This window comes from Nicotiana tabacum, chromosome 14 (assembly GCF_000715075.1).
Source record: "Nicotiana tabacum cultivar K326 chromosome 14, ASM71507v2, whole genome shotgun sequence".
NCBI classification, from domain to species: domain Eukaryota; kingdom Viridiplantae; phylum Streptophyta; class Magnoliopsida; order Solanales; family Solanaceae; genus Nicotiana; species Nicotiana tabacum.
Window position 1 is genome coordinate 100,616,109 of NC_134093.1, and position 72,089 is coordinate 100,688,197.

At 34.2% G+C, this 72,089-nt stretch overlaps 5 protein-coding genes across 9 annotated transcripts; 3 read left to right on the forward strand and 2 right to left on the reverse strand.

Annotated features, from left to right (window-relative positions):
- Nucleotides 1-14,333: 14,333 nt before the first annotated feature.
- LOC107824795 (ubiquitin domain-containing protein DSK2b) lies at nt 14,334-24,531 on the forward strand. 3 transcript variants are annotated; one of them, XM_016651601.2, is made up of 8 exons: nt 14,334-14,770; nt 20,330-21,091; nt 21,927-22,141; nt 22,272-22,385; nt 22,996-23,054; nt 23,276-23,304; nt 23,837-23,920; nt 24,018-24,531. In XM_016651601.2, exons 1-8 carry the CDS (start codon nt 14,536-14,538, stop codon nt 24,164-24,166), a joined length of 1,647 nt encoding a protein of 548 aa, XP_016507087.1. In that variant the 5' UTR covers nt 14,334-14,535; the 3' UTR covers nt 24,167-24,531. The 3 variants fall into 3 exon arrangements, with proteins under 3 accessions (XP_016507087.1, XP_016507086.1, XP_016507088.1); XM_016651600.2 differs by having other exon boundaries at nt 14,335-14,770; nt 20,330-21,094; XM_016651602.2 differs by having other exon boundaries at nt 14,335-14,770; nt 20,330-21,094; nt 23,840-23,920.
- A 6,720-nt stretch (nt 24,532-31,251) lies between these two features.
- LOC107824794 (putative serine/threonine-protein kinase PIX13) lies at nt 31,252-36,148 on the reverse strand. The gene is made up of 6 exons (XM_075229796.1): nt 35,898-36,148; nt 34,616-34,947; nt 33,264-33,399; nt 33,036-33,178; nt 32,796-32,919; nt 31,252-31,948 (listed from the first exon to the last, which is right to left on the reverse strand). Exons 1-6 carry the CDS (start codon nt 35,986-35,988, stop codon nt 31,545-31,547), a joined length of 1,230 nt encoding a protein of 409 aa, XP_075085897.1. The 5' UTR covers nt 35,989-36,148; the 3' UTR covers nt 31,252-31,544.
- An 11,824-nt stretch (nt 36,149-47,972) lies between these two features.
- Nucleotides 47,973-50,645, reverse strand: LOC107781187 (uncharacterized). Of its 3 annotated transcripts, none has more exons than XM_075229797.1 (2): nt 50,465-50,645; nt 47,973-48,996 (listed from the first exon to the last, which is right to left on the reverse strand). In XM_075229797.1, exons 1-2 carry the CDS (start codon nt 50,475-50,477, stop codon nt 48,245-48,247), a joined length of 765 nt encoding a protein of 254 aa, XP_075085898.1. In that variant the 5' UTR covers nt 50,478-50,645; the 3' UTR covers nt 47,973-48,244. The 3 variants fall into 3 exon arrangements, with proteins under 3 accessions (XP_075085898.1, XP_016457339.1, XP_016457341.1); XM_016601853.2 differs by having other exon boundaries at nt 47,973-49,025; XM_016601855.2 differs by having other exon boundaries at nt 47,973-48,936; nt 50,465-50,644.
- A 7,835-nt stretch (nt 50,646-58,480) lies between these two features.
- LOC107781188 (HMG1/2-like protein) lies at nt 58,481-60,645 on the forward strand. Its single transcript, XM_016601856.2, has 8 exons — nt 58,481-58,635; nt 58,734-58,779; nt 59,313-59,414; nt 59,517-59,574; nt 59,670-59,714; nt 60,023-60,103; nt 60,189-60,260; nt 60,345-60,645. Exons 2-8 carry the CDS (start codon nt 58,742-58,744, stop codon nt 60,363-60,365), a joined length of 417 nt encoding a protein of 138 aa, XP_016457342.1. The 5' UTR covers nt 58,481-58,635; nt 58,734-58,741; the 3' UTR covers nt 60,366-60,645.
- Nucleotides 60,646-62,244: 1,599 nt separating this feature from the next.
- On the forward strand, nt 62,245-69,568 carry LOC107781189 (uncharacterized). Its single transcript, XM_016601857.2, has 6 exons — nt 62,245-62,781; nt 62,869-62,956; nt 63,198-63,288; nt 66,901-66,985; nt 67,444-67,600; nt 68,951-69,568. Exons 1-6 carry the CDS (start codon nt 62,740-62,742, stop codon nt 69,064-69,066), a joined length of 579 nt encoding a protein of 192 aa, XP_016457343.1. The 5' UTR covers nt 62,245-62,739; the 3' UTR covers nt 69,067-69,568.
- Nucleotides 69,569-72,089: the final 2,521 nt, after the last annotated feature.

Here is a 72,089-nt window from a genome sequence, read left to right on the forward strand (position 1 = left end):
GATGTATTTTTAGTACTATTTCATTTATTCTTGGTATTTTTTAATCTTCGACAGTAGATTCAATATTCTTTTCAAATGAGCTTTTTTGGGTTGAGGGGATGTGTTTATGCTTTTGGTTGAGGATTTCATATCACTTTGACTGTCCATTGTAAGGGCGTAAATATTATGACGAGGTTACTCATTTATCACACACATAATCTTCCCAAAATTTGACCTCATAAACTGAGTCTTTTTAGGACAATAAATACTAATGTTATATTTATATGTACTTTTTTTCAAATAAAATTGTAAGGTTGGGATCTTATCAAATAGTGATAAAACGAAAAGAGATGCATAACCAGCGACTTTGAGCTTGTGATTTTTGTATATACTGGCTTCTTGATTCTTGATTTTCTGTCGTTTAATAATTTTGTTATTTAATCATGCATAGTTTAGGAGCAGAATTTCCTTTATGGTGCTTGATTTGGACTTTATAATTAAGTAGTTCTACTTCGTTCTTTTTACTTAAGTTATTTGCACGTCTTCCCTATATCAATAAGTATAAACTTTTTAAAAATCACACAAATAAATAAATATTGTTGTATCAAACATGTATGAATTATAAAATAAAATTTTGTAAAAAATTACATTTCTTAAACATAAATTATATATTTTTTGTTTCATAGAACAATGTAAACCACCTCTACGCCAAATCTATGCTCAGTCTGAAAATTATTATTGTTATCTATAAAAACAAGAGACAATAAATATTATAGAGCTATTTGAAATATATTTTAAAAAGATGTTTTGAAAATTTTCGTATGATGGTTGAAGGAAAGAAAGAAAAGTAGAAAATTGTTATTCTTATTGGCGTTTTTTTCTAGAAAAAATAAAAATCGAGTTCAAAAACTTTGATTGCTCACATATAAAATCTTTTCTTCACGAAACTGATCAATATGTTCGAATAATCAAATAAAAGGAATTTTGGCACTTAATCCATCGGAAGACTTATGCGAGACAAAGGTTCTTCATTAATTAGTAAGTGAAAAAGAATATTCATCGCTTTCGACTCACACTTTTTTCCTTTAATTTTCAGTTTACAACTCAAAGATATTATGTGTGATTTTTTAAAATTTTATTTTTTATTGATAAGGTACACTAGTCTATACTATATTAAAAGCACGAAAACCTTTAGCGAAATATCATTCGCCTATTTTATCCTTCGTAAGTGTGTTATATGTTGGATATACTTGTAATTGTAATCAATAATGTTTTTGGCCAAAATCAAAAAATATCGTATGCTTCCTTTTAGGTTTAGAATTCTTTAAAATTTATACTACCTGGGATTCTTACATTACAGTTTTCTTTTCTTTGGTTTTGTTTCCTTTAGGTTTAGGATTCATGGGTTTTCGTTTACTTCTTTGGATTCGTTCTTTTTAATTATGGTATGTCTTTTCTCCATTGTTCCTTTTGTACCGGTTTAAGATGCAATTTTCATTGTCTCTTTTGTGTAAATATAGGATTCATTTTAATGTTAGTTTACGGAACGTAGTTTGCGGTAACGTCGTGTCTTCACTTTATTTATTTTTAGGATTTAATTTAGGTTTCTAGAATTTTAGAACCAAAATTGTTAAAATAAGGAAGAACTAAACACTTCTATAAAAGAAGCCACTATCCTATATTCTTTATTATAAATTGTTTATAGTATCAATGTTAGTATAGGTAAATTAGCTTGTGAATTGAGGTAAATTTTCTATCTTGTTCTATTCTTGAAATTATGTAATAATGATTGTTAATGCATTACTGATGAACAAATGTATATTGAAAGTTTGTCAATTGCGATTATATTTATAATGTTTCATATATATATGATCATTGATTTATGACTCATATACGAATATTGTGTAATGACCCAACCGGTCATTTTAACTTTTAGAACCTCGTTCCCTAAAATAAAATTTTTCGTATGTGCTTTTAATGATTATTGACTAGCGGGGATGGTTGGTTCGGGATTTGGAAGTGTTTGGGTTGAAACCGGAACACTTGATTCCTTAAGTTGGCCTTAAAGTGCTAAATTTGACTTCGGTTAACATTTTAAGAAAACGATCCCGGAATAGAATTTTGACGATTCCAACAGCTCTGTATGATGATTTTGGACTTAGGAGCGTGTTCGGGATTTTATTTGGAAGTCCGTAGTTAAATTAGGCTTGAAATGGCTAAAATAGGAATTTAAGTTTGGAAGTTTGACCGGGAAGTTGACTTTTTGATATCGGAGTCGGAAAATCCAGTTCTGAAAATTTTCATAGCTCCGTTATGTCATTTATGACTTGTGTACAAAATTTGAGGTCAATCGGACTTGATTTGATAGGTTTCGGTATCGAATGAAGAAGTTGGAAATTTTAAGTTTCATTAAACTTGAATTGGAGGATGATTCGTGGTTTTAGCGTTGTTTGATGTTATTTGAGATTTCGACTAAATTCGTATGATGTTTTAGGGCTTGTTGGTATAATTGGTTGAGGTCCCGAGAGGCTCGGGTGAGTTTCGGACGGCTAACAGATCATTTTTGGCTTTTGGAACATTGCTGATAGCTCCTAGGAATTTTCTTCTGATTTCCTTATACGCGATCGCGTGGATTTGGTTGCGATCGCGTAGGCTTAATTTGGCAACTGAGAATTTATTCTATGCGATCGCGTGGGCAAGTCCGCGATCGCGTAGGTTGGATTCAGTTGTGCTATGTAAACACGTGGCTAGTGGCTAAGGCTGCGTTCGTGAAGAGGAAACGAAGCAGAAGCTAACTACGCGCTTAATGCTTCGCGATCGCGTAGGCTTGCGTAGACTGTGCTTCCCGATCGTGTGGGATTTTCCGCGATCGCGTAGGGTTAATGTTTGGGCAGTAAAATTTGTGCTACGCGATCGCGTGAGGAAGTTCGCGATCGCGTAGAAGAAATCACTGGGCAGGGAGTTTAAGTTTTGAAAATGGGACCATTTTTAACGATTTGGAGCTCGGATTTAGGCGATTTTTGGGAGATTTTCAGAGAAAACAACGGGATAAGTATTCTTAACTCAATATTGGTTAAATTACCCGAATCCATCACTATTTTTATCATTTAATTGGTGAATTGAGTTGAAAAAGTTTGAAAACCCTCTTGGATAGATTTGAGGATTTGAGGGCCGAATTGTTATCGGAATTTAGTGATTTTGGTATGGGTAGACTCATGGTTGAGTGGTGTTCATATTTCGTAACTTTCGCCAGATTCCGAGATGTGAATCCCACGAACGAATTTTTAATTAATTTCGGAATTTTTATTGAAAATGTAGTATTTGTTTTATAGAATTGATTCCTATAATTTTTAGTGATTTTATCAAATTATATTTGGCTAGATTCGAGCCAGACAGAGTTGGATAATCGTGGAAAAGTCTTTCTAGTGGATTAAATTGGAGCAAGACGAGGTAAGTCTCTTGTCTAATCTTGTGAGGGAGAAACTACCTCATAGGTGGAAAAAATTAAATAATTATTGCTAATTGTGGGGGCTACGTACGCATGAGGTGACGAGAGTCCGTGCGTAGCTACTATTAATACTAAAGTCCGGGTAGTTTAGGACTTAAAGCATGCATTACTTGTGTAAATTGTATTCTTTGATTAATGTATGAATATATTGTGAATTGTTAGATAAAGATATTAAAGGATGGAAATTTCATATGCTTGCTTTTCTGTTTAAATCAACTAATTGTTAAAAGAAATTGTTCTTCCTCCCAAATTTATCTTATAATAAATATACTCTCCTTCCAGAGGCACATAAGAAAATGTCCACCTTTCTTGTGGAGCGGGCCGAACGCCTCAGCAGGATAGATGCATCTATGGATCGCGTCGCACGTTCCTCGGCAGTGTACACGACACTCTGGATCGGGCCGTACGTCCTCGGCAAAAATCGTGCTTAATAATAATAATAATTATACGATACTTTAATAATTTATTTCAGCTTGCGAAGCTAATTGATAAATTGAAAAATTCTTGGAATTTAATGAATTATTATTCTTGCTTGTTAAAGAATTAATTCTTATTCCTGTAAATATTATTTAATTGATAAATTGAAAATTATTTGAATTGAAGGAATTTAATTAATATATTGAGAATTGTTGCATTTGAAGGAATTTGATTATTTCTGCTGATTAAATAAATTATTTTAAATTCTGTAAATCATGCTGATTTAAATATCCTAGTCATATTTCAATTATTATTATTGACCCATAGTGAGTGTCAAAGTGGGCCATCTCGTCTCTACCACTTCGAGATTAGGTTTGATACTTACTGGGTATACGTTGCTTACGTACTCATACTACACTGGCTGCACTTTTTGTGCAGGAACTGAGGCAAGTACTAGTGGAGGACCTATCGTCTTACACCCACGTTATCCAGAGGCATAGTGGCGACCTGTTTCTCTGATCCGTTCTGCAGCTATTAGTGTCTCTCTTTGTATTTTTTTATTCTGTCTATTTTTATTTCAGACAGTATTTGAGATTTTGTATAATCTACTAGATGCTCATACACTTGTGACACCAGATCTTGGCACACACATTGGTAGAGTTTGGGTTTTATTAATTCTCTTGGTTTTAAATTTTGTCAATGAATGCTTAATTTATTAAGTTGGCTTGCCTAACCATAGTGTTGGGCGCCATCACGACCTATAAATAAAATTGGGTCGTGACATATTGTGTACATGTCCTTTGGGTTGTTGCATTTGCACATAAAATTAGTTAGACATTTTAACTCATATAAATTAAATATTTTATTAATTTAAGATTTTTGATAGTTTTAATTACTAATTGTCATGCCAGCTCAGGTTGCTGATATTTTGTAAGAAAAAATTAAATTTAATTACCTCTTTTAATTGACTGTATTATACATATCACAATATTAAATTATGTTTTTAAAGAATAGCTCTTGGCAATTGGTGTCCTTGCATCTACCCAAAATTTTAACAGTTTTTATTAGTTCAGGTAAATAATTCTCCTTATCGATCTCTTATATAATATTTAATTTTATTAGCAATGTTTTGATGATTAATTTATTACGTTCTAAAAGTTATATGGTTTGTTGCGGTTTAGCTACGATAATTCTCTTACACTTGAGCTTTGAGGTTGAGATATTTCTTAATATCAATTTACTTTAAACTATATGCTAAGTCTACTTTAGCTTTATTTGATATTTATGCTACTATTAAAAGAAAATAATTTTACTGTGCATAAAGTTATGCTTAATTAATGAAGTGTGTTTTTGTATATGTGAACAAAAGCATATTAATCTTCAATTTTACATGATCTTGCTCAATATATGATCTCCAAATAAATTCATAAATAGAAACAATTTATGTTCGTCAATATTAGTGATGATGGATTATAGTTTTCCATAAAAAATTGCGAACTTTAGAGGATCCTAACTAGGTTAGAAGGGGTGACAAGGTAAAAAGCGTTTAAATTAATAGTTTAGTAGTATGCACATTTTGGTTGGATTAACATACCTCAATGCATTAGCAAATAACTTTTAATATGTTAACTCCTTATTAGTGGTTCAAGCATTTCTTTTAAATCTTCTTTTAAATAAAATTTATAAAAATTTGAATATTGGCTATAAGAGATATTAGATAAGATGCAACAATATAGTTGTTATTAACTCATAAAATATATTATTTATAATTACATACATAATCATCTTAACTAATCGAAGTGTTGACCATTGCATGTTCAGAAGATATCCAAATATTTGAATTCGGCTATTACATCAATGTAATTACGCTCATTTTCTTATTTCAATTGCACGTTGAATTTATTTGGACGCTAATTGCTATTATACATAGTTTGTTCTCGTCATATATAATTTTCTTACTAATAAACGCGTCTTACACGTGCAATGTACGTACCTTAAAACTAGTACTATATTAAAAGCACGAAGGCCCTTAGCTAAATGTTGTTCGCCTTTTTTATCCTTTAAACATAGAGTATACATCGGATAAAATAGTCATTTAATAATTTTTTTCTAATATTTAGGAATAGTCATTTAATTTTTTTCTTAATATTTAGAAATAATTATTTAATTATTATTCTAATATTTAGGACTTTAATTTTTAGTTCTAGAATTCATACACTTTCAACTCCATTTAAATTTAGGAATATTAGATAAGCACATTCAATTACAAACTAGTATAGTTTCAACAACTTTCGATTTAAGAGTATTTTTTCTTTCTTTTTCTTCTAACTTTTGTAGACCGCTTGCCTTTTATTTTATTAGAATATTTTTGAGGTTAGTTCACAATCTTTTCAAATATACAATTTTAAGAGTACAAATCATCTCACTAAGTAATATTAAAGCTTTTACCATTCTATACGTGAAAACAAAATAGTAAAAAAAAAATTGAGGTTACAATTCGCCGAAAATCATTTACATTTGTTTATGAAAGTAAAAAATAAATACAACAAAATAAGAAATCATAACAAATTAAAAAATTAAAAAGAAAAAATATTTTTGTAGATTTTATCATAAATTATTTTTAGAAAATATAAGCAATTAAAATATTTTTTTAATCAAATTGGATTTACTTTTAAAAATCTTTATTTAAATGAGAACTGATTATAAGTACACAAAGAAAAACAAAATGTTACATATGTGGGAATTGATGAAAAGAATAAATTCTAATTTTGATCTTAACATAAATTTCATATTCTAAGTCCTTTCACGATAGTATGAACGTAGCCCTTTCATAATCAAACAAATGCAAGTAATACTACTACAATCATATACTCTTGCTTTCTATGGAAAACAACATTCAGATGCATCCAATGAAGAATCTGAGATGTATGATTATGTGTTTCGACAAAGAAAGAATTATAGATTAATCATATTATAGCGGTTGAATTAATCCACTTTTTTCATAATAATTTAATTTTACAATAATATTTTACTCTTTTCAAATATGTTGGAAACAATTCCTATATAGTATTTTTTTTAAACAATCGATCAAGCTGCAGTTTTATCATGAGAAAAAAAAATATCTTTTGAAAGTTAGTCGACCATATTTTTGTCTTTTTAGAATGAATTTTAAAACATGTGATACACGCGCAACACGTGTACTCTAATACTAGTACTATATTAAAAGCACAAAAACCCTTAACGAAATATTGTTCGCCGTTTTTATCCTTTGAAGATAAATTCTATATTGAATAAAATTGTCATTTTACTTATCTTCCTAATATTTAGGACTTTTACATCAACTAAAATTCTATTTATTATAAATTTTCTTATTTAAACTCCAAAAAAACTAAATTAAAAAATCAATGAAAAGTTTATTTTATATAAATGATTCACTTTAATTATGATATAACTATAACTATACTTTCTCTAATATTTAGGGGAAAAGGCAATAAAAGAGGCCGAACATTACGGTAAATTAACGTTTTCGAATTTTCTTTCTACTAGGAGTACTTAATTTTGTTTGGCCAAAATCACTTAGAGCCCGTTTGGATTAGCTGATTTGAAGTAGCTGATAAGCATTAGGTGCTGAAAAACACTTTTAAGTGCTGAAACTGATTTAATAAATAAGCAGTTACGTGTTTGGATACAAGTGCTGAAATTGATAATAAGCTGTTGCAATACTTGATAAAAAAGTGCTGATAAAATCTTTTTCTGTTAAAATGAATTAAATAACCTTAGAAGTGTTTACACTTATAAGGAAGTAATTTCTTCAAAATTTTAGATTCCAAATCGATCCAAATATAAAATATTCTATTTGTCATTTTATTTTAAATACAACTGTACTTAGATAAGATAACTTTTATGATAAATATAATTTATTTTATGATAAGCATATAATCATAAGTTATAATAATTAATAAATTGATAAAAATTTCTCAGTAAAAAATAAACCTAAATATGACAAAATATTTGAAGAGAACCAAACACTGTCTTTATTACCACAACACGTAGAAAGCAACATACCAAAAAATTTGATATGTTCTCATTTATTACATACAGTTCAAAGATTAATACACAATCACATAGATATAAATATGCAAAGGAATAGAGAATTTCCTTATTAAATAGTCAATGAGCATTGCAGACTTGAAGAGGCGAGGGGGGAGGGGGGTTAGGTTGAAATAGTACTTGAGGCAGTGAGTATCGATGCAAAAGTTTTGTTCAAAAAAGAATAAAAGAATAAAATAGTAAAAATTTTGGTCAAACTTAAAGTGCTTATAAGCTAAAAATTTATAAGTTGGGGGTGACCAACTTATGGTTTTTGACTTATTTTTGACTTATAAGCACTTGGCTTATAAGCACTTTTAACTTTACCAAACGCGTAGATAAGCCGAAAAGTGATTATAAGCTAGTTTGACCAGCTTACAAGCTTAGCCAAACACCCTCTTAGCTTGACCTTTCCATGTTTCTATTTTGTTTAAATTTTATTTTGTGAAAAATAAATCATAATAACATTGCATATAATTAGCTACTAAGTTTTTGAGCATCGAAAAGTCATTCTTACCAATTAAAAGTATATGGTCGACTTTTATATTCATTAAATTGGATTACACTAAACAAAATAGTTATTCAATTATTTTCAAACAAATAAGACTTTTTAATCACATAAAATTTTATTTACTAAATTTTTATTTATTAGAATTATGATGTTCTAACATTAAGGACTTTAAAATCAATTAAGAATTTATCTTATTTACTAATAGTAAAAACTAAATACTAAGGGTCCTTAGAATCTTTTTAACATTATTTGTTCATTATCACAAATCTATCTATCTATATCTATTTTTACTATATTAAAAGCACGAAGCCCCTATCGAAATGTCGTTCGCTTTTTTTTACCTTTTAAAAGTTAATCTCACATTAGGCAAAATAGTTATTTAATTATTTTTCTAATATTTAAGACTTCAAAATCGACTAAAATTTTACTTAAGAAGATCCTAATATTTAGGGCCTCAAATTCAATTAAATTTTGCCTTATTAAATTTTTTTCGTATTTGTCCAATTTTTATAAATATCCTATTGGAGTTTAGTACGTGTCCATTAAAGTTTTTTAAATTCTTAGCCTCTAAGGTATATAATAGTATTTTTTTCTCCAAATTACCAATAATTAATTACCTAGAAATATGGAACATCCATCAATAATGATGTTCGCCTTTTTCTGTTAAATTTTTAAGAGTTTTGATTTAATTTTAACTTTAAATTTCTAGAAGTTTAAACTAATATGGTGTTAATTTAGAAATAAATTAAGCTACAGTCTGAGTTTGCAATTACAATTAATTTTTTAAACTTAAGATAAACTAATGTATTTGGAACTCTTGAAATAACTATAAATTTGTCATTTTCCCCTGATAATATTGAAAAATTGACCTCAACATTGTGAACTCTTGAAATTTCAAAATTTTTATTAGCAAAGTGCATTCGGATTGAGTTTAGGATAATATATTAACTTTTATTTAGTATTGGATGAACGTGCAAATAAGGGAATTAAGACTTAAATCAATAAGAATCAAGGCAATTTTTTTACACAAGAAGAGGTTCATTTGACTTGTATATAGTTTTGGTTAACTTTGAATGAAGAACTATTTTTTTTTTTGTATAATGACATTATGAACGTAGAGTTTACAAAGAGATGCTAGATGAGATACAACAACGTAGTATATTTGTATCTTATATAATAAAATATTTATAACTATAAATACTATTGAACTAATACACTAAATTCACTCATAAAATGTTGAATTTAACTATATATTGTATCAATGTACTAATATTTTGTAACGACCCGACTTGTCGTTCTAAGAATTAACGCATCGTTCAATGACTTAAGGTTTTGAGCAGCTTCATATTATGTGTATTGACTTGCGTGCATGGTTGAATTCAGTTACCAGATGATTCAAGGTGATTTGGGACACTCGGTCCCTAAAACGAAAGTTTAAGTTTTAGAATTTTGATCATAGTCGGGAATGTGTGAACACGACTCCGGAATGGAGTTCTGTCAGTTCCGTTAGCTGTGTTGGGTGATTTTGGACTTAGGAGCATGTCCGAAAAATTATTTAGAGGTCTGTAGTGGAATTAAGCTTGAAATGGCGAAAGTCGAATTTTTGAAAAGTTTGACCGGGGGTTGACTTTTTGATATCGGAGTCGGAATCCGATTCTGAAAATTTGAATAGTTTCGTTATGTCAATTATGACTTGTGTGCAAAATTTGAAGTCATTCCGGATTGATTTGATGTGTTTCGGCACAAGAAATAGAATTTGAAAGTTCAAAGTTCATAGATTTTTATTTGAGGTGTGATTCATCATTTTGATGTTGTTCGATGTGATTTGAGGCCTTGAGCAGGTCCGTGTTATGTTATGGGACTGGATAGTGTGATTGGACGGGGTCCCAAGGGGCTCAGGTGGGTTTCGGGATGGTTTCAGATCATTTATAGGCCATTTATAGCTGCTGATTTTTGGCTACAGCAGTGTGCTATGCGATCGCGTGTAATTGGCCGCGATCGCGAAGCACAAAATGGGGGAAAATGGCCAGTGAATCGCTATCGGGGAAGGCCTTTCGCGATCGCGGAAGGCCTTTCGCAATCGCGTAGAGGAAATTTTTTGTTGCACTGATCCGAATTTGGAAGCTTATATCTTACAATCTATAAGGAATTTGGAGATGATCCAAAAACTAAGGTTGTAGCCATTTATGTCTAATTTTCAGAAAGGCAAACCATTTAGTAATTGGAGTTGTTTACAAAAAGTTATGGTAGATATACTACAGGCTGTCCGCGAAGAATTTAAAAATCTCTGTTGCATAGGGCTGACTTTGGAAGCTTATATATAGAAATATATAAGAAATTGGGAGATAAGCGACAAATGAAAGTTATAATTCTTGGAATCTAGTTTTCAGAAAGTTAAACCATTTATCATTTGGAATTTTGTACAAAAAGTTATGACCATTATACTAGAGGCTGTCTCGAAGAGTTTGGGGAGTTTGTTCTTCGCGAACGCGAATGGTTTTCCGCGATCGCGAAGAGCAATTTTGGGGCTGAAAAATTTTGTACTCCGCGATCGTGAAGAGTAAATACCTGTGCAATAGCTATATTTTGAGGTTTCAGCCATTTTTAATATATTTGGAGCTATGGAGCTCGGATTAAAGCGATTGTTGAGGCGATTTTTACCATATGGATTAGGGTAAGTGTTCTATATCCTAAAGTGATTATACTTCATGGTTCTATGATTATATTAATTATTTATTTCGGATTTAAATAGAAGAAATCAAGATTTTTGCAAAATCTTTCAAAAATAAAAATTTAAGATTTGGAGGTCGAGTTGTTATCGAAATTTGATAAAATTGGTATAGTTGAACTCGTATCGGAATGGGTGTTCGGATTTTATGAAAATTATATCGGGTTCCGAGGAGCGAGCCCCGCGTTGACTTTTGTTGACTTTTTGGAATAAATTTTTAAGTCGACATATTATTATATTGTTTCTGATGAATTTTAATGAAGTTATGCAATTAATTTGGATAGATTTGAGTGGTCCGAGGTCAATTCGAGCAAGAAGGCGATTTTGGAATATCGGCCTAACTTCAAAAAGGTAAGTGTCTTGCTTAACCTCGAGTGGGGGAATTACCCCTTAGGCATCGAGTCTTATGTGCCATTTGTAAAATGTGAAAAGCCATGTACGCGAGGTGACGAGTACGTACTCGGGCTAATATGTATAAATTTTGTTGAGTTAAAGTCTTGAGCATATTATGTGGTAAATTGGATAATTGTTGGTATATATTTAATCATCTATTTGTCGTGCCTAAATCCTTGTTGTTGTTGAATCTGTTGTTATATGACAATTTGATGTGATTGTTACTTGATTATTTATGTAATTCCGTGAATTTGTTGGTTTGATAATTATTGGAATTTAATTTCATTATGGATTTTTTCTCTGCAAATAATTAATTAAATGAGCTTAAGAAGAAGTGTTTATATAATTATTGAAAATTTAAATTTAATGAAGACTTTGCTTTATGTTGAGTAATTTCTATCTCTATTGATTATTTTTGGGTGTTGTGCATATTATGGTCGAGCCATGGGCTCCTTATTGTGGAAAATAATGTATTGTTGGTTTCTGTGGCAAGTTGTAATATTTGGGCACTTGATGTGCAATTTATGATATGTTGTAAGATTTGAGCACTTGATGTGCAATTTATGATATGTTGTAAGATTTGAGCACTTGATGTACAATCTGTGATATGTTGTAAGATTTGAGCACTTGATGTGCAATTTGTGAAATGTTGTAATATTTGGGCACTTGAGCTGCAAGTTGTATTATGTTGTGATATTTGGGCACTTGAGGTGCGATTTGTGAAATATTGTGATATTGATACGCATGCGGTGAGATAAGGGTGGCTCGAAACGCGTGGCTAGTGGGGGAACTACTAGAAGTCATGTGGTGATATAAGGTTAGGGTATTGAAACACATGCGGTGAGATAATGATGGCTTGAAACGCGTGACTAGTAGGGGAACTACTAGAAGTCATGCGGTGTGATAAGGATGGCTAAAAACACGAGATGCTATTTCGGAAAAAATGATTTCTTTAAAATTAAATGTGAAGGCTCCCGCGATGATATAAGGAAATGAGATATTGTGAATTTATTTATGATTTGAGACTACGAGGCGGTACCTCGGGAGTGTCCTGTTGATATTTCTTTATTTATGTTCTTGCCTTGGGTGATTTTGTTTCATTTAATATGTAAATTATTGTCTTCTTCCGTGATGTACTAGTTGTTTGTATTATTATGTATTTTGTGCTCCTAGTTGTATTGTATTGGCTTTAGCTTTTTAGCACGAGACTCTAAAGAGGTATATTTCTAGTTTTCTTACTAATTTTCGATGATTGAGTTGATTTAAATAAAAGAAATTATTATTATATTTTAAATTAAATAGTTTTACAACCAACCCAGTAGTTTATCTGATGCTTTAATTTAAGTGCAATATTATTTTATTCACCCAAATGATTTTAAAAAAAAATTAATTCTTTGTTGATTTCTTACTTGAGTTAAAAATTCTAAACTCACTTTAGTGAAAATAAATTGATCATGTAGATCTTATATACATTGAGGATATTGGCATGTGAATTGTCCGTGTAGTTGTGATATGAAATGAGAGCACGAGGTGCCGAAAAAATATGATGATTTAATTATGGGCACGAAGTGCCGTGGAGATATGAAAAATGTATTGAGACCCGTGTTTATGAAAAATATGAAAATGGGATGAGGCCCGTATTTTTATGATTATGAAATGAGGTGTCACATGGTGACTTTTTAATTGAAGAATTATATTCAAAATATTTATTTAGAAGGATTTTTATTTAGAAAGTATTATATGAAAGAATTATATTTGATGAATATTATATTTCAAAGAGAGTTATTGGGTAGAATTATATGTGAATGACACTTATTTGAAGAATTTGATTTAATTGGGTGTACTTATATTTATTATTTATTGAGCGATATTAAATGTTGTTTTGTTATCTTGCTGTGCATATCACTGGTTGTTTTATGATGTCCTTATTGTTATATGTTTTCTACTATCTTGTATATTATATTGCACATGCTATTAGACTAGTGAGTGTCTTGAATGTACCTCGTCTCTACTTCAGTGAGGTTAGTCTTGATACTTACTGGGTACCGACCGTGGTGTACTCATACTACACTTCTGCATATTTTGTGCAGAGCCAGGTATTGAAGATATCAGACTTAAGCAGATTTAAAGCAGGACCGTAAGGATTCAAGTTAGAGCTGCTTGGTTGTCGCAGTCCCTTGGAGTCTTTTCATTTCATTGTACTATTAATTTTTAATCAACAGTATTGTATATTCGGTCCTCATGATCATTCCATGTATTCAGTTAGAGTTCGTGACTCAGTACTACCAGTCTTGGGAGGTTGTATATTCATATTTATTCCGCTATTAGTTTTTATTACTTATTTAAAAAAAAATAGCTTCAAAATATAATAGAAATCGGCTTACCTAGTCTTAGAGACTAGGTGCCATCACACCTGTGGTGGGATTTTGGGTCGTGACATATTTATTTTCATTATTTAAACATATATTGCGTTTAGTTTTGCTTCCGCTTCTATTTTTCAATAATTTATATACGTTTTATATTGATTAACATGCACGTACACTAAAATTAGGGTAATTGCAAATTAGGGACACTCAAAATTCTTTTCTAATAACTAAATATTATTGTCTATAAATAGTGAATATTTATTTTCATCCATAATTCAATTTTCCACAGTTTCTTAAACAAATAGGAAAAACAATTAAGTAGTGAGTACTAACTTTTTTATTTAGATCTTACGTGGTCTTTGAAACATTTCTACTGATAAAAAGATTTAAAAGCTATAGCATCTCTCTTTCTAGTCTCTAATATCTAGCTGTCTGCGAATTGTGAAATTTCCCCATATAGGGCTTCAATTTCTTGCACTCTTTTTTCTGTTCAATCAATTGAAATTACCAAAATACACCTCCCAAATTGCACACGGGGAGGAGTATGAGTATGGTCGGCGGCGATTCAAACAAGGAGAATAGCACCGGCGCCGGCGAAGGCGTTACAATCAACGTCCGATGTTCCAGCGGCTCGAAATTCTCCGTGAAAGTTAACCTCGATTCCACCGTAGGATCCTTCAAGTCTATTCTTGTACAGCACGCAAACATTCCTGCTGAAAATCAGAGATTGATCTATAAAGGCCGCATCTTAAAAGACGAGCAAACTCTCGAAAGTTACGGTACGTTAATTATTCACTTTTTTTTTCTTTGGTTTTCGATAGTAAAGATGATCAACTGCTGGTGCGTAATTAATCAGTTCACTAATTAGATAATTACAGGGAAATCTCTTGATAAATGATAAACATCAGTAATTAATAATCTGGTAAAAATGGTAATTGACCTGCTACCACCTGTTAAAATTGTCTGATAATATATAAAAAACTTAAATCCAATTAATATATTGATTTTAAGTTATATGCACTGATAATTTTTTACACTTCTGTACTTGCCATTTATTTTAGGTTAGTTATTAATGCTATTAAATAGTGTTACCTGCAAATACTTTCTAACTGACCTTATTGTGTAAATAGCTTTTTACACCGTAAGTGCGAAGAACTTTAATTCTTAACATATTTGGAATTTGTATTGAAATATGGTGTAACAAACTTGGTACTACCCATATGCAATTCCACAATAGTAACAATTCAGAATTCAAATGGAGATGACAGAATTAGCACTCAGCGATTTAGTACTCCATGTATACTGATCAGTAAACTGGAATTACAGCTCAAATAGAAAGAAGAATATATAATGAAAGTGCAGAAAATAGAACTAAGAAGCAAACTCAATCTAAGAACATCACTCGAACATCAGCATTAATTCGACCGACGAACTCCACCGTTATGTAGAAGAAGAGAATTAGCTATGACTATCAGCTAGGAGCGATGAAAACTTGAAGAAGATGATGGTGTACACTTGAATAGAGAAGAGGAATTGTAGAGGAAATGCAGACAGAGAAGGAGACGAACAAGAAAATAGAGCGATAGAGAGAGAGAGAGATGTTCCAAATTGCCTCTCACAAAATTTCAATGTTTTTATACGAGGGATGTGGTCTAATCCCGCAATTGCGTTGACAACGTCAAACCGTGTCCTCTAATTAGAACAAAACAATCGTCTCAATATATATTGGATAGTATCCAAGTCGAATCCGCAAGGAGCAATTTTGATTGTAGTTAAGCCTAAGTCTAATTACTATGGCCTTATACGATGCCAATTATCTTTCTTAAGCTGGATTTTGTTAATCTAAATACAATTAAGTTAGCAACTAATGAGCGAATGGAAAGAGTGAGTTACTTCAAGTAAAGGAAGCCTAGGATTGTTCACCACCTCTATGTGCCTAATTAATGGGATTTTTGCCGATTTAGCTTACTTAATTGGGTAGTTATTATGGTCTACTATAATTACCCACTGGTATATCCCGATAATTAATGGGCCTACTCCCAATTGCTATTCCTAGCTGTCAGAAGTGCATTAATAACTGAATATAGTATATAGGGGATGAGGTTAGCAATTCCCCGCAATCTCTATTGATCAAACACTCTAATTCCTTGAGTAATTAGATCAACCCAAGCTTAAATCTACTTTCCTAAGCAAGACCCAGCTAACAGGGAATGATTTAGTGTAGGTATCCACTTAATTTAGCCAAATGAACACATATTCAAGTAGATAATAATAAACCCAATCTAGATAAAGCAAGTAATCAACTACCCATCAGTTAAACAACATAAATTTGGTTGACAACCCTAGAGATTAGTCTAGCTACTCATAATTAAAGCAATGAAACATAAACTAAGATAGGATTCATAATGGGTAACAAGAGGTGGTTAAAATTGGACTTGGGAGACAATCTTGGTGGATTCCTCCAATAGCCCTCATCTCCATGATCTGGAATTTGCATTTACTCTACCGAACACATACCCAACGCTTCCTTTCACCTTCAGCTGAAGGTCCCTTTCCATGGAAGACAAAGAGCCTGAATGGAGAGCACCCTAGGGCGATGTGCGTAATAGAGAATGTGAATTTTGTAACCAACACATAAATTGGCTAGTAACTTCTTATTTAGCAGCTTATCAGAAGAGCTATTCACTTTTCCCACACGTCGTGAAGCAAAGGCATTACAAGTGTAAATGGTTGGGTGTACTTCCCTTTTCAACACCTCTTACGGAATATAAGGAGTCTCCTTAGAATCAGAATTCCTTAACCTTCCCCTATCGTCAGTCCCATCATCCTTACGCTCAATTTTTCCTAACTTCTATTGCAAAGCTCTTGATTTTTCCATTTCTGTTTGCTAAGTAAGATAGCTCCGTGTGGTCTGGAGTTGTTCCAGCATGCTTTTTCAGTACTACCACCTTATTCTTTAGGAAAACCTATTACCTCTTGTTTGATCTCAACCATGTCAGGTGTACCTTGCCATAAGAGAAAAGGCCCTTACTACTTTCATTTCCTGATGCAATAGCAATATTGCCAAAATATCTCTATGGATTGAAGCAATAGAATCCTCTGCCACATACACGTTTACATCAGCCCAAGCAGTCAAACCATGTGAAAGTTCGGCACCAGTAGGCACATTTTCATCAACTACGCTGTCATTGCACAATTTCCAGCATTTGTAGACTGTAGTATGCTGACTAGGCTTATGAATGGGCTGAGAATGCAGCTGGGAGGTAGAAGTTTTCAAGATCGCTTTGCTCCTTTTTAGGTAAGCCTCAATAGTCTTTCTTGCGACCTTGCCTGCTCAACTGCTTGGTCAAAGTGGTTCGTCGAAATACCTGATAGCCATCTTAATTTCTTCTTTGAATCCACCTGTGAATCTTGAAAGGAAGTAGGCATCATTGAGTGTTGGAGTGCGGATATCATCTGTGCTCCAAGGCCTTCAAATTTCTCAAGCTACTCTTCAACAGATCCCTTTTGAACCAACCTGTTCAACTCTTCTTCAAGGTTTTATTGTGTGTGATGGATGATCCTCTCTCCCTACATTGGGTTTCATTTCTAAACCTGTCATCTAAGACATATCAAGAATGTAGAGATTAGAGAATTCGCCCCCAATGCCTCGGTCTTCGATTTGATTTCCAACTTCTCTGCAGTCTCCACTTATTTTTGCACTGTACAGTTGCAACGGATATGTGGAATATGCTTTATTCTGTTTTAGAATTAGCTGGGTTATACCATACAACATCAAGTTTTTGAGAGTTGGAGCAGCTGCAAAGTTGACAGTACCATCAGGAAAATCTGGAAGTTTGGTGTTTTATGGAGCATATGGAATGAATGGAATAGAAGATGTTTTGATGGACTATCAACTCCTTGCCACTCTTCAAGGCGGAATGCCGCTTGTACCTATATAGTTGGGCCAATGTATCCCCTGTAGATTCCCCTGATAACTTTTTGAACTTTTAGCTCCTTGGTCTTAAGATAGCCTTTTTGTGATGGAACTAACAGGTCTTTTGCTTTTTGCTTTTATTTTCGAACTGTTTTGCATCTTCTTGATGCCATTATTGAAGCCAATTACTTCATTAAAAAAAGAAAAATTCAAACTACAAAGGGACTAAAAAGGGTAGCTTAATTGGAAAGCTCCCTCCACCTCCGACCTTGAGGTTGGGAGTTCGAGTCATTCATCAAGGGAGCAAAACGGAGAAGGCCACTTTTGACCTCTAGGGAAGAGGGATTGGTAGGTTTAGGTTACCATATCAACAAAAAAAAACAAAGGTAATTGAACTGAAAGAGAAATAAACAGTAATGAAAATTGAACTTTGAACAACTAGATGAAGCTTGCGGATCTGTAAAAATTAGAAGAATTGAGAAGAGGAGAAAGGAAATCAGAAGAATGGTGTGAAGGATTGGAAAAATATTGGAATTTTGTGTTATGTCTTTTTCTATCCTTCAGCTAGATTGTTATACTTATTACCCTTATATCACCGTTCAAGTCCATTAATCCAAAGCTAATCCTCACTGTCCATGTCTCCCTTTGTTTTAGTCAAATTTCCCGAACTTCTTAGTTGATCTCGGTAAAAGAGCAGCCCGGTGCACAAGGCATCCCGCGTTTGCGCAAGGTTCGGGGAAGGGCCGTACCCTATGGGCATATACATTTCTTCGGATAGGGGATTGATAACTTGCGATTTTGATTTGGTTATGAACTCTTGTATTTTTATTTTTTTGAAAAAGAAATGAACGTATTGTAATTATGAACCCTTGTATTTAACTATTGAGTATTAGAGTGAAATCAACAAATGGAGGAGTGGAATAGATATTGAGGATTAAGCTGGCCGCCCCTAACTAGCTTGGAATAGAGGCGTAGTAGTAGTAGTTGCTCCTTTGATATTTTGTTTTAGGTTATAATATGTAATCTTTACTTATTATTATGCTTGTAATGGGACTGCTAATTCTTTTAATATCTGATAATTGGAATTGGGGCTTATCTGCTGAAGGTGAGCAAAGATGAAGAAAATGAGCTTTATTGGCTTCAATATATGTGGCAAATTGTATTGTTTGCTAATATCCTTGTGGTATCTACTTTTAAACAACGTGAGTCTTTTCTTGATAAAAAGAACATGGGCATTGTTTACTTGATAACGTGTTACCAGACAGTGAAAGAGAGGTGCTGCTTGGGAGGAGTGATTAATAATTTGTTCAATGCGCAAGAATGTGTGCACGAACTGTTTGCCATATTAGAGGGGTAGTCCTAGTTTTGAAAATCAGTTGATTGGAAGTTCTAGACTGATGTTGGATTGTGGACATACTAATGCTGAACATGCTGACATGGAAGATGGAGTACTATATTGTTTGACTTGACTTAGTGACAGCAAGTTAGAAACTGAATAGTAGGATGTCTACACTGCTGTAGCCTCAAGTGTCTGACAGATTGAGGGGATAACTAAAAAGTTCTGAAGTAATTGCTTTGACTTGTGGGAAGCTATTGTTAAACTATACTGTATTAGTAGACCATTTATAACTAAAAAGTGTCTTACTCGGTCTTTCAGGAATTCAAAATGTTATTATATATTTGTCTGAAAAAGAAGGATCTGTGTTTATTACATTTTTTGCATAGAAGATAAAACTCAAAACCATTCATTTGGTAACTTTTTCCAAGAAAGTGCCAAAAATTGTAAATTCTAAGAGACATAAGGTCTTTTCTGTTACATTACTATGTTCATTCTATCATAACGTTTGACTTTGTACAAGTTTTGATTGGAAAAACGGATTATTATATAGAGGAAAGATGTGATGCCAGTGGAATTTTTTGGTTTATTTTTATTAGAATTGAAAAACTGTGATACGAGATGGGTGAAAAGTGTGGCTTGTGCAACTTTTTGTTGAATGTATTGTGTGATTCCACATTCCTGGGCATACTCAGTTTGGTATTGATGGAATATCTTCTTTTTCTTTTTTGAGTGAGAATGGTGTAAAAGTGGGGCTTCTGCGACTCTTTGTTGAATGTAATGTGTGGTTCCACCCTCCTTGGGACGCTCAGTTTTGCACATACAGAATTATCCTCTTTTCCCTGTGGTTAACTTCTAAGTCTGCATTGTTTGTTACATGAAGATACTCTGACGCATGTCAAGTTGATCACTATCGGTTAATCATCACTTCAAAAAGTTCAAGATTGAGTATAGAAGTGATAAACTATTAGCAACTCAGTGCGAAGCTTCTCTTGTATCTGTTACCGTATCTGCATGTCACATGTTATCAAGCTGTCAGAGTGATAATCTTAGTGATCTAGCTTATTTTAACTTTGTGCTTGATAGGTCTGGAGGCGGATCACACTGTGCATTTAGTTCGAGGTTCCGGCCCAGCTCCCTCTGCAAACCCTGCAAGTTCAACCAATGCTGGAGGTCCAAATACAGATCAGCATGCACCAAGAGATGCTGCTTCTAATGTAGACGGGCCATTTCCGGGATCAGGCCTTGGAGCTTCACTGTTTCCTGGTCTTGGAAGTGGTGGTGGTGGTGGTGGTTTGTTTGGAGCTGGACTTCCAGATTTTGAGCAGGTCCAGCAGCAGTTGACTCAAAACCCCAACATGATGAGAGATATGTTGAATATGCCTCTTGTCCAGAATTTAATGAATAACCCTGAAACCATTCGCAACTTGATCATGAATAATCCCCAAATGCGAGAGATCATGGAGCGTAATCCCGAGCTTTCTCACGTACTCAATGATCCTGTGACTCTTCGACAGACAATGGAGGCTGCACGAAACCCTGAACTTATGCGTGAGATGATGCGCAATACTGACAGGGCCATGAGCAATATTGAATCTTCTCCTGAGGGATTTAACATGCTGAGGCGTATGTATGAAAATGTCCAAGAGCCACTCCTAAATGCAACAACATTGTCTGGAGATACGAGAAATGATGTGGGGTCTAACCCGTTTGCAGCTCTTTTGGGAGCACAAGGTGGTGGGCAAGGCAGACATCAGTCAAATAATCCTCCAACTTCCGGTTCTGAGACAACTGATAATCCGCCTGCTCCTAATACTAATCCACTTCCTAATCCTTGGGCATCTGCAGGCAGTTAGTTTTTACCATCTCTTGTTCTTTAATTGTTTTGATTAGCTAGAGTTCACCTGTTTACCTTTTTTTTAACAAGAAATTGAAATGGTAATAATTGTAGTAATAAAACAGCATAAAGGTAGTGCTGAGATTTTGAGCAAAAAAAACAACAGTATAGGCCTCCTCTTATCTTAGAGGGACTATGAATTCTAGATAAAGTTTCTGCCTCATTTGGATATTCCTTTTTGCACCAAAAGTGAAGTAACATGAGATAAAATCTAACTTGATCCTGTGCACTGATTTTTGTTTCTCTTCAATGCCTCTTGAAATAGTTAAACTGTTGACTTAATCTCTTGTTTTGTTGACCTTGAGGTTCTCCTGCAATTAGTAGCCAACTTAATCTCTTTCTCTTGTGCTTCTGGAGATATTTTCATGCATCTTTGCTGCTAAGTTTTGGCAATGAAATCCTACTTGTGCAATTTGTGTTTAGAACTTGTGCTCTCATATCCCTATCATGTAACAAAATTTAATGGTCATCAAAGCACTATAAATTTCTAATCAAAATGTGCTTACTGTAAAAGAAATTTTTATTCGTTTTACTTTTCGCCCATTGAAATATTTCACAGTTTCTTGTAAGCTTCTTAGTATTGATTTAAAGCATTTTAATCCTTCATGTCAAAGACAAAATTATGTTGTACTCGTAGGATCCATGGCTAATCATTATGTTATTGCGTTATTTATGAAGTATAATTTCTTATGAAGTCATGTTGTTGGATAAGTATGAGGTATATGATTGCATCTCCATAAGTTGCATGGCTTGAATTGTTTTTACTTATACCTTGATTTTTTTCAGCTGGAGCTGCCCAAGCCAATACCACTGCTAGGTCAAATACTGCTGCCGATACTAGGGCTGCACCACTTGGTGGCTTAGGTGGACTTGCTTCCCCAGGTTTGGAGCAAATGCTAAGTGGCATGCCAGATACCACTTCTCTAAATCAAATGATGCAGAACCCTGAGATCTCACAGATGATGCAATCTCTCCTCTCAAATCCTCAGTACATGAACCAGGTATTTATTTATTTGGTCTGACTGGAAATTTGCATGCAGTCGTTTAGTTTATGGTGTTTTTCCCTTGGCTCCTCTTTGTCTGTTTGACTGAAAGTTCTCATCAAGCTTCTCATTTAATCTGTGTGATAAGGTTTTAGGGCTGAACCCACAGCTAAGAGGCATGCTCGATTCCAACTCCCATCTTAGAGAAATGATGCAAAATCCTGAGTTTATTCGCCAATTGACATCACCTGAGACTATGCAGGTAAAGAATTCTTGCCACAGTTGGAAGGTCTTGCTTGCTTAAAATATGCATCTGGTGGATGATATTTAGCAACTGAATGGTGTGGGTGATCCCATTCATTTTTGGTTGGTAATAGGAAAAGTTTTATCATTAATAGCACTCAAGAGGAGTGCATTCATGTGCAAGATAAACCAAAAAGGAAATATAAATGGACCAAAGAGACCGTAAACCAAATACAAGTGAACATCAGATGTCAAATGGTGTAAAGGAAAAAACACACAATGGCAGGTGGTGCTAACTACTAAGAAACAAAAAACTCTCATCTACTCTTTTCTATATCATTCTTTCACAATGACATTACACCTGTTTGTGAATCCATAGTTCTATGTTAGAAATCCGAAGAAGAAGAGGAATAAGAAAAAGGTGGGGTAAGGCTGCCCATTGTTGGGTAAGAGAAGCTCTTTAGGGTTTAAGTGGGGTTATTGGGGCAAGGGTGCAAAAAGAGGGCTTTTGATGTGTGTCTGAGATTCTGAGCATAGAGTTCAATCAGTGTATGATTATCTTGTTATAGTGTTCCTTTGTTTTTATCCATCTGTCTTTTTTGACTTCTACATCTTTTCTTTCTTTTTAGCAACTTATGACTTTTCAGCATGGGCTTTTGTCTCAAGCTTGGCGGCAGCAAACAAACCAGTAAGTTGGGACCTATTTTCTTGGCTGGAGAAATGCTTCATGATTTATCTTACACGAGTTGTGTATTCGCTTGAATTCTCATACTCTTGCCGAAGAAAAGAGAACTTGACATATTTCTGTTTTTACTTGCTTTGAATGGAAAAATCCTATCTAATATGGAAGGAAGAAAGACGATCTTGTTACTTTTCTGTGCTGATGAAGTTTCCTTTCTCTACTTGCAGACAACTGGGCCAAAATGCTGGTGGAGCAGGTAAACTTCCCATTCTCCAGTTCTTCGAACTTGATAATCCTATCACTGGGATCAGTCATTCCTAATTAGTCTGCATGATAGCTGGTTTATTGGTTAAATAATGTTGTCTTTGGGAGCATAATTCTTCTTAACATTTTTGTTTCAAAAGTTTGCTCTATCTTAGCACAAACGGGGTCCATTGGGAACAATACACACCTTCAACTTTCAAACTCACTGTACATCATTTCATTTGTAAAATAGATACTCAATTCGTCAAAGTTCTTATCTGCGTTGCAGAGACATTGTGTATCTTAGTTTATTTGAATGGGGTTTGGGTTTCAAACTGGATTCTTGACTGTGAAACCATTATTCAGGTTGTTAAAGAGATGGCTATTGATTGTCAGTGATACAATGGATATAGGGAACTATTGAATCTATTTTGACTTGTCAAATACTATATAAAATTCAGGGTTGAAGGACAAAGTTAATGCAATTTCTGTGTGTGGATTATGCTTAGTCAACTCACATCGTGTGGTGGTTTGAATAATTGCAGCAGTTGACAATGGAATGGAAATGCTGATGAACATGTTTGGTGGACTTGAGGCAGGGGTCTTGGGTGTCCCTAACAGATCTAATGGTTACTTCTCTCTCTCTCTCTCTCCTTCAACATTTCTCTTTCTTTTTCCCTCCGACTTAACCAATTTGTCAATTTTCCTCTTGATGTTTTGTTATAGTGCCCCCAGAGGAACTATACGCTACTCAGCTAACCCAGTTACAAGAAATGGGTTTCTTTGACACTCAAGAAAATATCCGGGCACTGATTGCCACTGCAGGCAATGTTCATGCTGCAGTAGAGCGACTTATTGGAAATTCTGGACAGTAGTGTCAGTATTTGACTATAGGACAACACGGCAACTGATGGCTCTGATGAATTGATCGATTTTGGACACAAGGGAGCGTCAAATCTTGCTGGAGATAAATATTCAAAATTTTAGTACTTGGATCCGCGTCTCGTCGTCTGCCCTTCTCTTTTCACTTGGACTAAAAAGGAAAGTGCTGAAAGATCTAGTTCTTGAGTTCCCTATACATGAGATGTTAAAGTCGGTTCCATAATTAGTTTAATATAATGATCTATTCTCCACCTCCATGTGGCTTCTCTTTTTCAATACACTAGGCTGAAGAGATTTTCTGGACACTATTTAATTTTCAGCCATAGTCATATATCTCAATCCACTGGATTTATTATTCTGTTGTTGCTACCGATCTATTGCTTTTCGTGTTCTTGAGCCGAGGGTCTATCGTCCGAGGTAGTCTGCGTACACACTACCTTTTTTACTGGGTTGTTGTTGTTGTCGTCGTCATACATCTCAATCCACTGGATTTATTATTCAATAGCTGCATAATGTGTTTGTATGCTAGTGGAGTATTAATGTGCAGGTTTTTGTTCTTAGAGTTATGAATGTTATCCGTAGTTCAAAGATCTTCCGTAGACGGTCAATGGAGATGTTAGGCCGACTGCCTGTAATTTCAGGATTCTTGCACTACAGAAAGCATACAAATCGCTCCAAGTATATTTAATTAACTTAGTCGTTTGTTTTTAGTGACAAGTTATGAAAAGATAAGTAATGCATAAATTAATAATTTACGGATTAGTAGTGCGAAGATTATCTCTTTGTATGATGAGATGTTGCATTGGTATCAGTCAAATCCAATCCTGAACTGTATACAAATTGCAATCAGGACAGCTTCTTGTTGGATATTTGGTACGATGTATTAGAATTAGTATATAGCGTATTAATTTTAAAATAAGTGTTTACTTTTTAAACAATATAAAAGTATGCTTACTGTTATTGGGTTAGTTTTTGTTATTTAATAATTTTAATTCATGTATTACTACTAATCCCGCATTACAGTGGCGGACGCACATGGTGAAAAGCAGGTTCAATTGAATTCGCTTCGTCAAAAAATAATATTGTGTATATATATAAATTACGAGTAAAGCTGCATAAATTTTGTATAAATATTTTATTTGAACCCACTTGACAACTACTATTTTACGATTAAAGTTATGTATTTCTAAGATTGAACCCGCTTGCACAAAATTTTGGGTCCGCCACCGCCGCATTTTTATTCCATATTCTATCCCTACTTCATAACTTATGCACGTATTATTAATGAAGAAAAGAAAATAGTCCACAACTTAAAGCCAATAATGCACAAATAGACAACTACGAAAAATCTACTACTCCTATAATTGTATTTTTATTCCATATTCTATCCCTACTTCATAACTTATGCACGTATTATTAATGAAGAAAAGAAAATAGTCCACAACTTAAAGCCAATAATGCACAAATAGACAACTACGGAAAATCTACTACTCCTATAATTGTTAGAACATGTGCAGCGGAAGCAAACATACGTAACACAAGCATCAAATCCATGTAAACTAGACAATGATATAATTACGAGATTAAGAACCACTAACTTCTTGAAGACGTTACACAGGTCCTCCTCAGAGCAATAATCCAGGGTTATAGTCTTCTGCTATGGTCCTAGTAAGACCTTGGACGAATTTGCTTTGAGTGGGCAAAAATAATACAACTCTGAAAAGTGAGTTATTTGGTGAAAAACGTCTTCCTTATGTAGACTCGTTTTTCAGTCAAAAAAGGGCTCCAAAAACGTGTAGAATTCTGCTTGTACAAGTAGAATCCTACTCTAACTCTACGGGATGACTTTTTCTCAAAGTCACTTTTTACCCAAGTCAGTCCAGGTATTTTACTAGGCATAGCAGGGATCACAGAAATAATAAGAGGCTACTAATTATAGTATTAATTCGAAAATTTGGATGAATTAATTCCTACTATAATTAATTATAATTTATTCCACTAAAAAACTGCAATTGAACTCCTCAATATGAATTTCAAAAATTCACTAACACTTATTTTAACTCCCCGTGTTAAGGTCACAAATATCAGTTAATTAAATTAAATCATTGACAGTTTAATTTAATCAACTAATTAAATCCTTTATAATTCTGCTTAAACTATTTCATGTGACGGATACAAAATTCATCGGCCGGGTTTTCACATGAAAACTTATAAGCTTACATAAAGGGGTTTCATCAAACTCAAAACTAAGTCATGGATTCTATCAACTAATTATTATTTCACAAATGCTATTTGTTATTGTCCAATCTATTAGGCATACATTAACTCTGAATAGAGTTGTACCTTTTGATAAATCAAAACAATAAACAAATCACATTGATCATAATAATTATATCAAGATTATGAGTGTAAGCTCATTTAATGAATTAGAGAAAATATTTTATTATATTCAGTACAAAAACATCTTTTCTCTACTTGGTCCATTCAATATACACTAAGTATACTAGCACAAGAAGTCGGAGTAAAACCACTCCCATAATCAAGATAAATTATACCATATTCTTGTGCTACAATCATCAAGATATTTTGCCCAATAATATTTTTAATTGTGAACATAGTTTATTAATTATGAGAACCGACAATTTAATCTTATGTGCATGAACTAAGATTTCATACACTAAATTGTCTACTACATAATTAAAGGACACACATGTAACAAATGATCTATTTAAAAAAGTACTTTATTGAATTGAATAAATTAAATAAATAATTATTTCATAAAGAATAAAAACATAATACTATGTCTAAACTGCATGGTTAATAGTATATCCCAACAATCTCCCACTTACACTCATAACCATGCGTCTATAACTCTAATACCCATTACTTCTACATGCTTGTCAAAATCTTCTTTGGCAAGCTCTTTATAAACAGGTCTGCCAAATTGTCTTCTGACGCAATCTTCAACACTCTTGCATCACTTCTCTGAGTTATGTCCCGAATTAAGTGATACTTACGCTCAATATGCTTAATCCTTATATGGCTTCTTGGTTCATTCGAGTTTGCAACTGCACCACTATTGTCACAATAAAGTACAATCGGTGCTTGAACCGAAAGAACTACATTAAGCTCTTTTAAAAAGTTCTCGAGCCAAACAGCCTCTTTAGCTGTCTCAGATGCAGCCACATATTCGGCTTCCATGGTGGAATCGGCAACACATGATTGCTTGATACTCCTCCAACGTATGGCTCTACCTCCTAAGGTAAAAACATATTCTGAGGTAGATTTTCTAGAATCTCTATCTGACTAGAAATCTGAATCAGTATAGCCAATGGGTGCAAGATCACCTCAGTGATAAACCAACATATAATCCCTAGTCCTTTTCAAGTACTTGACTATACGTTTAACGGCAATCCAGTGTTCTCATCCGGGGTTAGACTGAAATCTACTAACCATGCCAACATCAAAGCAAATATCAGGTCTAGTACATAGCATAGCATACATGAGACTCCCTACAACAGAAGCATAAGGGACCACCTTCATCTTTTCAATCTCATCAGTCATTTTTGGAGACTGATCTTTTGACAAAGAAATTCAATGTCTAAAAGGGAGAAAGCCTTTCTTGGAATCTTGCATGCTAAACCTGGTGAGAATAGTATCAATATAAAGTACTTGGGATAAGCCTAATATCCTTCGCTTGCGATCTCGCATAAGCTTGATCCCAAGGATATGTGTCACTTGTCCTAAGTCTTTCATATCAAAACGCGAGGAAAACCATTCTGTTACTGAATTCAACATGCTCACACTATTTCTTATGAGCAAATATCATCCACGTACAAAACCAAAAATATAACTTTATCTCCATCCCACTTTTTATAGACACAAGACTCATTTTCACATTGATTAAAATCGAAGATTTTAATCGATGTGTCAAAACAAGTATTCCATGCTCTAGAAGCTTGTTTCAATCCATAAATGGATTTCTTTAATTTATACAACATATGCTCATTGCCACTTTTTATGAAACCAACTGGTTGTGCCATATAGATGTACTCATCAAGACTTTCATTAAGAAAAGACGTCTTGACATCAATTTGCTAAATATCATAATCGTAATGAGCAACAATGGATAAGGGAATCCTAATGGATTTAAGCATAGCTACTGGCGAAAAGGTTTCCTCATAATCGATCCCTTTTTTTTTAGTAACCCCTTTTGCAACAAGCCTAGCTTTAAAAGTTTGCACTTTTTCATCCACTCCTCTTTTTTTCGTATAGATCCATCTACAACCAATGGGTTTGACTCCAGTATGTGGTTCTACAAGATCCCATACTTGATTGAAGTACATGGACTCCATTTCAGATTTCATAGTAACACCTCATTTATCAGCATCAGTATCCTGTAGTGCTTCGTCGTAATTAAGAGGTTTTGTATTAGGCTCTTTAGGAATTCTATCATAAGATTCTCCCAAGAGCGCAAACCGGAGAGGTGTTTTAATAATTCTCCCAATACGACTAGTCACTACAGGTGCAGTATGATTTTATTGTTGAATCACAACATCATTTTCCGGAACTGAAGCCTTAATGTTATCCTCCACACCTTGCGGTGCTGGGATATCATTAACATCTTCCTGGAGTGCAGGCTGAAGAACAATTTCAGGTTGCTCAACAATCTGAGGTTTCTCAACATTACTCCCACTACTTTGGGGTATTGATATATCAGGCAATTACTCTTGTGCGTTCTGTTGCCTATTGACATTTCTCCCACTACGATAATGCAGTGGTATGTCAATACTGGCTTTCGGGATACGTTCCAGAGATGAGTCATTAGTTACTCCGTTACTTAATTCCTGTAAAACTAGTCTACTTCTAGGAATATGGTTCATTAAATAGTCCTCTTCTAAAATAAACCGCCTTTAGTTCCTTTTGGATATCCAATAAAAATGTATATTTCTGTCCTCGATTCCAATTTATCTGATTTCCCTTTCAATACATGTGTTGGACAACCCCAAACCCGAATGTGCCGTAAACTTGGCTAGCGCCCAGTCCACAATTCTGCTGGAGTTGAAGGTGCTGACTTTAAAGGAACCAAATTCAGAATATAATTTGTTGTTTCTAAAGCATATCCCCAAAAGGAAGAAGGTAAATCGGAATAACTTAACATTGATCTAACCATTTCCATAAGGATTCTATTTCTTCTTTCTGCCACACTATTTTGTTGTGGTGTTACTGGGGCAGAAAATTGAGATGTAATTCCACAATCTGATAAGTATTTAATGAATTCCGCATAAAGGTATTCACCACCACGATCATATCGTAATGTTTTGATATATTTATCATATCTTTTCTCTGTTTTCGTCTTAAATTCTTTAAATTTCTCAAAGCATTCAGACTTACAGCGCAACAAATAAATGTATCCATATTTTGAGTAATCATTTGTGAAAGTCACAAAATACTCAAAATCACATCTTGCTTGTATATTCATAGGGCCACACAAATTAGAGTGAATTAATTCTAACTTATCGTTGGCTCTATTTCCTTGTGAGGGAAAATGACTCTTGGTCATTTTACCTTCTAAACAGGATTCGCATGTTGGCAGTGCCTCCACTTGCAATGAACTCAAAGGTCCATCAGAGACCAATCTCGAAATCCTATTTAGATTTATATGACCTAGACGTAAGTGCCACAAATATGTTTGGCACAATTCAGAAATACGCTTTTTTTATGTGGTAGATTAATGTTATTTAATTCTTTTAGTTGTTGTAGCACATAAGGAGATATATCAAAAATAAAAAGGTCATGTACTTTAGCAGCAGTGTAGATGAAACGTTTATTGAACTTTATAACATCAGAGTTATTAGCAAAATAAATATTATAACCAGTATCCATTATTTTCGAAACCGAAATCAAATTCCTTCTAATAGAAGGTACATAGAGAACATCTTTCAAAACTAAAACTCTATCACTATTAAACGAAACTCGAATATCTCCTAATGCTAAAGCTGGTGTTGGCTCGCCATTGGCTTGAAAAACGCAAACTTCATTCTCACTTAGCCGCCGCGTTTCCTGAAACCCCTTCAAAGTAGTGCAGATATGATTAGTGGCTCCTAAATATACACACCAAAATATGGTAGAGACGGCCGCTAAACAAGTTTTAACAACATTTAAATTCGAATTACCTTGCTTATTCATCTTTGCCAGATAGGCAGGGCATTGCTTTTTGTGATGCCCGGGTTGCTTGCAATGATAGCACTTTCCTTTGGGATTTTTTACACCAGTCGCACCTCCAGTTGCCAAAACCTTTTGAGCTTTCTTCTTTTTCTTACCGCCTTTCGACTTAGAAACCGAAGCTTTCTCAACATTTAGTGCCACAACTGGAGCTTGCTGTTTGATAATAGATTTTGCCGCTTGCAGCTCATTCAATAATTTCGCCAGTGGAAAATCCATTTTGTTCATGTTATAGTTCAAGAAAAATTGTTGAAAACTGTCAGGCAGAGTCTGCAATACCATCTCAACTTGAGATTCCTTATCAATCACAGCTCCAAGGACCTCCGGTTCCTTCAGAAGACCCATCATCTTCAGAACATGGTCCCTGACCGATGATCCTTCAGCCATCTTGGTGTTCAAAAGGGCTTTCATGGTTGTCTGCTTAGCCGCACGATTTTGCTCACCAAACATCTCTTTGAGACTTTCGAGCATGTCATAAGCAAACCCCATAGACTGATGCTGATGTTGCAAAACATTCGCCATAGAGGCAAGAATGTAACATCGAGCCATCTCATCAGCCTTGACCCATTTGTCATAGGCCTTAACCTGATCATCAGTAGCATCTTCATCAGGTTTTTCTGGGCACTCCTCAGTGATTACAAATTTGTAACCTTTAGCAGTTAGGACAATATCTAGGTTTCTTTTCCAGTCAACATAATTCGGTCCTTCTAACTTGTTTTGGTTCAAAATTGAGGTAAGTGGGTTGAATGAAGACATGGTTAAACTGAGAGATATTCACATTAAATAAATCATTAGTTAAATAAGAAGAAACAAGAAAAATAACAGCTACAACCACATATTCCAGTGCACTGAATTGAAAGGAAATTTTGCTGCAATTAACTCTGCTGAACCTTCCTCAATATTCAATACATAAGCAAAAACAGTGTCAAGCTCTCTATGAGTACCTTTAATAAATTACATACAAATATACAATACAGTTATGCCATACAATAAAGAGGTGACAGACAATACAAAATTGTAGTTAAAAAATGAAATGCCATAAAATAGAGAACAGTGAACTTTTAAACCAAATGAGAAACAAAGAAAATTTATAAACACATAGCTAAGGCCAATTTCTTCAGCTCATATTTGCTCCAGTTCTACTTGTCAGCCACGGTCATTTGTCTGACGACTTCTTGGAGATTGTCGATGGCGATGAGATGAAGAATGCTCGGATTTGCTTCGGGATTCTTTTGGTTTCTCCTTGATGGCTTCAATCTGTTCCAACACGTCCATTACTTCTTTCATCGAAGGCCTATTCTTGGGGTCGCCTTCTAGGCATTTTAGAGTAATCTGAGCAGCAAGCATTGCTCCCTTTGAAGAATATTGGCCTTCCAACCGAGCGTCCATAATGGACTTCAGCTTCCTTTTGTTAGACAGCATCGGTTTCACCCAGTCCACCAACTTCTGCTGTCCACTTGGTCGTTTGGTGTCGAGTGCTCGTAAGCCTGTCAAAATCTCAAGCAAGACTACTCCAAATCCGTAGACATCACTTTTTACATATAGATGGCCTGTTAACATGACAATACTCCTAATTAACGTATATTACTGCGAATGGCTTTCGTGCTTCTTGCTTTCTATTTCTATGGGGTGAACTGCTACAACAGTGTGCGACTTAGTTCCCAACTCTTATACATCTATACTTGGAAGTGGATGCCATAGCAGATTGGCCATATTCAAAAAAAACGCGTTAATAAAAGTGCAGTATGCATAATTGAATCTGTCCTAAAGATCTTGGAACATGTTCGACGGGTTTATTCATGAATCACTTATGAAGAAGGTGATAATAACAAAATAAAGGCAAGAAATTACAGTTAGTATGCTAATTTAACCACGGTATAACACAAAAAAAGGGTTGTTTAGTTGATAGTAATAGTTCGAGCAGTAAGCAGTCAGAAAGCAAACGAGCTAACTAATAGCGAGTATATAGAGATAATGGGTTATTAGCTGAAATTCCAAAGATTCCCCCAGTGAAAAATAGAGATGTCCTACGTTACCCACAATCTGTTGTCTGTCGATATATATAATCAGTTATTAGAATATATATAATGGGTCAAAATCTTTGTCAGATAGATAGAGCTACTTTGATTTAAAATGACACTAAGAATCTAAGTATCTAACAAACAATTGAACTTCATTAACCAACTAATCCATAAAGCACTACGGTCATCGACCCACTTAAATCCCAAAGCAATGGTCGCTTGTTCAGTCAAGGTCAGAGCTAGTCTTGCAACTTAGTGCTAGTCTATACTCTATACCCCATGTAGTAAAGGAAACTCGCGATCATTTAACTGTTGTGCTTCAATAGATTGCAGTATAGTCTCTGAACCACGTAGATTGGGCTCAAAAAGCACTTACCTGTTTCAACATATTCTGGAGCAGCATAACCATATGTCCCCATAACACGAGTAGTCACATGTGAGTTTCCACCCGAAGGCCCCAGTTTAGCTAAGCCAAAATCTGATATTTTTGCATTGTAATTCTACAAATAAAAATGTGCAAAGTAAAAAGTTTCAACAAATAGCCAAATACAGATGTACAATAAAGTCGGAGAAGAAAAAGATGAAGAAAAACTTTTCACAAGTAAGCAGACCTTACCCCATCAAGCAGTATGTTGGAGGCCTTGAAGTCTCTGTAAATGACTTTCTTTTCCGACGTATGTAAAAAAGCTAAGCCCCGCGCTGCTCCTATGACAATTTTGAGTCGCAAGTCCCAAGTAAGTGGTTCAATAGCGGCACTCCCTACACAAACAAACACGTGGTAGGTGAGTGCATCATATCATTAAGTAGCTTCGGTTTGACTGAATTTCTAACACTGACTTCTTACTTCTGAATAGATGGTTTTCCAAGCTCCCCTTCTGCATAAATTCATAAATAAGTAACAGTTCCTTGTCTTCCCGACAATATCCCAGTAGTTTAACAAGGTTAGGATGCGAAAGCCTTCCAAGAAAGTTCACTTCGGACTGCATTTTTAATTGACACAGATTATGAGCATCATTTAAAGAATCTAACTGGAAAGCATACATCAGAAGAACCGGCGACAGATAGGTTACTTGTTAAGCAAAAAGAAAATGGAAAATTTCAGATGAATAGACAGTTAAGACACATTTCACAGTGTCAACAACATAAAATGCATTATTGTGGCAAATGAAAATTGAAAAAGTGAGGAATATTGAGTTAAAGATCGCGGACTCTGTGCCTACAGCATCTCAAATAAGTGTCAGCAGATATACCGATAAACCACCATATCCAACACCAACACATTTCAGTGCAACATTGTTGTGTAGTGTTGGAGTAAGAATCATGTTCTCAAACACTAACCTTTTCAGCTTAGTGAAATTCAATTCTACTTTCTTTTCTTTTGTTTGCTCACTTTTCCAACTCTGCATCTTCGAAGAACCAAACCAAAACAATATTGTTAAAACCTTATCTTTCTTGCAGGGCTTTCTAAATGGAGTAACAAGGACATCAACCTTTAAAATCCTTCATATTTTATGAGCGATCAATACACAATGCGAACAAGCAAAGTCAACATCTAATTTTCTACTTGACAACGTGCAAATTAAGCAATAGAAATCTGATTAATACCTGAATCGAGAGCAAACAGGTAAGCTCCAATACATAACTCCTTAGTACGTCAGCGGCTATCAAGATCGCTTTGTTAAGCAGTGACCTTAATAACCGAGAGTCTTCTAAAACTCTCTGCCACAAACTAAAGAATTGAATTACCTTGCGCCGGTATCATTTCGCTTGAGCCGGGAACTCCTGTTTACCTTGAGACATACACATTTCATTATAGTCCTTCGTTACTTCAATTGCATCAAGCAAGTACAATGGGCATCCTAGTTTGTTAGATGGACAATTACTCAAGTCTACTACTGGATGTTCCAAAACAGAAGACGTTGTTCTATAGATATTTAACCAAAATTGGATACCCAAAGTTTCAGCATATTGAACAACTAACTCCTTGTTATTGACTAAATGACGAGCCACAAACTGACTACGTTATCTTTTATTTTTGCAGCCACGTCCTCAACTTGTATCTATGTTTGTGAATTTAAAGTTCTTTTAATATAAAGGGAAAAGGCCAAACCATTGGCTTCTTTATCCAAAAAAAATCTAAATTTGTGCCGAAGAAAGATTGCTTTATCGTTGTATCAAAACATCTCAATTTTATACCTGCCACTCTTCGAATCCTTGAGTGCTCTCAGAGTTCAACTTCTTGATGGCAACAATCATTCCAATTCCAGCTTTAGTCGGAGCAAGCGTCTTCTCATCAACCCATCCTTTATACACTGTCCCAAAACCGCCGATCCCCAAAACTGAATCAGACTTGAAATTCTTTGTGGCTAACTTCAAATCAGAAAAACAATAAATCTTCAAATTTGGAGTTGGCAATATCTCTCCGTTCAAACATGTATCATCACTTGCAGCAGCTGAGAAATGACTATTTCCAATGCTGCTACTCGTTGCCGAATAGCCAACGCCACTGCTGTAGTTCTTTGATGTGTCTGCATAAAAACAACCATGTAAATCTCTAATTCGAATCTTCTCACTCTCAGCTAAATATAAAAGCTACAATTTTGAAATATTATCCTTAATTCATAACAAGCTAAAAAGAGAACTCAACTTGGAATTTAGAGGAAAAGAACAGAAAACCCAATAATTACAAGAATTAAGACATTCAACAAATCATTTACAAGAAGTTCAAGAATGTTGAAAAAAGTTAGATACTTGTTAAGAGAAAGAAACAAGAAGAAAAGGAAATTCCAGAGTACTCAGAATAAAAATTAAGCATAAAAGAACAGATGCATTTGTGTGCAACCATTTTGAGGCTCTTTTGCCAGACAAAAAACTTAGAATAACATCCTTGATTTAAATAGCAAGGAAAAAAGCAACCATTTCGAATACCATAAAAGCAAAGAGAATCCCACTTGGTACTTATAGGAAAAAGAGAACAGAGAGCAGAATAATTACAAGAATTAAGGTCTCCAACAAAATCATAACATATTTACAATTTTAACTTTAAATTTCTCATTTTACCTTAATAACATGCTCTAATAGCTATAGAAATATCATGACACGTTTAAGATAGCACGTTTTAGATCACAGGTTCTAAGGGTCTTCACACTTTCTTAAGCTCCATTTCCACCATATAAAATGAAACGCAAAGGCAGGGCCGGAGGGAGAACGTTACCTACAGGTTCGAACTTTTGCTTAGATATTGTATTTGTATTTAAAAAATCTATTAAATGTGTATAAATACATAATTGCAAATCAAGTAACTACGAGCTGGGTTCGGTTGCAAATTCAGAACTCATAAACTTTAAATCTCAGTTCCTTCTCCGAGGAAAGGAATTCATAAACAAGAAGAAATGGAAATTCAAAGAAACCAGAATAGAAACTAGGTAGTTATAAAACAACAGATGCATAATTTGTGCATAAAACAAGTAGAAAGTACCTGGAGTAGAGGGTCTAGCTGAGAAACTGGGGTGAGTGCTACTGCTACTAGGGTTAGAGTTAGATAGCTTAGCTCCAAAACAATTCCCCATCAAATTCAATTCTTTCTCCTTATTTTTTCCCTCACTTCAATACTTTCATAATTCAATTGAAAATGGTCTATTAAATTCCAAAGAAACAAGAAAGAGGATGGAAAGGAGAAACTAATGGTCTTAATTTTCAAATATATTATCAATGAAATGGAAAAAGGTGACTTTGTTTCTTGGTGGACTTTTCCAAGAATTACTTTAAAGTTTTTTTTTTTTTTTTTTTTTGTCCTCAACATAAAGTGAAAGTGTTTGGAAATGTTAATGTTGTTTATTTGTAACAAGATTGGTTTGTACGTTGGCTCCTCCATTTTTACTTTATATACGCGCCAAAATTTATCTACCTATATTTTAACTGTAACTTCTATGCTTTTTCTAGGATGCATGGGCGGATTTGGTGGCCGAAGGGGTCCGTCGTGGTATGCATAAAGCAAAATCTGTTTTCTACCTTTATATATTATGTTTTGAATATTTTTAATATAGTCCAAAAGTGTAGTTTAATGGTCAAGGGGTTCAAAATATTTATAAGGTCATTGGATCAATTCTCACTAACCACAATTTCTTTTCATTTTTTCACTTTTTTTTCTTTTTTAAACCCTCTTAGCAGAAATCCGGCCTCCGCCGCTGCAAGGATGGTTTCTTGTTTTTGCTTTCAGCAAGCTACTGTTCCTATTGCTGTTTTGTCTCTTTTATTTTGTTTCCCACGAGAGCATTATAGGTTTTAATGATTTGACAAAGGAACATATGCATGTACCAGGTTCATGAATATTGTACGCAGGTCACAGTTGAAAATAAGCAAAAGGCATGCAAGTGAAAGGAATAAGTATACGTAGTTATTTCTGAAATACTTGAATGAAAAGATTGTATAAGTGACAAGAAGCAGGATTCCTTACTTAAAGAGAACTCAATTCAAGATAAGGAAAGAGTTAGAGGTTGAAGTTAATTATAAGTCTTCCGCTAAGGAAGAGTAAAGCATCAGACATATAGTTACTCCTTATTCTACTAACTCTATAAATATCATTAGTGATATCTTTTACATGTGACCACACAAATTTTTACCTATTTATACTGCATTATAAATTTATTTATCCCTCAATTTTAGAGATGTTATCACTTAAATACATTTTCATATACATGTTTACCATTAAAATAAAAAGTAATATATTAGACTACAATCTTCCTTATTTTCTCTCTTTCTTCTTCCTCCCACGTTCCATGGATTTACTTTCATCCTGATGAAGAGTTCTACCTCTCCTCAGTGATTCGAGTTTTCCAGAATAGAGCATTATTATACACCAAGGGACAAGAATACAAAATTGTATATTTGAAATTAAACTAAAATTTTAAACCAAAAACTAATTTAACCTTGTTTGGGTGTGAAAAACGTGAAGATGTGAGCTTAAATTTCACTGAGAGCCATTAAAAAACTTCGAAGCTATGAATTGAAAAATTGGATTATGTGAAATTATTATTATTTTGGATTGAATATTGATGCAAACGATTGGGAATATCTTTTGAAGTTTATATCTCAATTTTAAGGGAGTTTGGTGAAAAATTGAGTTGTTGAAGAAGAAGAAAAAGTTATATGTATTTTGTATGCCGAATATACAAATAACATACAAATATGTACAACTAATATAATCGTATGTGAGTTGTATATAAATTGTATATGTTTTGACATAAAAAAGAATTGTATACAAATTATATATAAGTTGTATGTAAATTGTAGGTTTTGATTAGATTCTGTACAAATTGTATATAGATCGTACTAGCTTTTAATCGAATTTATATATATTATGTTAAAAAAATTAATTACTTTTTGTAAATAGAAAATTTTAGCTAAATCAGATAAATATTATCCTAATTTTATATCTATAGAAAAAATCTCACTTTCTAATATTTCGGACCAACTCTGAAATATAAGGAAGTGCAACTTAGATAGTACCAAAAGGAACAAAAAACTTGGAGATTCGAATTCAAATGGTAAATTACACAAGCTTTTAATCTAAACTATTAGGAGAATTTACTTAACTTATTTTTAACGAATTTATCTTATATATGTTGATAGTATAATACTATAACAATATAGAATAGTCAAAATGGGCTTGGCCCGTTGGGTCGGTCCAATCCAACCCGTAATTTAATAAGGTTCAACTATAATTTTTGGAACTCATTTAAAAACGAGGCTTTTAAGCCCGGCCCAAGTAAACTCGTGGCACATGAAGCTTGACCGAGGCTGGACTTAGCTAGCTCGTGGGCTTAATAATATATTTAATTAGGCAAAATACATCGACATCCACTTAAACTTGTCCACACTTTTTATTTAGGCACTCTATTTTAAGTCTATCTCATTTGAACACTCCAACCACATCTCAAATGTGTCATTTAGACACAAAATTTGATAGACAGCCAAAATACAAAGATGCGTGCCATTCACATGCTTGTGACGTATCAAATGAACAAATAAATGACTAACACGTGTAACTTTCTTAAAAAATGACAATTGTAATTAAAAAAGACAACAAAAATTGCAAAAAAACCTCTCCCCTCCTCGATACAATTCTTCTCCGACAAATCCTTTCCCTCCCCTCCCCACGCTGCTGCTTCTTCTCCCCCTTCCCACCCGTTTTTGCTATATTAATTCTTTGGAACTTGTCCTAATGGCAGTATTCTGGAAATAGCAAAGAAATTATTATGACTTTTACTGTGTGTTGCAAAAACTTGAAAGAATTCTGTTTTCCCACTTGTGATTGGAAGACATGGCAAGGAACAGAGTTTTCACGGAGGTGGAGGGAAGAGAAGATGGAGGAATTTGAATTTGTGCGCACCTATGAATTCTAAAGAAATCCATGTTCTTGCCATCGATGATAATCTCATAGATGGGAAAGTTCTTGAATGACTGCTCAAAATCACCTTTTGTAAAGGTTGAATGAAAGTCCACACACCATGAAGAACAAATATGAAGCAGACATAATTTTTCTATTTTGGATAATTTTTTAGTTAAATGTGTGATTTCTCAATGAAGAACAAGAACAAATGAGGTTATGTTGATTGTGTTAGAATCATTTGGCGGTTGTTGGGTGGAAAGTGAGTTGAACATTACAAGCACTTAGTGCTAGGTTAGCTTGGAGGTCGAAGTTGTGGCTGGAAAAAAAGTTATTCAAATTTGAGGAGAAAAATATATGTTATTGTTTATTGGAAATTAAATTCAGTTGGTTGTGTGTTTGTGGAGTTTAAAATTTACTAAGATCTGGAGTAGAACTTTTGAAGAATACCATTACCTGGGTTCGTTGGGCTTAAAGCTTGAAATTTTAAAAGATAATTAGGAGTTATTTGTTGTCCGGGTTTGATTTGAAGCAAATCTTTAATCTTCAAAATATCTGAACTTAACTACTTGGGCTATAAAATCATGATTAGCTATTCTGGAGATAACTTGAAACCGGAAAGAGATCTAAAGACTCCAATGCAAGCATTCATCAAAGCTTCAAATCTGGTGGTTTTGATCTTTAAATGACGACCAAAATAATTTTCGAGTTAAGACTTAAGAGAAGAAGAAGAAGAAGAAGATAGAGGATATTTTAATAAGAAGAGGGGTGGGTTAATTAGTGGGACTTGCTGACTTGGCAGCTGACATGGACAAAATATTAGAGGAGTTGGCTGCCACAGTAGAGGGACGTTAGGATTAGGGGCAATTATGCAAATTTTATTAACGGTAGGGATAGATTTGGACGAAAAGTATAATGGATGGCAGAAGTAAACAATATACCAGAGTAGAGGGGTAATTTTGGACCTTTTTCCATTTTAAAAATATGAAAAATAATTTTTAAAAATGGCGGGCCGGCTAGTGAGGGCCCGTGGCCCACGTAGGGTTGGGTTGGGTTTACCATTTTAAGGTCCATCAAAATAGTTTGTTGGCCTAGCCCTGCCCGTCAAATGCCAAAGCTCGCGTGGACTGGGCTAGGCTGGGGTTAGGTCAGCCTGTATTGACAGCTCTAAACAAAAGTAATATGCACTCAAGGGTGAGGTCTAGTGGTCTGTTCAAGCCTAAAATAGATAAGATTATCGGGTACCTCTTGCTGGTGGGAAATAACAGGTATTCTGTAAATTTAATCGAGGTGTGCGCAGGTTGACACGTATGTCGCGATTACTAAAAAAATATAGTATGATAATATAAAAAATTAATATATTATTAATACACAGTTAAATTCATTTTTAAATGGATTTTTCAGTTTAGTTGAATGATACGTGGCCAAATGTTCGGCCTCTAAATTAACACTTTTCCTTCTTTATTTCGTTTAGAATTATTAAATGCCTATCTTTATCACTGATTCATGGTAATTCAAAGTACAACTCCTTAAATCATTACTATTACAATTATATTGTCTATTCCTATAAGTGCAAAATGATTTGCAACTAACTCCAATTTCGGATAAATTAAGGTTTACTATCTTATATATAGAGTCGGATTCAAAATTTTAAGTTTATGGATTCTGAATTTTATTAATCGTTTGGACATAAAATTGTAATTTTTGAAAAAAGTAGTATTTGGAGTTAAGTTGGAAAATGCCATTTGAAATTTGAAATTATGTTTGGACATGCATTTCATTTGAAAAAATATTGCAGTTTTGTGAGTCGGCAAAAGAGTATTTTGAAAATTTTGAAAAAGTAGTCAAAACCACTTTTTGATTTTAAAAATATTCATTTTCGAAAAATCTAAAAAACTTGTAAAATTTTATAGACAACCATGTTTTTGAAAAAAATAAAAATCTATGAACAAACAAGTTCTAATAGAAAGTGAGGCTTATTGGATTCCGAATAAATTATTTATATATAAAGTGGATTAATACAAAGTTTTGATCAAAACTGTTGAATTATATCGAACTCTTATCTAAAATTCTAACTACTTGACAGTAATCCCTTGGGAAGTATTTAATGGTAGAAAAGAGGAATTTCAACTGCAAGTTGAACAAAATATTTTAAAAGTCTGAAAAGTTAAGAAAGGGGATGAAACTATTAATACTATCTTGTAATGGAGGAAGTAATGCGCCATTAGGAATAAATTATTTTGTTAATATTTATTGAAAAGATGTATTTCCTTGATTATATATTTAAAACCAATAGTTTAATCGAACTTTGTTTTATTTTCTATTTGTATTGTTTCTAGAAGCATAACAATATGGAATAGGAGGTGATATTCCAATAATATATAATAAGTGTACTATGGAATCTCTCTTCTGAATTCTAATATTTATACATGTGTTAACGAGATAATAATATTTTAAATTTTCTGTCCCTTTTCTAGATTTTCTTTTTCGTATATAACACACGCTTCACACACATACGGTTATTATCGGTAAAATTCATAAATAGCCACTTTTCAATCTCTGGAATTGAAATATCGGCACTGATTTGGAGTTCCAAATTTCACAAGTAAACTTACAGTGTCGAATATGAAATATCGGCACTGTTTTTGTATCTTTTCAAATATAGTGAATTTTTTTTTGAATAAATTTGAATATTATGTTTAATCTTTTTACTCTCTTTTGTATCGTTTCTATATATATAGAGATCGTTTTTTTCAGACCTTCATCTCTTTCCTTCTCGACTTGAGAAATTTACAGTACAAATTGGACATTTTCATAGAATAAATGTATTTTGTGCTGCTTTGGATATAAAACACCAAGAAATGCTATTAAGAAAGATGTTAATTTCGTAGAAAATATTCGAGCACGTCTTTGAAGTTGAAGGTAGTGAAATATTAATGAAGGTTTCAAACCCAAAAGTCAAAGAAACTAAACTCTTTAATTTGCTTTTGCAGCGTGACACCTTTACTCGGTTTCTCTGACCACTAATGTCTTATGATTACTTCTATCCTTTAATCTCAAATGAAAATGGGAAGATAATAGCATAAGTGAATTGAAAATTATGAGGTTTTAGGTCTAAATTCCAGCGGAGATAAAATTACTAGATGTTTTATTCTATTTATCCAAACTTGGTGGGCATAGTTTTTCGGTACATGAGAGGTAACAAATACATATGAAATTAATCGAGTTACGTGCAAGTTGGTCCGGACACTACAATTATAAAAAAAATAAAGATAAAACTGGTGTGTTAAACTGGATGAAACCAAAGGTGGACCAACCCTTTGGGTATGGGTCACCAGCCTCCGGTATCTCCGGAAAAAATATATGTATATATATATATGTATAAATATCTTAAATAACATGTATATACTTTGATGGACACCCCAATATCAAATCTTAGACTGTTGCATTGATTGATTTAGGAGGGCACAACTTGACCTTTATTGTGTTGCCTTAGATCAATTTCAACTCAAAAGATTTTATTCGATAGTGATGTTCTCGCCACTTTTACATTTGAGATTCGCTTCAAAATATAATAACACAATAATACTTAAGCGCATAATCATAAAAAGTATAGAGTGAAAAAGCAATATAAACATGTAAACGTTGGTCAAGAAAACAAACTTAGTTAAATGAATTAACTACGTCCTTTAATTAACTACGTAGTATCTTTTTTTGCAAATTAATGAAGTGACATTTGAATGATGCTAATAACTGTTTCACTAATGGAGGCTACTTTGGGAGATATATACTTTAGTCATTTCGAGTTTGTTAGTCTAAAAGTTTGTTATTTTTGTGAGAGGCATTGGTAACTAATCTTTTGGCGGATGGTTCATCCGAATGCAATATTTTGAACGCAAAGTATAAATATATATGTGAGAAAATTATAAAATAAATATCAATAAAAATTGAATTTAAACCTATTATTTTAAAGTACAATGAGTTCAGTGCCAATAACATTAAAAACTGAACTTAATAGCATATTTGGTCAAGCTTCTCAAGAGGTCAAAAATATTTTTTTTTTCTTCTCAAAAATAATTTTTTTCCTAACTTGAGGTGTTGGGCCAAGCTTTTTTGGAAGAAAAAAATATTTTTGGGAAGAAGCAGAAGCAGTTTCTAAAAGTAGAAAAAAATAATTTCTTCTCAAAAGTAGAAGCAGAAGTAGTTTTGACTTTTTTTCTTACCAAAAATACCCTTAAAAAAATATAGTATATATCAAAATAACCGTTAAACTTAATACTTAGGATATTAATGTATAAATATTTCTTATTATTTTTAGGATAACTTTCTAATATATAATGCCTTTAGGGGTGAATGTTTTTAAATTTGTTGAATGATTTTTAATATATTTAACTTATATTAAAAGAATTAAGTACTTTTAAATTTTATTTTCATATTTTACTTAAATAAAATGAAAAGATTTAATTATTGCCTGTAATAACAAATCTTTAAGATTATTTATTTACTTATACTATTAACTATTAAGTAAATCTATTCATGTACTTATTTGTAATTTGATATTTAAAAGCACTTTTTAAAAAGTTTGGCCAAACACAAATTATTGTTCAAAAGTGCTTTTCAGAGTGATTAGTCAAACACAAATTATTTTTCTCCAAAAATACTTTTTTCAAAAGCACTTTTGAAAAAAATACTTCATAAAATAAACTAATTTCTCCTGTTTGGTAGAACAATGTTATAAGCCTTGAATTTTTTAGAGTTTGCTTTCGGAAGTTGTATGATGACTGACTGTTTTGGCGACATAGGAGTATCTTTATCTTTAAAAAATTTGAGTTATTAGAATGAATATACTTCATTAATTATCAAAATGGATGGCTGAATAGATCAAGTCACTTTTTTTTTGGCTTAATTAATAAGAAAGGACCACTTCTTTCATTAACTTAATTTGTTCATATTCATGTTTACTGATAAATAAATAAAACCAATAAAATTATGGAGGTATGGACTTTGTTTAACAAAGAGCATATAGCTTCTTCTGGGAAATAAATAAAAAATAGTCAGATTTACAATTGGTAATTAAAAAATAGTCACAATTTCAAAAATAATCAAAATTTAGCCACTTTTTTATGTAAATATAATATCTGAACAAAAATACCCTTAAAAATTCGAAAATATTCCAGCATAATATGTTGGAGTTCAAATTTTATACATATGAGCTTCCAGCATAATGTGCTGGAATTTCATAATGTGCTGGAGTTCCAACATAATATGTGAGAAGTTTATATGCAGGAGCTCCATAATCCAGCATATTATGCTGAAACTTTTCGTGTATTGGAATTCTAATATAATATGCTGGAAGTTTATACGCAGGAGTTCCATAATCCCGCATATTATGCTGGAACTTTTCGTATTTCAGCAAAACAGTGGCTATTTCTTAATGATTTTACAAACGCTGACTATTTTTGGATTATCAATCCAAAAACTAGTTAGCCCGTGCTATTTTCGCCTTTTTCGACGTCATTCAGTCTCTTCCATTGGAAAAAAAAAAAATGAATGAATAGTCAATTAACTAGGGAATATATGACAGGTTGACAACTTTCATCATTGCCTAGCAATTCATCAAAACTCCAAAAGGAATATAAGATCGTAATGTCAAATTACTCAAATTTCCATTTTCCCGTCACTATCTATATACAGTAGTCACTTTTATTTATTTATTTATATATCGGTAGTGTAGGATTAATCAAATTCTGTTAAAGCCTGAGTATGAAATTTGTGGTTAAAAATGTAGGAATCCTATTCATCACACGATAATCCTGGTGATACAAAATTATTTCCCCTGTTTAGTTTACGTGAAGAAAGGCATAACAATGACTACTTAGTAACTCAGGTTCAATTTCTTGGCTCAAAGTCAAGCAGTCCAAATGTTCATAATTATGGAGGACCAAGAAAGGTTAGTCAATTGACTAGTAACTATAGTACGTAGTTCCGTTATCAAAAAATTTATGGAAATGTCCAAATATGCCCTTGTATTATACGAAATTGAGCACATTTGTCCTTTGTTAATACTTTAGTTCAAATATGCCTTTACCGTCATATAGTTGGTCAATATGTGTCCTTAGAGTTACACAGTTGACCCATATATGCCCTTTTCGAAACGGAATTCATCCAAACTAATTGGCTTTTTCGTTAATTGTATTAAAGTATATTACAAATATTATTTCCTTTTTATTAGTACATTTTTTCTTTACCTATCTCTTTTCTTTCTTCTTTCTTCTTTTCTTCTCTTTTTTTTTTTTCCTTTTTCTTTCTCCCTTATCCGATTTCCTCCATTACTGATGTCTTCTCCATTTTCGTCACCAATTTCACTTGACAAAACTCATGAATTCCAATTATTAAGAAAATTCTCGCATAAGTATATTTTAATAGATCATATGTTTGTCAATTTTTTAATTTTTACTGAACATATATTTAGTTCTAAAAAATTTAACAATGTAAGATTAAAATAATATTTATGTAATAAAAAACTCGAAAAATCCAACAAAACCGAACAATCCAAACTGATATAATTGGTTTGGTTTGGTTTTGATAAAAATCAAACCAACCCGTTCCATATACACCCCTAATTTACATAGTTAATTAAAAAAATAGAAAATGTCCGGCTAAAAAAAGATAAAAAAAAGACTAACAACTCAAATTTATAACACTACAACTTGAACTCTAGGATTTTAATCATTAAATTATCTTTCTGAAAATAATTTAAATATTTTGGTCTTTTGAGTATTGTTAAAGGTTGAGATATTTTTATTATTTTAAAGTTTAAACCATAATTTTTGGAACAATTTAATTTTGTTTATTTAGAGGGCTAGTGAAATTGGAACTTGATTACCTTATGGGAAAATTTTCTTAGTAATTGGAATTCATGAGTTTTGTCAAGTGAAATTGGTGACGAAAATGGAGAATACATCAGTAATTGAGGAAACGGATAAGGGGGAAAGAAAAAGGAAAAAAAAAAGAGAAGAAAAGAAAAAAGAAGAAAGAAAGGAGAAAGGTAAAGAAAAAAGTACTAATAAAAAGGAAATAGTGTTTGTAATACACTTTAATACAATTAACGAAAGAGCTAATTAGTTTGGGTGAATTCCGTTTCGAAAAGGGCATATATGGGTCAACTGTGTAACTCTAAGGGCATATATGGACCAACTGTGTGACGGTAAGGGCATATTTGAGCTAAAGTATTAACGAAGGGCAAATGTGCTCAATTTCAAATAGTACAAGGGCATATTTGGACCTTTGCCCAATTTTTAATGTGAAAGAGAAAAAATTATTAAGACCAAGGTTACTGATTGGTTTTTGGAGGGGGGAAAAAAGTCAAGTGTTTCTCCAAAGAAATGAAATTTTCCAAAGTTCGGAAAATTTTTACAGACTTAGCTTTTCCTTAGGGGGAAAAAAGGACCAAATACCATGATTAATAAAATTTGAACTTAACTTACCACCGCAACAAGCTTATTATTTTTCCTTCTATTAGAGAGAACACACTTTCACTTAAATTTGATTTTTTTCATGATCTATGTATATAAAAATTCTTTTTGATATTGCATGGCGGTAAGAACTCGAACCAAAACCTTTCTGTGCGCTATGATAGCATGTTGAAATATATAATATGACAAATAAGAATGTTGATTTTCTCTTAAAACCTCCCGAGAAAACACATACTATGAGCACCTGAGACTCTCTTGTGGATAAAAGGCAATTGCCTAGCAAGATTCAAAGGACACATTTTTTTTGTCAAAAGCGATGCCTTTTTCCCACACGGTTAAATAAATTATAAATTCTACTACTTGTTACTCAATTCTTGAAGCATATTCCACTGAGTAGAAAAAGTAGACCTTGTCGTTGTATCGTATGTAGGGGTGTACAAATAAAATCGATAAATCGCACCAAATCGATAATTCGAGTCAAATCGGGGAAAAAAATCGATGTGGTTTGGTTTGATTTGATTTGGTATTGGAAAATAAAACCCGACCATAATTGGTTTGGTTTGGTTTTAACTAAAAAAAGTCAAATCGAAACCAAACCAACCCGATAGTATATTTATATAATTTTTAAAAATATTTTATATATATAAATATTTATTGTAATATAATTTATAAATATTTCTTAAACTTTTTCACAGTTTTATCTTTTAACGTATTATTTCAAATTTAGACTTAACATTCTTGAATGGTAAATAAATTTTATATCCCATAAATGTAGTAACTCAAACAAAGTTCAAATCAATACTAATGCTAACAAATGCATAACTTAATTTATTTTTCTCTTTAGTGTTTAGTTATGTAATTAATATTAATATTTATTAGCTATACTTATTTTAGCATAATCTATATAGTATTTTTAGATTATTTTCATTATAGCTTATTAATTAGCAATATTTATTTTATGTAATTTTATTATTTTATCTTTGTTATTGAATATTTTAGTATAATGCTATGACTTATCTCATATTATTGTGTTAGTTTCTTGGAAAACACATTATATAGTTGTATTTTACTAGGACTTAAGAAATATTTTGAGCACAAGTTACATATTTTATGCTATGAAGACTTTACCGAAAAAAAACCCGAAAACCCGAGATTTAAAAACCCGACTTTATTGATTTGGTTTATAAATTTAAAAACCCAACACCATTTGTTTGATAATTAAAAAATAAAAAATATGAACCAACCTGACCTATGTACACTGCAGTCATGCGTATGTGTATGGCAAAGTTGTCAACAACTGATAATGTGAAAGGATGCTTCAGGTTTTCTGTAAAGATTGTGGTTTCTCTGTAAAGTAAACTATACTAGTATTCTTTGTAGAAGTTTGAATAGTGAACTGTCGATGTGCTTAGCTCATTATGTTTCTTTTTGTAGCTAAAATGCTTAGAAATAAAATGCACCATCGGGAGACAGTAAATCTCGGGAAAGGAATAAGGGTGAAGAAATTCCAACCAACGCACAACCCTCATTGGAATACTGAGTGGTGCATTTCATATTCTATAGTAAGCTATACTATTCTATTCACCATAAAAAGGACCACTTATTGGGGGATGAGACTGTCGCCCAAGGCAAAAATTATAGCACTTTGTTGGAACTTGGAAGTAATCAAAATTAGTCCTTCCCATTCTCATAAGAACCAAAAGAAAATTCAAAAATAGAAAATCAATGGATGGAGAAGAGTTCAAAGCAAATTAAGCAAAACCCACAACTAAGATATCCGAGAGTGAGAAGCACAACTTACATAGCTGTTTGATATAAGTTTGTCTAGGAAAACATACTTCAGCGGGTGCAAAAGAAGACAATCAAAGGAAAACAATCTTTAACAACTGCTACAATATCCCCAAGAGAAGAGGTGGACGAAATATATGATGCCTAAAAATGCTCCGCCAGAAATAATTAGCATCACTGTCGTGACCTTGACTCGGCTCGTCTAGCTTCATCTGGATGTGAAGGAAATAGCTCAATGTACCTAGATCCAATCTTCATATTGTCCTTGCACATAGCTTTCTTGGCCTCTTCAGCAGAGGCAAATTCCACATAAGCCTCTCCAGTAGCTTTTCCATCGGGGCGGTACGCAATATGTACCTTGTCAGCTGAAATGTTGAATTCCTCACCGAAAAACCTGGCAATATCTGTTCTTCTAACACTGTATGGGAGACCTCGCAATTTCAGTATCTCAGTGTATTCCATTTGATCTTTGTTCATAGATCTCTTTGGTCGAGATGGAGGAGGGGAAGCACGATATTCATAATCATAACCTCCTTCCTTCACATCAGCGGCTATAGCTTCGTAATACTCTTCCTTCTTGCAGCTGAAAACTTCCACATATCTCCTCCCCATGTTCTGCCTGTCCCTTTGAAGAGCATAATCAACTTGCATGTGACCAGCAAAGACAACAAAAGCGTCCCCAGTGAACCGTCCGTCCTTGTTGACCAGGAAAATATCAACAATATCCAGACCAGCAAAGAACTTGTAAACATCAATTTCACTGCAGTTGAATGGAAGACCCCTCAAACGAACAACAGGAAATCCGGAGGGCTGAAATCTGCTTCCATAGCCATAAGGCTGGTGATAACCACTTGAACCGCTGCTCACTGCGAAGTAGGGATTTGATTCCATCATTCTTGGTCTCTTTGAGCCGATCTCGTACCCGTCTGAAACCCCCCCGCTCCCCAACATTGCCCTTCAATTATTCATACCCAAAAAAAAAGGAAAAATCCCCCACTCAACCTTGTTAATAAAACCAAGCCCAACCCATATGTTTCCTACAACCTAATTTCCAATACCACTTATTCTAAAAAGAAAATCATAACATCACATGCATCCCAAAAAACATAATAACAAATTACCACAGAAATGAACATAGTAAATAAGAGAGAGATTGTCAGGATTATGCCCAACACATAAACTTTCTTCTGTCCATTTCTAGTTCAAAATCTCTGGCAACAAGCAAATTCACCCACATAACGCACATAACCAGTTAACCACATCAATAGACGTTTTGAACTAAAAAATCTTCCAGCTTTCCATCAGAAGGGGAATATTGCCTCAGGGGAAAAAATCACCAAAAATTCTAGGGCAGAGGGAGTCTAACTATGTAACTTAAACTCTAGAAATCAGGAAATTCACAGTGGTAGCACAAACCCCTAAAAAATGTGATAACTATGTGAACTTATAAGGTCAAAGATTTCATTTATGAGGTTCTTATGTTGATAAAAAGTAAAGAGAATCTTCATTTGCAAATTTTTATAACTTTTCCGCAGCCCCCTACAAGTCTGATAACTTTAAGAACTGAAAAGGTCAAAGATTTTATTTTTATGGTTCTTCTGTTAAGAAGTGCAAAGAAAATCTTATTTTAACAAATTGTTATTACTCTATCAAAAACACCCTAAAGGTCCGATAACTATGAGAACTGTAAATATCAAAGATTTTGTTTTTACAGTTCATGGGTTGAGAAAAAAGAAAAGGAATCTTAATGCAACAAATTATTATTACATTTCTTCTAAAAGCTCAAATGTCAAACACGGAATAAGCAACAGAGAGACACGAATATAAGTCACCTCACCCCATTCATTGATAAGGGGAAGGAAAGAATTAAATCAAAGATTTCTCAAGCTTCCCATTCCACCCAATAAGGAAGCCTCAGTTACTGTTTACAGGCTTAAATCCAGACAACCTATTAAGCCTCATTCCAAACTAGTTAGGGTTGACGGTATTACAGATGCGTATCCAGGATTTGAACATCAAAGGTTCGAGTTCCGAATTCAATCACAACCAATTTGATTTACTGGGTTCAAAATCTATTATTTATACTTCTTTAGTGAATTTTACATCACATACAGAGTCTAAGCCAAACCCGTAATTTTAGGGCTACATCCGCCTCTCATGTTTGATATGAATCCTATATATCCATTCTGCTCTATTTGAGCCATTTCATTCTATAACAACAATTTATCTTTTAAAGTAAGTTACACGATCAATCGCAAAATCAAGCAGTAGTCAAACAATTTACGAAACGTGCATCGAATAGGGGGGAAATCGCCTAAACAAAATTAATGGCCCAATTCATATCATCAGCAAAGCATTTAATTTATCAAACAAAATGGAATTAGGTAAACTTACCCTCTTGATCCATACATAGCTCTGAGAATTTCGTTGAAAAAAATCTGAAGCTGATTAGATGAGGATATGAAATTTCAACCTATTGAGTCGATTTGAAGCTTTGCTAATGAACCCTAGAGTGCCACCTTCGACGGAACAACGCAGAGAAAAGAATAGGAGAAACCCTAGCTAAGGTACTAAGCGTAGAAAATGTTACATTTATGCGAGAGCCAATTATGCAACTTAATCAAAACGGTGTCGTGAAAGATTTCTGTCAGATAAAACGACATCGTGTTGAGCGAAATGTGCTTATAAACAAGCATATACACGATATTTCTTCGTAGAGAAAAACACCAAAAACAAAAGCGTCAAATGCATATTAGCCCCCTAAAATTGTCATATTTTTCATTTAAACATCTCAATTGTGACTGATAACTATTGAGCACTTTGAAGTTAACAAATATGTGCTTTTTACACCCTTCTATAACAATAGGTATAAATCTAAGTCTTTTAACGCTTCTTCATTACTATTCATCTTAAGACTGATGGCCTAATCTCATCTCATACTTTGTGACTTTTGTCCATCCATTGTTGATTCACCTCAATATTGATCTACAATTTACCACTAATAACTTGAAACCGCTTACGTAATCACTAGGGCGCACATTGCATCGTGGAACATTTGAAGTGATTTTCCTGATCCACTTAGGGTGATACGATACTATACTTCCATAACCGTTTTTCATAGCATCCCAATGTGGTTTACCTTACGTGGGTATTTTAATCGTGTACACTTCATGAAATCATTACTCAATCGAAGGCCCAAACGTCATCCTTCATTTATCACAATTACACCCTTATTCTATTCTCATGGCAGCATTCCATCTCTTTTAAATGCTACTAGTCTTAGACTCCTTTGCGTTTATTCAAGTTATCCCGAGCTTTCAATAACTTAGAGAAGCCATCAGCTCTCTTATTTTCATGGGCTTAATCCTGAGGACTTATCCATTCACATCACCTTCTTACTCGTCCTTTCTTTTCCTTACTCATGTCTTCCTAAAACCTTGTCGTTTTACCATACTTTAGCTTGCGACCTACACATATTCATTTATACTACTCGCAACCTTTCTTCAACTTGCTTGCATCGTAGATTTCCTTATGTTATTCTGGAACATCAAGCGAGACATCACATGGTCCCAAACTCTTCTTTTACTTTTTTAACTAGATCTCTCGATACCTAAAAACCATAGGCTGGAAGATATGCTACTGACAATGCCGCTATCATTTCTGAATATTGAATCCCCGCGCTTTTAGCCTTTTATCTGAAGTATGGACTATTCATAACTTTCTGCATTTGAGTATTTCGTACGTTGTTCACCTTTACCTTACTACCTTAAATTCTTGCATCGTACCTTCTATCTGTTTCATGACTCTCTCCCACATAAGTATAATTCACGTCCATAACTCGAAGCTCTATTATAATACTTGCACCTCTGGTGCATACACTATCAGGTGGGAGCTTCGTACTGACTTCTTATGAGGCTGGTACTTTTCCAACTGGCTTTATCATAGGGCCGTTATAGAATATGGTTGTTGTACTTTCTCTCTTGTACCTCTGATATTAAGAGTGATCCTGCAATGTTCTCAATGACGGTTTCTATAATTTTCTGGGTCAAATAATCAGACTCCTGATTTACTTGGTTAATGTAACTCTTTAGTTTTCTCTTCCTTCTGATTGGCCTTTATGTAGGCTTAAGTTATCTTCCGATCTGTGACTCTTGGTATTAGTTATTACTTTAGCCTTTCATGGGCATTATGGAATATCCATGATACAATCTTCTAACGACTCAATCCTTTGCCTATGCCCTAGGCTCAATTCCTTCTTTTAACTTATAATGGAGTCTTCTACGGCTGTATGAATGTCAACATATATGATGCATGTATAAAACTCCGAACTCTTAAGTGCGTTCATAACGTAACTAACTCTAGACTATTAATCGAATAATTCTTTCTGTTCCTTCTCAGCTTTCGTTAAATGTAAGCAATTACTTTTCATGGTCTTCTTGCCCCTTGTTGCGTGCATACTTAGCTTACCTTAGTGCCAACACATATTGAATTCCATACAACTCATGTGATCTTGAATATCACTTCTGATTTTACTTCTCGTTCATTAGCCACGATAGGTGCCACTTTCTTATGGAATGTATACAATGTTGTGGTAAGACTGTTGTTACAAGTCCATTTCCTCTTTAGGTCACTATGTTTAGGCTGAAGCCTTCTTCCTTATTCCCTTATCTAGTCTTTTGTTTTAGTACTCAGGGAGTACTTTTTGACTCTTGTAAAGCTGCGAGCTTATTGCATCGTATACCCGACAGACCTTTTGATGTCCTTCCTTGCTTATAATTATCCGTAGTTAATTACCTCCGTGCCATTATACTTGTAGGGCTGATTTTTAACTAATATTTTGACTGTCTTCCTAGTGGCACTCTCTCTTATTCTCGTAATATTCATACGGTACCTTTAACTACCCTGACTCCTATCTGAATATATCTCAAGTATTATAATGACATTACTACGAGGCTGAATTCACTATATTGGATTTTACTATGTTTATCTTTCACAATGTGCTGATTCGTGTGTAACCACATGTCTGGCCATAACTAGGCTCTTCCTGATTCAACTGCTAACTGCTCGTTGGCCCGTTCTCATATCAATATTCCACGTAAACTTTTCTGGGTTATTTCCTTTGTCTTAACTTACCTCTCGCACTGGCTTTTTTTTTTTTTTAAATAAAATCCCGGGCCAAAAACCTTACTTCCTCTCCTTGACGTCGTGCTTGCATAATGTTCTGGAATCGTAGCATATCTGTAGGATTTGGATAAGTTCAATCTCATTTTTATCGCATCCTTCCTTTACCATTCCATAATTACTATAATCACTTAATTCTGACTTAACGCCACATCACTCTATATCCCCCCCTCCCTTAGGGGGGTACTGAGAGTTGGAGTTATGACGACTTATCTATAAATGTTTTACCTTTTCATCTTTGGCGTCCTTGCCTATCATCGATGACCCTTACTCGCCTTGCGGTAATCCTTCTGTATTAAGGATAATAAAATTCCTTACTCACGAGGGTGACACTTAGTATAACTGGCACATACAGTCCCTTAAGCTTAACTTTGCTCACATTGCTTGCTTTAGGGAAGCGTCTTCCTAAATGACCATTCTCTGAATTTCTCATGAATCTTCTTCTGTTGTCCATTCTATTATCACCGAAACGAAATCTGAAATTCTCACGATACCGACTATTATCAACTCACTCAGTCCCTATTTTATGTTTAGTTTATCTCGTTCCCCAGCCCATACTGATTTCTATTACTCTAGAGTCTAACTTTTCCTTCTGATAGTCGCATTGGAGTCACGAGCTTATTTCTCGAAATGAGGATATAACTTTATGGCCTATATTATTTTGTTGTCTCAAGGCATGTCACCTCTCGTCGTTTCCTTCACTTGACTATAGACTCTGTAACATTGTCATCTTTTTAAGCTATAGTTGCCATCCATGTATCATATCTTAATCATAATGTTTCATTGACTCTCTTCTTATTTTCCGCTAACATTTATGTCTATCACTCTATTCTGAAATTTTCAACAAGACATTATTTTTCTTTTAGTTCCCCTTGCTCCATCTACTGGCTCTTCGGGTTGCCTAACATTCTCTCCCTACTAGGGACGGGAGCTACACTAAGGTAATATTTATCCCTTCAAGGCTTTCAGTTTCTGTCTTTGTAGTATTCATATATAGCTGTACTATTTTAGAGTGCACCCTCTGGGTGTCTTAAAAGGAGATCTATTAGCACATTTGCAATATCCTTTGCAAATGTCAGCTAATGCTAACAATCCATCAACCATTTTGGGTTACCCTAACCCCAGCTAGATCCTGACATCCTGCCTTCTCGTATACTAATTCTGTTAGCCCCCATAGGGCATAAATAAGTTGGGTGTGGCCAATTGTACATACCTCTGTTATTGTTGAAGGTAACTCAAAATACGTATATTTCTCTGCGATAATCTTCATTAGCTGGGTAGCTCGTACCCTTTTTCATCTTGCTTCTTTTACTTGCTGAAATTTGTGTCTACCTTCCGATTTATTCTCTTATTCATTTTTACCGTAAGAGTGGATAGACATTCTTGCCTTAGAGATCCTTATCAAGAAGTTTACACATCTTATTACACACATGATCTGTTGAATACCTCATAGTTATCCATCATAAGCATGATTCAAAAATTAAGTTCCTCAGACTCAACTCTTCCACAACTATATCTATTACCAACCGTCTTTCTGGATTGAGACATCATCGTATTATGAATAAGATAGTGTTTAGGAAATTGAGTTCTTACAACTGAGCTCTACCACACGATATAGAGTAAGAAGAAAGAGTGACAGTCCTAAATGCCCTATAGCCTCATGTTTATAAGTGTGGTGCACAACACACCCATAAACTAGACTCTACTAGACACGGCATGTAGACTTCCTATGATAGAACTGCTCAGATACCACTTTTGTCATGACCCAAACCGATGGGCCGCGACGGGCACCTGGTACCTTACTCAACCGAGTACCAACATAACATATCTTTTCGTTATCATATTATCATAGATAACTGAGCCGGAGAGGCTACCGTGAGATAAGTAGAATACAATATGTAATACCAACTTATACATAAGACATACGGGCCTCTAAGACCAAAATAACCACTCGTAAACTGAACATAGGCCGACAAGGCCATACAATCTTTTACGTATATAACATCTGTCTACAGGCCTCCAAGAATACATAATTATCATAAAGGTCGGGACAGAGCTCCGCCATACCAAACAATACACATCTAAATTATACTGACCAAACAGGCAACTCCGGAGCAAATGGAGTGCACCAACATCTTCCGCTGAGCTGATCGCCTACTTGGAGGACTCTCGACATACCTATCGAGACCTGCGTGCATGAAACGCAGCGTCGCCATACAAAAGGGATGTCAATACAAATAATGTACTAAGTATATAAGGAATAAAAATCAGTAAGTAATAGACACGAGAGAAACATAGAGTAAAAGACTCGACATGTACGTCTGCATAGCTTTGTGAATCATTTCGTTTTTATAATGTCATGCACATGCGTATAAATATCATACCATGCATAGGTATATGCGTTCATAACATCATCAAGCCTATGAGGGCATCCCATCATATCATTTCGGCCACTGTGGGCAAATCATCAACGTATATCAGCTGATCAGGTGGTGGTGCGTATATAACGCCGTAACCTTTTCCCATATCACATATACATATATATACATATATATACGCGTATATAACACCATATGGTCACGGGTCAATGTATATGTATAAATGCATGAAATGCATAAGAAATACGTTTATAAGATTTCTCGGAATGTCATAAAAATAATATGCATGTCGGATAGACTTTATCAAATACGTATTTTTTTGAGACCCATGAACAAAAGATATAATAATAATTCACATGGGGAATCAAGAATATAGACACCCCTAATATTTCTATGAATAGAGTCATTTATGGAAGTCGTGCATTTGCTCGTTCCGTTTGTGTCGTATAGATCATGCCAAAAAGAAAGTAGGGATAGCCTTAACATACCCGAGCCGATTCTCTTAACAATCCCTCTAACACACGTCAATTGTGATAACACGTGACAACGGATCGAAGTAGGAAAAATCCGTATGATATTCCTGAGAAAGATTGTACCGTACTCCCTTGGAATCGAAAAATTCTGTTGCTATTACGCAATATAATTTCGTATGGATTCCGTTGCTAATCCAAGAATTCTCGTAGCTCTCTGGTGAATTAATCCTAATCTTATGTGACTTATTGAGTTTGAGAAATCTTCTATGGCTTTTGCTAAAGCACGTTTCCCTTTTCATATATTTTGTGAATTTTAGAGCTTTTTATGGCTTAGCCAAGAATCCTTTCCAAAGTGCCACCTAGCAAAGTAATCTAAGAGTCACTTAATGACTCATTATGTTGCTGCCACGTTTGGGGGATTAGGCTAATAAAAATATCCTAATTATTTAGCTAATCTTTCCTAAAATATTATTAATTATCCGATCAATTCTTTAATTAACTAAATAATCTCCCATTACCCAATAATTCACATAATTAGGAATTATCTCAAATTACTTAAAGTACAACTCACTTTTAACACACTTTGTATACCTTACTATCGTGGTCATGTGGTACCTTGTATGGTACTAGTCCATAAATATCGGATATTATAGCTCGGGTCGTATTTTATCCCAAAATGTCAAACTTTGACGAAATTCCTTTCCTTCGATTTGCTTACCCTTTCTCCTTCACGAATTTACTCATAACGTGTTTGAAATAGCATAATGCTTATAATTTCAAAATAATCTCATTTCCGAATTCACGTCGATTAACTTACGACGAAATTTTAACGTACAAAAATGCGGGATGTAACATCTCATCTCCGAACTTTCATCAATTTATTTATAGTGTACTTTCACGTACGAAAATATGGGGTGTAACAAGAGATATTGACGAATAGATAATCTGCAATGGGGAAAGGAGTCATATAAAGAATTTAATGTTTTCATATCCAATTGTATGATAATTAAAGTTCAATTTGTGCAGTAACTAGAACTAGATTACCATTTTTCATCTAATTCGGGCTCTAAGTCTAGACCAAATTATTCTTGTAGTAGTACATGGTCAAAACTCAAAATCACGTACAATATTTTCAAAAGGTGTTTCAATAACATATAAATAATCAAATTGGATTGGGAAAGAGATTACTAGAACTACCGGTTGTTTTCTTACTCTTGCCTCGGGAATTGCGAGACAACAAAAATTCCTAATAGAAGATCTTATGCAAATTAATTAAAATAAAGTAGAAATAATTATTGACCTGATAATAATATAATAGTATATTTTATCCCGATCTCAGTCCTTTTCTTAAATTTATCTTTAGGTAAAATATCTCTACATATTGCATAATTATTGACCGAATAATAATAGAATAATTTTTATATTGATCTTAACTGTCAGATGGATTTCATCATAATCTCAAACGTTAGGATGTATTTCATTCTTATCTCAAATTTATCTTTAGGTAAATCTTTACACATTATTCAGTATATAATAATGAACATTACTTAGGAAGTAACTCAAAATTTTCAATTTATTTCAAAATCAAATCAAATATTCTATAATGGAGGTTCATCTAATAATAAAGATGAAAATTCCTCTTCATCATCATCTTTAAATTTAAGTGATACTATTGCAGAAGCACATCAAGTAATCTTGCAAAATATTTACTTGAACAATTATATGTTGCAAAGAATATCAAAATAATGAAGTTTTCGGAGTTGGCTCCGTTCCAGGTAAAAATGCGCTATTAAAGATACCTATCTTTAAATAATCCTTGATCATTTTATTATAACAGATTTTAGTCACTATAAATAAATCTAATAAAAGTATGAAATTCGAATTCATAGAAATTTGAAACAGAGATCTACAATTTGAAAGCGTACGGTACTCCATACAGAAGGGACCAAAAAAGGAAAAATAATGCTGACTCTTTAAGCTGGTGAAATGACTATATTAGCCCTACCACGCTAGATCGACGTATTACATTCCAATATTCCATCTTTATCAAGATTTCTCAAATAGCATCACAACGGCCCCTCAATTCTCCTTAATAGCACAATAAGGTTAAAACAGTCATTACAGAGTAAACCACAACAAGGCGTTAGCCCATTTACAAAAAAGCCCCTAAATCACCAGATCTCGACACGTGTCCTCACTCTTCCTCCACTATACATCCCAAAGGCCCCGATCCTACCCCCGAACAAACACATAGAAAGCACAATAAATTTGAACCAATAGATTCAAGTCACACGGATCGATGACATGGCAACAATTTGAAATCCCGCCCAAACGGAACCGGACTTGAAAATTTCATTGCTTATATTCAATTTTATGAATAGAGAAAATTTCTTTTGAGTCCCTAACCAAAGCCCCTTCTTATCTCTTCCCCTTTCAGCCCACAACACACACACACACACACAACGGGCATATAACTCTTTCTTTGTTTCTCTCTCGTTCTCTATTCCATATCTTATTATTCTCAACCCTAAAGGTAACTCGTTAACTCACCGCGGCCCTGACTCGGCCGAGTCGTACCGTTTTTCGCTGATTTTCAACCGATTCTCACCGATTTTTCTCGTTTTATTGCAGGTTTAATCATGAAAGGAGGTAAATCAAAGGCTAAATCTGATAACAAGTGAGTATTGTTTTGCTTTTGATGTATTGTTTCGTATTTGAGTTTTAGATCTACGATTGAGGTGTGCGAATGTGATATGTATGCATGTTTTGAATTTGTATGATTTTGTAAGTTTTTTAATGATTATAATATGCTTTTGGCTAATTATTACAGCCTATTTATTATATCTGAGATATTTTCTGTTTATTTTGGATCTACTCTTTTGTTTTTAATGATTTTAATATGTTTTGGAGTATCACGACAGCTTGTCAGATTTAAATCTGTTATATTTTCCGGCGTTGTTGGCCTATGATTTTGTATGATTTTTTATTTTCGTTTTAATGTGATTTTGACGAATTAATAAACGAATGTATATTGTTATTTGGTAGTATTTCTCATTTATCTTGTTGATTTTTGATGATTTTGATGTGATTTTGGTTCCTTGTTGATGGCTCTTCATGTATATTGTTGATATTTTCTAGTATTTTCTAGTACTAGCATCCTATATTTTCTCATTTTTATTTGTTTAAATTGGTATTTATGGATTATTACAGGCTCGGCGTTAAGAAGGCAGCTCCCCAGACTAAGAAGGAGAAGCAGGCTGCCAAGGATCCAAACAAGCCTAAGAGGCCAGCAAGTGCTTTCTTTGTTTTCATGTACACACCTGAACGCTTGTCATAGTCGTTTTGGGTGACTATAATATGTTTGTAATTCCCAAATTTAATCGTATTTTTTTTTTTGTGATATGCTGAATAAAGGGAGGACTTCAGGAAGCAGTACAAGGAAAAACATCCAAACAACAAATCTGTAGCTGCTGTGAGTATTTTTCCCATGATAGATCCAAACTGTTTCTCGTTTTTGTATTTGACGTAGTTTTGATTGATTAATTTTTTCTGTGTAATCATTTGTAGGTTGGTAAAGCTGGTGGAGACAAGTGGAAACATTTGTCAGATGCTGTAAGTATCTACTTTTCAGTATTTAGCTTATAATAATTTTATTTGTCTGCACACAATATTTCCGTGACATCAGTTTATTATTGACTAACTGGGTTAGTGAAAATTCATGTTTGCCGATTCCTAACTTGTTTGAGAATAGTAGCATAAGCTTTCTTAAGTTTTTGGTAAGCCTTGCTTCGTTTTCGGCCAAATGCTGATTTTGTTTTGCTTCTCCTGATCGTCTAGCCTATTTAGCATTCTGCTTTCCTGATCTATATCAATCCCCAATTATGTTTCATCAATTATTTCGTTCTGTAATATGAATTTAGGAGAAAGCCCCTTACATAGCAAAGGCAGAGAAAAGGAAGGCTGAATACGAAAAGAACATGGATGCTTATAACAGGCGACAGGTGAAATCCTTGTGTATGGTTACTTTATGTCTCTATTTTATGATGTGCTTTTGGTGCTAAAGAACTCTTTTGTTCTTCTGTATAGGCTGGTGAAGCTGAAGATGAGGAATCTGACAAGTCAAAGTCTGAGGTTGACGAGGAAGAAGGAAGTGACGAGGTTTGTTTTTGTGATGAAATGATCATTTGTTTCTTTGCTGTTTTTTTTGGTTTTGGTGTATTGATTTTAATTTTGTTTGCACAGGAGGAGGAAGATGATGACTAAAGGAAGTGTTAGTGGATGAAGAAATTGGTGAAGGGGCTGTGTAATATCTTAGATATTTCCATATATGACTTCCTCTTTTTCCTATTAAATACTTGTCTTTTGTTGTTTTATCTTTTTGGGTATCGGTAGGGTATGGGAAAAGATGAAATTAGAAAAGTGCTGCCTTTAAAGCTCAAATGACTATGTACTTTTTAATTTGATGCTGCAGCTTAATGTTAATTCGGATAGGCCTTAGTTCTTTCTTGGCCAGTATATGGAAATCATGTGTTTTGCCCATTAATTTTGTAGCTTGTTGGTCAAAAATATCTTTGGTATTGATTTTTTTGCTGGTGATGTTTTCTTTTGATCTCCAGAGGGTAGGTTTTTAGTCTGCTTTTTTATCTTTTTTCTTTTCCTTTGGGTGGTGGTCGGACCAGTTCTCATCCTTATAGATCGTACCAAATGTGCGAAAATATCTTCCGCCTGTTCAATCGGATAAAGTAATTGTGCATTCCAAGTTGTCTTTCTTTTTGATGTTGAGTTTATCACCATCTGACTTCTTGCTCTTGGACCCACCTTTTCGCTGAAGTATGAATAATTTGTCTGTTATGGATTTATCCCTTTTTTTCCGTTTCTAATTCACTTTGGCAATGTGTTGCCAGGTGCTGTACTTACACTGTTTTACTTGCATTTAAGCTGTTTTAGGTTTCATTTTTTGAGTCTGATGTGTTTAATATTAAGAGCCTGTTTAGACATAACAATTGTTTTTTGAAATTAGCGTTCACTTGAGAATTTAAAAATTATTTTTTAAAATTTTTACTTAAATCACTCATAAAATTTCAAAAATAATTCAAAATTATATTTGTTCAAACACAATTCAAAATTACAAATGCTATTTTCAGTTTGAAAATTTACAGTTCTTATGTCCAAACGCTCACTTAGTGACTAGTGGACAAAGTTTGTGGGGTAGAGTTGGAAAGAGACTTCTCGCCTTGAAACTAAAGATTTATTTGTCGTATTTGCAATGATACTGTTGTTATTATACTAATTGTAATTATTCGGAGTGGAGAATATATACCCCACCTATTATATTCCAAAGTCAGTTGCTTTTCAAAACGGAAAATGTTTGCTAACAAGATTGTGCCTAAAGAAAATGTACATACACTGCTCTGATTCTATGGCATTTCCAAATGATGTGATTTGCTTGACTAACAGGGAAGAAAAGAAGGTGAATGTTTTGTAGATTGTATAAGTTTCAATCAATTTTGTAGAAAAAAGTAAGAGACTTTTCGCTGATGAAGTAGGGAATTCAATAAGTTTTAACTGTTTATACCGTTACCTTAACGCAAAAGAAAGATGCAACCATTTCAAAACTATACCATTTTTAACTAATATGATTTTGTTATCCTAATCATAGTAAGTGCTAGTTTTTGAAGAATAAAATCTGAATTCAGTCTCTTGAAACATCATCATGACAGTGCTTCATATGAATTAAGAAGTGCTTTTAATAAGTTGTTGATTTGCAATTTTAGTCATACTAGAATAAGATTAAGTACAAATCGAGCACGAAACTCACAACATGTGGGAACACTTAAGAAAATAAATTTAAATGTACAATATATAAAATTAAATGAAAAGAAGCACGGGAAGCATAAATTAAAAGGTCGCTGAAAGTTTTCCTTTAATTAATCGACTGTAACCTGTTTTCTTATTTAGTTTTTGCAGGTGGTATTCAATAAAGGGACTTTTTAACAAGATTCCTTCTCGTTTTAGGAGAACAATTATTCGTTTTAAAAAGAATGTCGAACATCTTTGGTGCAGTATTTACCGTGTAAATGGTTTTTCCAAATAAGTACTAACTTTTATTGTATGGAAAATTGTCAAATTTATCCCCGTGTCATTCGAAATTGAATAACTTTATCTTTGTTAAACTTTACTCTAATATTACTCGTGCCATTAACAAAAGAATAGTTTTTTTCTTGGCCCCTAATTGAGCTCCAAAGTGAGATAGTTATAACTATAATCAAAACTTGAGGTATAACTTTGGATATTTTTCTCAAAAACTTTGGTCACGTGAAATTTACTTATTTTATGCTGAAGTTTCGTTCAATGCAAAAGGCAAATACGTGACTATTTACAAACGTCAAAATATAAATGGACCACCCAAGCAGGAAACTCAACAATCACAAAAATCCCTAGTCCCATGAACCAAACTACCCCTTTAATTTATAAGAATTATGTATGCTATTTTAGAAATCAATAATCAATAAATAAAAGATAAAATAACGAGGCTGCCGGTTCATTTTGATGTCTTTGCTCGGTTTTTTCCGGGTTGGGATGTGTGGAGACTTGAACCGTCTGTAAAATCATTGATTGATTCTTCAGTGAGGCGAAAATGGCCGCTACAGGAAAATGCTTCCTTGTCACTGGCTCTCCTGTATACTCTTTTTCCGCTTCTTATCTACCATTTTTGTTACTTTGTATCAAAATCTGAAATTGACGCACTTTTTTGTTGTTTTTGCAGGGTATTGGAAAGACAACTTTGATAGTTAGAGTACTCGAAACCCTCAGAAATTCCAATCCTAATTTGAAAGTCCAAGGTTTCTATACTCGTATGCTCTCTCTCTCTCTCTCTCTCTCTCTCTCTCTCTCTCTCTCTCTCTCTCTCTCTCTCTCTCTCTCTCTCTCTCTCTCTCTCTCTCTCTCTCTCTCTCTCTCTCTCTTCATTTTTACATAAAATCCGACCAGAGTACACCATAATCAATATCTCTAATTATACTATTTGGAGTGTCTCATTTACAAATATATACTATGATTGGATAACTCTAAGTTGTTGATTTAAATTTGGTGAAGGGGAGATTAGAGAAGGAACAGAGAGGGTTGGGTTTGAGGTTGTGACGCTTGATGGTCGTAAAGGGATTCTTGCTTCTAACAAAATCTCCAGGTGCTTCTCCTTTCTACCTAATTACTACAGTAATTTCTTTACACATGCATACCCGGCTTATCTATTTGTTTTGGTATTTTATCTTGAGTGGATTGGTAAATAACCATTGTCTTTGTATAAGCTCAATAGATAATAGATTTTTTCTTGAGTAAAACATTTTGCAAAAAAAGGATACGTGGTAGATGTGCTTATAAAAGCTATGGTTTGTTGCTTAAAGCGATGAAATGATGCGAAATTAGGGGTTATCATCACTTCATGGCTAAACCATGCCTTCAGAGAAGCGTCGTGATTCCAATAAATTGTGCGCTTCACTTATCATTTTTTCACTTCAAGCCTTGTGGATCTTGTCACTTTTTTGGGCTCGTCGCTTTTAAAAACAATGCAAGGTAGATATATAAGTGCTGGTTGTTGAACCAAGTGTGGTTGTTAGGTGAAGAAGGGTGGAAAAGTTTGGTGTCATCCTTGATTTGCTGAAGCAACAAATTTCTCGGTCAAAAGGAAAAAAGTAAAAGAAAGAAAAGAAAGGAAAAATGTAGAAGTGCTTGCGGAAAGTATAATAGTAGAAGGTTGCCATTGCAGGTCATGAATTGAGATGGACCACTGTAATGACAGGCAGACGATGAAAGATTCGGGTTTATTGGCTTGGTGAAATTGGGGTTCTTGGTAACAAACGGCTTGTTGAACCCTCCTCTAAACTCATAACTCCAATAACATTCTGGCTAGATATTGGACATAAAAGTATGTTTAAACCAGTTCGGACATCCCAAAGCAATATGGTTAAAATGGAAAGAGATTTTGTACTGTTTAGAGAGGTTGAAGTACGAACAGCCAAGAACAACATCACTACAAGTTCGAACATTTTCTTGCAAACCAAACCAATGGCGAAGAAAAGGGATAAGAAGCATTAGGAGAATATTGCCAATGATCCCTACCATTATAGCCCTTGTTTATTCTTTCCTTGACCTGTCCACCATTTGAATCTTGGATGACGGATTGTTAGAAGAAGTTTTGGGCGGACATAGAAGGTCCGCTTTGTGTCAAGAGTATGCTGCTAATAAGCTGTTTAAGGAGTGAAGTTATCCGAGGTAGCTGTATTGATATGTGCTTCCTCAGTTAATAGGGGCTGCGAGATTATGAATGATGGCATTGACCGGTGGCATTAGGCCTGGAAACAGAAGTGTGACGTAAGAGGGGTAATCCTTGCATAGTTTGAGTCACACCATTTTCTGACAGGTTTTTCAATCCTTTGGAGGTTTCACAAGGTCGTCAAGAACAAGGGGTGAGAGACTAGTATCAATCCAGTTAAGGGTGACAGTGCTGTACTGAATCCGTAAACAATACTCATCGTGAGTGGCTGATGGGCATGGAATGGAACCATCCACCAAGAAGATGAGGTATTGGCCTTTTAGCATAGTGAAAAAAGAAGAGGAGGTAATGCCTTTATAGTATAGTGAGAAAACCTTCCTGGTGAGGTAATTTGTGTAGTTAAATTCAATTGGTAAAAATCCTCTGATGTTGGAATAGTCGCGCGGAAGATCAACGGAAGATTGATGGGAGTGAATCCAATAGAGGAAGAATAAAGAAACCTTGGTTTTGATATCAAGTTGAGACTATACAATATAATGTTTATAGTACTTTCTTATGATGAAGCAATAATTTAGTGACGTCCCTCTAAGAAAAAGTAATATTTAGTGATGTTGTTTACACAATCGTATAAAAAAAGTATAGCAAACTCTCATATTGCTGCACTCAAGGGTATGGCTAGTGGTCAGTGAAGTGGGTGCAACTTGGAGACAAAGAGTTCGAAAACCAGTAGAGATAAATAACACCAGGTAATTTTTTCCTATATGCCTAAGTCTTGGTGATCGAAGTTACTCGGTACTTGTGCCGATAAGAGGTAACACGTAGCTGGTGGACGAGTCGAGGCCCGCACAAATTAGCCTGGACAACACCTCTATTAAAAAAGAAAGCTCACCCGTACCCACATAAGTTTTAGGGGGCTACATTCCAAGCTATACATTTACTTCTTCTCCTTTTAAATGTCAGCAATTTGACATTCTTCCCTTCATGTTGCTCTTCTGTACCGCATCTCCATAAGGTCAAGTGTTATTTTCGAATCTCCACTGCTCATCATAATGCCTGGTCCTCTGTCCCAAATATCCATTTGTCACTTGCCTGGTAATGCTCTTTTGAAGTTCTTAAATCATTTACTCCGCACCCTCCAACAGCCAACAGATCAAAGTGGATGTGACCACGTTTGATTTACCATATGAAATTTTGTGTCCCATTGTTCCACGGGAAGTTTATCTGAAGTTTTTCCAACATTTCAGTTATACTTGTCAGTGTGAGTATCAGGAACATGTAATATGTTGCGATACTTGCTAGTGTACTCTTGATCAAGACTTAACCACTTTGGACAAATACCTTTTCTTTACCCCACTCAACTTGTCCTGTTCTTTCAATCACAACAATCTAAACTGTAGGCCCCTGTTTGATGCTCCTAACGGTAGCCCTATTATAAGTTGTTGGAAGTGCTTTTATCCTGTGGTTGAACACCTGCACTAATCGCTTAATGTGTCCACCTCTCTCATTAGTAGAATCTCACGCATCTTTAGATTGATTTTTCAGCCTCCAAACTACTTGGACCACATTAGGATCTGTCTCAGGTAAAGATAACTAGAGTATCTCAGCATTACAAAATTTGCACATATAAGGGTATCATCTGCAAACAAGAGCCAGAGTCTAACTTATCATTAATTCTAACTCCTGCCGTAAAGCCCTTCAAAGAACCTTCTGCCACCGCTTTGTCCATCATCTTGCTCACTCCATCGTCATAATGAGTCTCGGCCTCAACCTTCTGGAGCTGTCGAGAAAACCACACGGGCTCCCATAGACCAGGACTCAGAACCTCATCTACGATATGCAAAACTTATCCATTTTCTCTGCTGTTCTCCAGAAACATCTTCAACATCTCAAAATCCTAGAAATTCTAGTTCACGTGATAGTTGACCGTTTGAAGGTCTAATTTGCATAGGAAAGTTGGTTCCCCTTCTTTTCTTCTAGTACTTATCGAGAAATTTATTCCCCGTCAAGTTATCTGAAAATGCATTTCTATTGCGAAAATGGTAATGATATCCTAATTAATTATGTCTCGAAGTATCTCTTGCCCTATATAGTATTATTCCACGAGAATTTTATGAATTGAGAGTACTAATGTTATGGAGATGTTTTGTTCAGACTATTTCTTTTGTTGTTGTATCCATTGGTTTTTAGTTGTGGGAGGAATGAGAAGACTGAATAATTAGCTGTTTATCTACCAGTCCTTTTTCTCTCTGATGAATGATGTCAAATTTGATTCAGGTTGCTAGTTTCTGATAACATACTCTTCTTCAAGTTCCGATTTTGGATCATTATATGCAGCATGAGTAACTATGGTTGAGTTATTTTCTTGTGAAGTGATAACAAAAATGTCAAAAGTTTTAGCTTACATATTAGGGTTGTTTTCTAGTTTAGGCCAGCAATATTTTGAATTATCTGACTATGTTCCCATCAATAATAGCCTGATTTTGGTATAATTCTTTCATATTTGCTGCAGCGTTTTTAGCCATGCAGCCCAGAGTCTCTCAGATGGCCCACTGTGGGAAGATACAGGGTAGATGTTGTGTCATTTGAGTTGCTGGCATTGCCAGAGTTGCAGGTCGGTTGAGTTTTTCGGCAGGATTTTATTGCCTCATAAGAGGGTCTCTGACATTGCTATCCTTTGCTTTGAGCGATAATTTTTTTTTGTGGCTTTCTTTAATAGTTTATCTTGATTGTAAATTATAAAACATTTAATTTGTCTCATGACAAGAGTGGGTTGCTCTAGTGGTGAGCACCCTCCACTTCCAACCAAGAGGTTGTGAGTTCGAGTCACCCCAAGAGCAAGGTGGGGAGTTCTTGGAGGGAGGGAGCCGAGGGTCTATCGGAAACAACCTCTCTATCCCAGGATAGGGGTAAGGTCTGCGTACACACTACCCTCCCCAGACCCCACTAGTGGGATTATACTGGGTTGTTGTATTTAATTTGTCTTATCTTTACTTTATCAAATAAATAAAAGACTTGTCTGATCTGTAGTACATTGTATTTTGCCATTTTGATGGTTCATAAATTTGTTAGGTAAGGGAAGATACTGATCTTTTCATCATCGATGAAGTTGGGAAGATGGAGCTCTACAGTTCCTCATTCTTTCCAGCTGTACTAAAAGTCCTGCAATCCAATATCCCACTCTTGGCTTCTATCCCCATTCCAAAAGCAGGGCGAGATATACCTGGAGGTATTTCCCTCTATCTGTATGTTGTGCTTTTGTGTAGGTCTAGAACTTACTTTATCGCGATCACACTGGTAATTCTATATGCCAAATTCAAATCAATCACATTGGTAACCAAGTATCTATACACTATGGATTCATATACCTGGAGGTATTTCCCTCTATCTGTATGTTGTGCTTTTGTGTAGGTCTAGAACTTACTTTTATCGCGATCACACTGGTAATTCTATATGCCAAATTCAAATCAATCACATTGGTAACCAAGTATCTATACACTATGGATTCATATACCTGGAGGTATTTCCCTCTATCTGTATGTTGTGCTTTTGTGTAGGTCTAGAACTTACTTTTATCGCGATCACACTGGTAATTCTATATGCCAAATTCAAATCAATCACATTGGTAACCAAGTATCTATACACTATGGATTCATATTCATAGAAGAAATATCTTCTACTTTAGAGTGGTACAACGTCCAAATAGATTTCTGCAAGGGTCTAGAGTCACTAAAGGGGCAGCTCCTGATAGTCCGAAAATGTAAGGTTTTGAAAAAATGCTAATCGAACTTCTTTTACTATTTACCTTCGTTAAAATCAGAAGCTAAGGATAAAAACTCCAAAACTATGTTTGCTAAATAATTCAGCCCCTACATGGTTGTACCTACATAAGCTATCTACTTGACTTCTCTGCCTAATCAACTCATGCCTCTTTTCTTGGTCATTTTTTCACAAATCTTATAGATTGTTAATTTGTTGGGTGTGTTTGTATGAAAAATTTTCCTGGAAAATAAGTGTTTTCTTTTTTTACTTATTTTCTTGTGTTTGGTCAGTAAGCTGAAAATATTGTCCCAAGAGTATTTATATATTTTAGGCAAACACTATAGGAGGCGGGGTGGGTTGGGGTGAGGTAGTGCGTGGGACGGTGGGCAGGGGTTGGTGGGGGTGGGCATGGGTGGGTGGGTAGCGGGTGGGGGCAAGGGGTAGCTGGGGTGGTTGGGGTGCGGTTGAGTAGCTGGTGGGTTTTTTTTTTTTTTTTTTTTTTTTGGGGTGGGGGTGGGGGGATGGGGGGGGGGTAGGGTTGAAACCATTAAATGTAGAGTTTTGGAAAAGTTTTCCCTCCTCTTGGTAGGGAAGTCATTTTGCTGAAATTGGAGAAAATTAGTTCATAAGGAATATATTCTTCCAAACATTTAAGCCAACCAACATAGAAGATCTCCTCCATACCAAACACACCTGTTTGTTTTTATTCTCTGCGTTGACCTCCTTCTATGTGTTCCCTGAATATTGGACTTACAAACCAACATTCTTTTACTTTCTAAAAGAAAAAATAAACCAACGAGTTTCTGGATTCTTGCAGTTGCGAGGATGAGAAATCATCCAGGCGCTAGAGTTTTCACACTCAATGCAAATAACAGGGATGCTATGAGAGAACAAATATATTCCATCTTGGCAGATATGGTGCAAAAGCCTTAGATGATACAGGGCCTAATGTTGCAAATGCTTCTTGCTGTTAAACAAACTTGAATCTGATAGTTAATACTTCCAGAAACTTACCTTCCCTATAGGTTGCTTAATCACTCTTTCGTCCTTTGGAGATGCACTATTCAAGAAGACAAGAATGGGAGAAGTGGAATGTTTCCCTTTTCCCTCGAAAGGTCCAACTTTGAACATCATGGGTTGGAATGCTCAGAACTGCTGCTGCGATAGAGAGGAATTGTGAAGAAGAGAGAAAAATGGAACGATGTTTTATAACTCTAACTACAGCCATCTACCTCTTGTCAAATTTCACCAATGTCACAATCTCAATTTCTTTTCTCTATTAGTATGGTGCTGAAAGACAAAGATGTTAGCTTACTGACTGTTCTTATTTGTGGATTGTAATCGTGTGCTTGCAGCTCTTCTGTGAACATTGGAGTTGGGAAATCATTTGTAGATTATGATTGAGCTTTTAGTTCAATTCATATCATTTCCTTTACATTCACTTTTTTGGGACATCAAAAAACAAGAAACCAATATTTGGAGGTGAAAGTGTGATGCCTCTTGTTGAAGTTTACATACTAGGATCACAAAGGAAGGGACCTAAAGTTTTTACATGCCATATTCAGGAGGATGTAGACAAATTTCCTTTTCACTGTTAGTGCAAAACATCACAAGCAAATAGAGGAGCAAATAGATAGTTTTCCTTTTCACACTGTCACAATGTGCTTTTCTCGTTCATCAAATTACATTAATGCAATAAACTTCACCTTCAAACAAGTGCCAAGAGCAGTAGCTTACGCAAGATTTTAAATAAACAATGTTGTTACTACGTTGGGTTTTAAGTTAAATTCATGTCTCGTATTGATGTTTACATTGTATTTATATATGATTGATGACGAGGATCTGCCACTAGTCAGGACCATTACGTTCGTTGCCCTCAGTTGGGTTGATAAGGATTCGTGGAAGTTTACTGGCTCAAGATAAATACTGTTGCTCTCCCTAACGCAGGATTTGCATATATACAGTTTTGGGTCACCATTTAAGTTATACCCGTATTGTATAAAAATTTGCAAGTTTACCTACTTTAAGATCAACTTCAGACTTAGCGCGTTTGAAATTGGAAAAATTCACGTCTGAAGTTGCAAACTTAAGATGCATTTAAGACTGGTTAGTCTGAAGTGCGGCTAATTTTTGCATGCATTTAATATGTACTTGAGACTTAATGCAGCTAATTTTTCTACATGCACTTAAAGATTTTTTAGTCTGAAATGCAAATTGCCTAGAAACATAAACTTGTTCTTCGAATTTCAACAATCACATGATTCAATACCCAAATTTACTTCAAGTAAGCTTAAATTTGAAACATAACTTTCAAATATCATTACATAGTTCTTTATTATTACATACTGTGTCATTCACGTCTGTTACCTTATTATATTGTTGTTACTATTGTTTGCTACTTGGTTGCTTTATCTTCATTGTTGTTCCTTGAGCCGAGGGTCATCGGAAACAGCCTCTCTATCTCTATAAGGTAGGGGTATGTCTGTGTACACACTATCCTTTCCAGACCCCATTTATGGGTATATACTGGTTTTTTTTTTTTTTTTTTTGGTTGTTGTATAAAGAACAAACTGAATTATTATTTTGGCAAAACATCAACAAATTATCAAACCTATTTTGCAACTAAGAGGAGAAAGAAGAAGAAACCCTAAGCCGTAGCAAAGAGAGGAGCGCCATATCAGCTCACTATTGTAAAACATCATAAACCACCTTAAAACCTACTCATAAACACCATGTAGATCCATCGTCACCTTTGTTTACACAACAACTAAGAAGAAGAAGAAAAAGAAGAGGAGGAGAAAACGGTATGAAGTTGTCTGTACTTGTGATACTAGTTAAATTTTTTTTTTTTAAAAAAGAGTACAAGTTAAATTGGGGCAACAAAATAGAATGCCCCGTAAATTTTTTACCTCCCTAACGTTTGCTTAAAGGTAAATGGGCCACTTTGTATAACAAGTAATACATGCTCATTGTAGATTGTAGTTACAAATCTTAATTTTGCATACCACTTTAGATTGAAAAGATAACCAATTAGAGGAGTACAAAAAGGCATGAAATCAGAATAAATAGGAATATAAGTTGCATGGTCAGTTGAAAAAAGTAGAACGTAGGTTGGGGAAGGGGTGAGGGGACCAATAATTTTAAAATAAAATTGTATAGCTTTCATTATTAAGCTCACTAAAATCTCATGCCTCTAGACTTTGCATGAACATGGCACAAGTCTTCAACATCATTTCGATAAGGTTCCTTTTCCATGATTTTTTAATTTTTAATAATCGTGGTGTCCGAGTTACTTTGTACGCACCTTGATTAATTTAACGGGTAAATGCTATTTCTTACCGGCACAGGTATTACGTAATTTTATCCGTCAAAACCTGGACAGAAATCACCTAATATTTTTAGGTTTGCCGAGATTTGAACCTGAAACCTTTGGGAGCACGGAGCCCCTAATATTTTTCTACCGAGACTCTTGATTTTATAGTTTATACTTTCCCACCAATAATGATATCAAGTAGTCAGGTAGCTCAACTCATATCATCATGATGCGTGATCAAAAATTGGTTAAATAGTTATAGTCTTGCATTACAATTACTTAATAAGTTATATTTAGGTCTAGTCTAGCCCATAAATTCTTAATCAAATGGAAGGACAAACGGAATAACATATTGATAGAGTCTTAACGCCGACGACCGCTGAGTTATATATGTTGACAATATAAAATCTTTTATGTGCATTTTAATTGGTTATATTTGATAGATTATTGCTCTATTTTCAAGTAATTATATCAAACTTGCTATGGATAACTACCTCTTGTTATATATTAAAATTTGATAGTAAAAAGGCTTTATATATTGTTACTACACAAAAATTAAATTCCGAAGGAAAAAGAAGAAGTAGTTGTTATACTTATTGTACAACTCACTCTTGTTCTTAAGTAGGGAATTGATTTGTGTTTT

Bases quoted from the DNA above. Each gene is read 5' to 3' on its own strand.
- LOC107781188 (XM_016601856.2), top strand. From the start codon at position 58,742: ATGAAAGGAGGTAAATCAAAGGCTAAATCTGATAACAA. The intron at 60,104-60,188 runs GTGAAATCCTTG...TCTTCTGTATAG, and splicing joins ATGCTTATAACAGGCGACAG to GCTGGTGAAGCTGAAGATGA. The intron at 60,261-60,344 runs GTTTGTTTTTGT...TTGTTTGCACAG, and splicing joins AGGAAGAAGGAAGTGACGAG to GAGGAGGAAGATGATGACTA.
- LOC107824794 (XM_075229796.1), bottom strand. From the start codon at position 35,988: ATGGGGAATTGTTTTGGAGCTAAGCTATCTAACTCTAACCCTAGTAGC. The intron at 34,948-35,897 runs GTACTTTCTACT...GTTTTTATGCAG, and splicing joins AGCTAGACCCTCTACTCCAG to ACACATCAAAGAACTACAGC. The intron at 33,179-33,263 runs GTAAGAAGTCAG...TTGTTTGTGTAG, and splicing joins GGAAAACCATCTATTCAGAA to GGAGTGCCGCTATTGAACCA.
- LOC107824795 (XM_016651600.2), top strand. From the start codon at position 14,536: ATGAGTATGGTCGGCGGCGATTCAAACAAGGAGAATAGCACCGGCGCC. The intron at 22,142-22,271 runs GTATTTATTTAT...CTGTGTGATAAG, and splicing joins ATCCTCAGTACATGAACCAG to GTTTTAGGGCTGAACCCACA. The intron at 23,921-24,017 runs GTTACTTCTCTC...GTTTTGTTATAG, and splicing joins TGTCCCTAACAGATCTAATG to TGCCCCCAGAGGAACTATAC.
- LOC107781189 (XM_016601857.2), top strand. From the start codon at position 62,740: ATGGCCGCTACAGGAAAATGCTTCCTTGTCACTGGCTCTCCT. The intron at 63,289-66,900 runs GTGCTTCTCCTT...TTAGCCATGCAG, and splicing joins GCTTCTAACAAAATCTCCAG to CCCAGAGTCTCTCAGATGGC. The intron at 66,986-67,443 runs GTCGGTTGAGTT...TAAATTTGTTAG, and splicing joins TGGCATTGCCAGAGTTGCAG to GTAAGGGAAGATACTGATCT.